This window comes from Adiantum capillus-veneris, chromosome 6, assembly GCF_014529385.1.
Source record: "Adiantum capillus-veneris isolate H3 chromosome 6, ASM1452938v2, whole genome shotgun sequence".
Taxonomy (NCBI): domain Eukaryota; kingdom Viridiplantae; phylum Streptophyta; class Polypodiopsida; order Polypodiales; family Pteridaceae; genus Adiantum; species Adiantum capillus-veneris.
In genome coordinates, this window is record NC_140936.1 from 42,037,822 (window position 1) to 42,109,910 (window position 72,089).

At 41.2% G+C, this 72,089-nt stretch overlaps 2 protein-coding genes across 2 annotated transcripts in view; both read left to right on the forward strand.

The window, feature by feature from the left end:
* Positions 1-41,547: 41,547 nt before the first annotated feature.
* Positions 41,548-58,246, forward strand: LOC147455411 (DNA-directed RNA polymerase II subunit RPB2). The gene is made up of 24 exons (XM_086514187.1): positions 41,548-41,969; positions 51,882-52,103; positions 52,342-52,632; positions 52,735-52,932; positions 53,012-53,076; positions 53,224-53,310; positions 53,418-53,538; positions 53,672-53,716; positions 53,786-53,923; positions 54,004-54,076; positions 54,151-54,227; positions 54,297-54,404; positions 54,483-54,599; positions 54,871-55,026; positions 55,138-55,239; positions 55,330-55,455; positions 55,550-55,627; positions 55,728-55,823; positions 55,896-56,011; positions 56,106-56,175; positions 56,251-56,448; positions 56,545-56,844; positions 56,975-57,397; positions 57,478-58,246. Exons 1-24 carry the CDS (start codon positions 41,736-41,738, stop codon positions 57,595-57,597), a joined length of 3,561 nt encoding a protein of 1,186 aa, XP_086370313.1. The 5' UTR covers positions 41,548-41,735; the 3' UTR covers positions 57,598-58,246.
* A 5,907-nt stretch (positions 58,247-64,153) lies between these two features.
* LOC147455412 (large ribosomal subunit protein uL18c-like) overlaps positions 64,154-72,089 on the forward strand; it is a 50,659-nt gene continuing 42,723 nt past the window's right edge. The window contains exons 1-2 of the mRNA XM_086513711.1: positions 64,154-64,496; positions 64,598-64,792. Of these exons, the coding sequence (XP_086369837.1) occupies positions 64,389-64,496; positions 64,598-64,792 (303 nt within the window). The 5' untranslated portion in view covers positions 64,154-64,388. The remainder of the gene's footprint in view (positions 64,497-64,597; positions 64,793-72,089) is intronic.

Here is a 72,089-nt window from a genome sequence, read left to right on the forward strand (position 1 = left end):
GGACCCCTTTACCATTGGCCCCGTGTTGATATAGATCTGAAAGCACATGTCTATATTCTAGCCCTTGTTCCCGTTTATTCTCCCACATTAAATGATCAATTTAATGAGAAAAGCATTTGGATTGGTTAGATATTAGATTTTATGACATTACCTCTGTCTTGAAATCATAGTCGTCCTCGACTATGAGGTAGAAGAGATAAAGCCTTAGTCATTAGTTAATCTTTCTTAGCGGGTAGAGGATCCCTTTTTACCCCACGACATCATTCCAAGATGGATGACTAATCCATTTGGTTCTTGGGAGACATAGATGCCGCAAGCATGCCTACTCCTTAGTCCATTTCATTCTCCCAAACTAAAGTGACAAATTCTACTTGGTGTTTGAGAGATGTCGTCATCATAAACATGATTCTAAGCATGCATACTATTTAAATTTGCACATAAGATAAAAGCATTGATCATTTGAAAGAAGTTTGTACATTTGCTTACTCTAATGTAGCATTGTAAGCATTGTCAAGGTTCATACTATCTTTAAGTTGTGTTCCTTGCATCCATCTAGCATCTTCAAAAGGATAATTTTTGAAATCAATAAGATACCATCGGATAATCTTACCATGTCATAGTACCTTGTCTTCTCGCCGAAGGATAGCTTCGGGTTGTAGCACCTCTTCTTGGTGAGTCAACTTCGGGAGGGTCTTCAATAATTGGTTCACTTGGTGGCTCTCCTTTGTAGGGCTTAAGTAAGCTCACATGAAAAGCATTGTGTATGAGCCAATGGTTGGGCAACTTGAGTTGGTAAGCCATCTGATTGATGGGCTTCAAGATTTGGAAAGGACCATAGTATCTTTTTGCTAACTTAGCATAATACTTTTGATGGCCTGTAGGATGTTTGCCCATCATTTGCCTCAATTGAGCCTTGGGAAACTTAAGTAAGATCCAATCATTTTCTTTGAATGTTAAGGCCCTTCTGTGCTTGTCAGTAGTAGTTTTTTGCCTTTGTTGAGAGATGGATATAACCTCCTTAATCTTTGAGAAGATTCTTGTAGGTCACGGCTATACTCATCAACAACGAGGATCTTCCATGTACTTTAAGTAGCAAGGGACTTTTAGGTCTCCCCTCAATTATTTCAACATGTGCTTTTCAAATAGACGTATGTACAATATTATTGTAGGCATACTCTACAAGAGGTAAGTACTTCTCCCCTTGTGAGAGAGACCTTTCCAAAAGTTAATGATCGTTCTAGGATCTCTATCTGAAACGATGGATGTTGGTAATCCATGGTGTTTGAAAATCTGTGATATGAAGAGAGTTGCCATTTGGTGTGCCTTAATAGTCTAGGAATAAAGTGTGCTTGCTTGCTAAACCTGTCAACTATTGTCCATATCCCGTATTCCCATGGATGGACTTGGGTAATCCAAAGATAAAATACATGGATATACTCTCCCATGATGAATTTGGGATAGGCAATGGCTAGAGCAATCCAGGTTGCTTCCCTCTATCATACTTGGTCTTTTGGCATACTGCACATTTTGAAACATACTCTTGTATGTCCACTTTCATCCTAGGCCAATAGAAGTAAATTTCTATTCCTTGGAGAGTAGGTTGAATGCCTCTATGCCCCGCATAGGGAGGAGCATGGGATTCATACATGACTTTCTCACGAAGGGAGTAGGTAACACATAGCCTATTGCCATGGAGAAGATAACCATCGTGCAAGGTGAATGGTTCTTATTTCTTCCCCAAAGCAAGGGCTGACATTATGTCTGTATAGTCAGGGTCAATAGCATACTCATCTATCATAGAAGATAGATCATTGTGAGTAGCTATAGACACCGCATTAACTTTTAGCCGGTCGTGAAAATGCATCGGCCACTTGATTGTGCTTACCAACAATGTGAGTAATATGAAAATTAAATTGCAAAAGAAAATTTTCCCACCTCATTTGTTTGTCAAAAAGATTGGTTTGGGTCATGAAGTACTTGAGACTTTGGTGGTCGGTTCATAGAATAAATGGAGTCCCCAATAAATAATGCTTCCATGTGTCTAGGGCATGTAGAACAGCTAGAAGCTCTTTCTGATAAATGCCTAAGACACGTTCATCTGTGTTGAGCCTTCATCTCTCATATGCTATGGCATGCCCTTCTTGAATCAAGACTGCTTTAAGGCAATCACAGGCTGATAGGGTGGTGGAGGGAGGGTTGACATGCATCAAACCGCATCGACAATAGTCCAGAGAGTGGCAATGTTTTAAAAGGGAGAATGAGCCAAGCATATTTTCCTACAACCAATGCAATTGGTGAGGTGCCTATGGATGACAATGACTATGTGGGATGTGTACATGGAGTGTAGAAGAAGGGGGGTGGGAGGGGGGGGGGCAAGATTGCCAAAGTAGCAGGTACTACCGACAACAAGCTCCCAGCTATGCCTTATTCTTAAGCGAGCGATACAAAAACAAGGAGTTCACAATAGTAGAAATGATTGTAGAGAAAGATGAGATTGGCCGGGAACACACACACACACACACACACACACACACACACACACACACACACACACACACACACACACACACACACACACACACACACACACACACACACACACACACATAAGGACAGCCAACAGACGCTGCCTGAACCTGGCTCGGATCTCCGTTCATCCCAAGTTTGAGCATATATAGCTAGCCACGCACACAATAGTTCTCTGCTCACCTCACGTTTGAGCACAAGAAGACGCTCACTGCTTTTTGAGTGAAAATCGTGACAAAATTTTGGTTGGCTAGCTGGCTGTAAAATACAAGGCTTGATTTTTTGGTATTGGCTTCCACCCTTGCTCACCTAAGAAGGGTCCGCCACATCAGTATAAGCTTCTACAAGGAGGTGACCGACTTGCTGGCTGCCCTTATGTGCGAAGCAAGAGAGAGATAGAGAGAGAGAGAGAGAGAGAGAGAGAGAGAGAGAGAGAGAGAGAGAACATGAATATTGTTTTTTTTTGTATGAAGATTCACCACTATTTTTTTGAAAAATTGGCATTGCTCTGGAATTGCCTGCTAAGTAATCACCACTATTTATTATTCCAAGAATATTTCAGTTGAAGAACATTTTTTTGATAGCTCGCTTGCTAGGCGTCTAGAGCTTTGGGCCCTTTGGTTTATTTTATAAGGTGGGTATGCAACTCATGACATCTTGGAAGCAGGAGTTTTGGATTTTTGCTATGATAAAAGAGGCATAAATCTCATCATGCTTTGAAGTTTATTTATTTTATAATGAGCCATTCTATCTCTCTCTCTCTCTCTCTCTCTCTCTCTCTCTCTCTCTCTCTCTCTCTCTCTCTCTCTCTCTCTCTCTCTCTCTCTCTCTCTTTCATGTACTGCCCGTTCAGAATCACTTCAAATGTATAAGAAGTTTTTAGGCTTGACATTTTGGCTACCTAAGTTGCATTTATACGCCCATATAGCAAAAAATGTACATATATTTTGATATCATATGTTGTATACCCGTATTATACGTGTATCTTCGAATAAACCATATTTCAATCGAACAATATTTTGATCAAAATATATTTCGATCAAAATAACGTTTGCTTTATAAAAAAAGGCGCCGCGAGTTTGAACAAACTATCGCAACATTGACATCGCTGACTCGGGGGCTTCACTATGTATAAAACTACCATATCACGTGCGTTCAAGAATCAAGAAATGTTTGTAAAACACCTTATCTATGAAATTTTGGAAATATCATGTACCCTTTTCTTTTATAAGCTGTAAGTTATTTTCAAATCTGAAAAAAATAGTATCCTTCTCTATATATATTTCTGTAAGTTTCAAGAGCTTTAAATACCCTTTTGTTGAACTCACATGATAGGTTACATTTTTCTTAGGTGACTTCTTCGAGATCGCTGATAGACACACACACACACACACACACACACACATAGCGACAGCGCCATCACGGTAGTCAGATAATCTTTTTTTTTTTTTGCTTTTTTTTTGTGAAGATGTATTTGCTAGCGCTGTTGTTGTGGAGCTTTGCTTGCACCTCAGTGTTAGTTTGCAAGTTGTATTTTCTAGCACTGTTGCTGTGGAACTTTGCTCACACCTTAGTGTTAGTTTGTAGGTTTGTCACTCTCTTTGGCTGTGTTGACCCCCATGTCACACTGCAAAGAGAGAGAGTCTAGACACCCGTCCTTGGCTGTGTTGATCCTCATGACACACTGCAAGGGGGGTTAGACTTTAGACGCTTCATCCTTGACTGCTATTGACCTCCATGTCACACTGCAGGGAGTAGCTTAGGATGTGCAATTAGATTTTTCATCTCTGGTTTCACATTGCAGGGAGGGATTAACTATCTTACATCCTTTCTTCATGGTTGTTGCTGACCATTGGGTTGCACTATTGGAAGATTGGATTTAATAGATTCTTTGTCTCTGTCTGTTGTTGACCACCGTGTTGCACTGCAGGGAGGGGTTTATGATTTTTAAATCGTTCGTTCTCGGATGTTGTTGACCATTTGTCACACCGCAAGAAGATTGGATTTAATAGATTCTTCATCTCTATCTATTGCTGACCATCGTGTCACACTGCAAGGAGGGGGGTTTAGGGTTGTCAAATCCTTCGTTCTTGGTTGTTGTTGACCATCACGTTACACCGCAAGAAGATTGGATTTAATAAATTCCTCGTCTCTAGTTATTGCTGACCAACGTGTCGCACTGCAGGGAGGGAATTAGGGTTTTTAAATCCTTCGTACTTGGATGTTGCTAATCATCGCAGTTGCATTGCAGGAAGATTGGATTTAATAGGTTCTCCATCTCTGGTTGTTATTGACCACCGTGTCGCACTGCAGGGAGGGGATAGATATCTTACATCCTTCGATCTTGACTATTGCTAACCATCACGTCACACTTTAGGTTGAATGGATTTCTTAAATTTCTTGTCTCTAGCTATTGCTGACCACTGTGGCTTCCACATCGCAATGCAGGGAGATTGGTACTATATGCTTTTTCGTCTCTGGCTGTTGTTGACCACCGCGTCGCACTGCAGGGAGGAATTATATATGTTTAGGTCTTTTGTTGCTGGTTGTTATTATTATTTATGAAATGTTTTTGTTTAGATCTATTTATAATCATATATGTCAAATTTATATCTATTCTAGATCTATTTAACTTATATTTGCTTCATGTAATTTCAGGCCTCAATCATGGTAGAGACAAAGTTGACGCATCAGCATCACAAAATCATTTGTGATGCTCTAGTTTTATCTCCCTATGGAGATTCAGACAATCATTTGCATCGGACATTTGATCCACTACAGGCAAGGTTTGATGATTTTGTGATTGAACTTGTGGAACAGTGTTGGCTAAAATTGTGGGGTGCATTCCTTGTTTCGTTGAACCCAGCTTTGTGCACTAATGAAGTAATGCATAACAGAGTAAAGCAATTATTGGGCCATGTCACTAGAAGCTTTGAGAGTATGATTCATCCAAAAATTTAAGCCAAACCTGGAATCAAAGGGCAAATGCAACATGTGGCACAACTACATTCAGAATTGAAGAGCAAGGATAAGGTCAAAGGCTCTTCAAAACGTCCTAGGATAGAAGAGGATGTGCCTCCTCCTTCAGATGCCAAGCCCTTAGCTATACACCTGGATGATACTACAGGTCCTCCTGTCCTACACTTACTTGGGGAACATTCTATCTTTCACTTGTAAGCACCCCAATAAGGTGAAGGACGTTTTGCAAATGTGAAACAAGTTTCAGTTGCCCATTCTCTCTTCAAAGATCCTCTCTATGTGGCAAAGATCTACAAGGACCAGATAGGAAGTAAGACAACATTACAAACAGTGCTAGAGGAAGCAACTGCTACTATTGTTTAGCATCGTGGCATGATATTTCCCCGTACTCTTGTTCATTATAGCAAAAGGCCTATGTTGATCTTCAAGCTTTGGAATGGAAGTCGCCTTGAGCAGTGGATTCATGCATGTCATCATGATGGAAGCAAGCTTACAATCAAAGACTTTCAGCACACATCTAGAATTGTACAATAGTTCATAGACAACAATTTTTTGATTTGCAATGCTCTTCTGCAGACGATGAAATTCATGCATAGTCACGACTTCATTCACAAAGATCTACACCCTAGAAATATTCTATTACATTTTGGCAAGCAAGGAGTGTATTGCTGGAATCACGGACTGGGGACAAAGTACACCATCAAACACTTTGGCAATGTTTGCCAAGCTACCAAATCTCAACCCTCAAACTAGAGCTCAATTGGAGCGAGATTATCCATGGACTGCTGTGCGCTCCTTGCCGCACTGTCGAAGCAAGGGACTTGCCAATACACCGTGTGCGAGCCACAAATGGCTCCAAGCACACAACAAGCCTAAACTAGCAAGCTCAAGAGAGCAAAGGGTGTGTCACTCACCGCTCTACGCTCGCCTTCGTGGTGGATTCCTCGCCGCGATGAAGAAGAAGCTGCAGTCGTGCCGCGCTCAACCGCTTCGCCGCCGTCGTGCCTTCGTAATGCTCGATCGCACACACACTCTCCCTCTCTCTCTCTCTCTCTCTCACACACACACACACACACACACACACACACACAAGGAGATGGTGAAGGAGAAGGAGATGGAGATGGAGATGGAGATGGAGCAAGAGCACTCCTCTATTGCACAAATGAGAGAATAAGTAAAAATTAGGTTTAGTTGGCTTTTATATGAGCTCACCCCATTCACACTTGGGCGCCCAAGCTTAGCCAACTAATCCCTTGAATGTCCCAGTTAGAGTGCGCCTCTCATCGGCGATCACTCTTACCCTTTTCCTATTGGTCCGACAAGCCCGGTACCTGACTCTAAATAATACAACGTTTATAGATCATAGGGTGTCCGTGTGCCGTGAGGGTTAACATGCCCCCCTTCCTGATGTAGATTCCGTCCTCGGAAGCTATTGACTTGAAGCTGGTTCGTCGAGGTGGAAGAGCATTTGAGATGAATGTCCTTAGCCTTCTTCAGTCACTGCAAAATCAAACAACATTGGCACAGTAATTGCATTCTCTTAAAAAGCATATGCTGTTTTAGGTAGACAAATTGATTGGTAAAAGAATTTTAAACAATTTGTCAGCAATGAACATTAAATTGCAATGTAATCAAATGCATAAACAGATGTAAAGGTAAAAAATTAAACAAGTCTGGGGTCGCTAATTTGACAGTCGAAAGGCACTAGAGATCGAATATTAATACCATGGGTAAGCTTCTTAATTATCTGTGGTCAATTAAGTTGTTTAATCGCGAGAGCCAAGTATTCATGTTCGAGGGCTGACTAGAGGCTATATCCAGAAGACCTTGTAGTTAAGCTACCATAAAAGGAATTTCTCATGAAATCATCGCCTGACTGATTACTTTTTCTTTGACCCCCCAAAGTCTTTTCACATTGATTTAATTTTGATGTGTGTGCTTATTTTGTATGCCTTGGGTTTTTTGCTTTTCAAGGAAAAGCGCCCACACTGGGAACCTCTAGGGCTCTAGTACCATAGGCAATACATGTGAGTGAAGTACCAATTTAAGCAAGGATTTCTCTTCCAGCTTAAAATTTTACATTGTGGCACTTTGATTTTTTGTTTGCAACATTTAAATTTTGTAACTTTGGGGAGTCATATAACACTGATACCCTCCCCAGGCTCATCACATTAGTAAACTCCCTTTATAATACTTAAGCTAAAGGTCAATAGGGTTAAGCCCACTAGAAAGCCCTAGTACATTTCATACAATGCTGCCTAAATCCGATTAAGAACCTAAGTAACCATTGCTTATTAGGAAGGCATTCCCCATGGTATTAAGAGAAGATTTCTAATACCTAGCTTGGTCAAACTAGCTTAGTCGAACTGCTTGATTTTTACACCTAGACAAGTGATTATGATAAAACATTACATTGAATTAAATGTTTGATACTAAGCCAATGCGTTGAATATTATGCTACCAATCACAATCAAAGGAGACAAACATGGATGCAAAAAGATAAGGGCAATGCTCATGGACATAAAACACCTGTTTGTGTTGATGGTCGCGCTTGATCCGAAGTGTGAATGAGAGAAAGATTCCATGAAGGTCCAATTCCTATCAATAGCAACACGCTCCTGTACACACTAGGAAACAAAAGGAATACCTCCAGGAGGCACATTAGTGGGAAAAGAGAACTTCGCTAATCTCTCAGCTCTAAAACAGAAACACTCCTATCGTACTAATCTTACCTACCCTCCATCACTCAAGTGATGAGGATCAAAGGTGTTTTATGGCATAGGTTTCTGTTTCACTGTACCAGATGTGACATGGGTAGGTCTGAGTCAATGTTTTGACTTTTAATGTGCATACTCGTTTGCTAATTGCTCTTGCTCTTTATTATTTTTTTATTTTGTGAGTATAAAGCTTTATATGTACATTCCCTAAGATTGGTGATTGAGAGGTCAGGGAGAAAGGTTGAGAGGGAAGCAAGTGAATAATGGATGTCCACAAACACTCCCCCCTTCCTTGGGTAGATCATACCGTTTGAAATGAGCTTGTCACCCTTTGAAACCAATTGTTCCAGTTGGTAATAGGTGAGGATTTTTGCCAGTAGTTTTCTATTACCCTAGGTGCCTCGTCAAGTTGCAAGGGTGGTAAGGTACTCTCCCAGGATCGAACTTGAAGTGGTTCATCAGGTGATTCTTGAACACTGGGAGGTGTGGATTCTTTTGTAGCTTCATGGAGGTCCACTACTATAGATGGAGGCTGTGTAGAAGGTTTTACCTCTATGGATGTATTACATGAGGAGCTAGAAGCTTCATGGGACTCCCCCCTTCCTGAGCTAGGTGGAACAAATCGTTCTTTCTTTGGTACCCAAACTAGCTCGGGAGCGGGTGTGTAGCATTCTGTGATTTTTTTCTTTCCACGATCATTGATTCGTTTTGGAGCTACGGGATTGGGCTCACTTGGGTCAAGTGATAGGTAAGAGCACAATCTACGTTTTGGCACCCAGATTTGATCATTTCCTTGATAGTAGCCTTGGGCTTCCAATAGTCGTTTAGGGATCCATCGCAACATTTTCTTACTTTTCTTGGAGCGAGTGGTACGTTTCTTACAAGGCTTCTGTTTTTTAGCACTAGCTATGGTCACTAAGGAAGCTTTAGGGACCCACTTGTATGTTTTCTTCGTTACATTAGGATGAGTCTTGTCGGAAGCGATATGCATTGCTTGTAGCATATTTAAGGGTATAGGAATTTCATCCCCCTCAGGTGTTACCCAGGTCGTCCCCCTATTTCCCCAAGTGTCTATGGTTGATGCTAGGTGGACCCAATCCACATTGTCCGACTCAGTCATCCCAGGTAGGATATCCATATGGACACTCTTTGGGGGTGTGGGGTCCACGTGCGATGTGAAAGGAGAGTCCATTTCCCCACCCCCTTCGTGTGCTTCATTTGCATCAGGTTCCAAGCCAGTAGCTCTAGGCTGTGGAGCTTCAGGAGGTGCATGGCCTTCTCTCTCAGTGTTTTGGGTAGGGTATGCTTCCATGATTTCTGAGTCGGAGGAGGAATCACTAGCGGCTATTTTAGGGTCTTGGGTGGTGCTACCTTGTGTCCCCTTTGAGGGTCTAGAGCCTATCGTGGATGGGTAATGGGTGTCCGTATGAACAGAGGCACTACCAATGTGATCGTGCTCTAACACTCGTCCAGAGCGTAAGTGCATGTGCTTTTGATACCCTCAGGTGTCAAAAAGCTGCTCTAGGAGGCCTTGTGACTAGTTTTTTGCGTGTTTTTTGTTTGTTTTTTTGCTAGATTTTATAGAGCGTGTCGTGGAATGGGCCGTGTGATAGCTCGAAACGAGCGTATCGCTAGGAGGGACGTGCTGTGCTTTACAGCCCACCGTTTGGTTCTATTTTGGTCCAGAAAAGCCCAAAACAGTCTTTTCCTAGCTAGGGAACTAGGCTCCAAATAGCAAGTCTAAGGGTGCAAGTGGGAAGAGAAGGGAGGAGAGTGGAGGACTTGTCCCACATGCTCTCATTCCCTCTTGAGGAGGTAGGGTATATATATAACAGTGAGTCTAGTATATATCATAGGACTGAGGCCTGGGCCTGGGCTTGGGCTTGGGCTTGGGCTTGGGCTTGGGCTTGGGCTTGGGCAAATGATCCCGATCCCGATCTATCTTTTATACAAACCAACCCGTCCGTTTTTATAACTCACGTTTTTTATTTTCAAAAATTTAACCTCCCCCTCACTCGCGTTTTTATTTTTCGGATTTTAATTAATTTATTTTTTTAATGCAAAAAATTCAACACAGAAAATGCAGAAATTTAACACAGAAAATGCAGAAATTGCAGAAATTGAAACTTGACAGAACCAGAAAATGCAGAAAATGCAAAAACGCAAGAAATGCTAACTGTGCAGTGCAAACCAGAAAACGCAGAAAACGCAAAAAACAGAAATCTCCACACAACTACACACTCATTCCCTGCCTTTCCTATGCTAGAAATTGCACCACAAGAAAGCGTAAAGTGCTCACCGAGCTTAGTGTAGGGCATATCCCCGGCAGCGGCGCCAAAAATGTGCGCTCCTTGCCGCACTGTCGAAGCAAGGGACTTGCCAATACACCGTGTGCGAGCCACAAATGGCTCCAAGCACACAACAAGCCTAAACTAGCAAGCTCAAGAGAGCAAAGGGTGTGTCACTCACCGCTCTACGCTCGCCTTCGTGGTGGATTCCTCGCCGCGATGAAGAAGAAGCTGCAGTCGTGCCGCGCTCAACCGCTTCGCCGCCGTCGTGCCTTTGTAATGCTCGATCGCACACACACTCTCCCTCTCTCTCTCTCTCACACACACACACACACACACACACACACACAAGGAGATGGTGAAGGAGAAGGAGATGGAGATGGAGATGGAGCAAGAGCACTCCTCTATTACACAAATGAGAGAATAAGTAAAAATTAGGTTTAGTTGGCTTTTGTATGAGCTCACCCCATTCACACTTGGGCGCCCAAGCTTAGCCAACTAATCCCTTGAATGTCCCAGTTAGAGTGCGCCTCTCATCGGCGATCACTCTTACCCTTTTCCTATTGGTCCGACAAGCCCGGTACCTGACTCTAAATAATACAACGTTTATAGATCATAGGGTGTCCGTGTGCCGTGAGGGTTAACAACTGCCCCTGAAAATATCAGCACCAATCCTCCTCCTTTCACCAAAGCATCTGATATATATAGTCTCTCATATATTCTTAGACGTTTGGTTGCGTGTATTCCAGAGCCCTCTGAGGTTGTCAAGCACAAATTTTTACAAAATGTAAACAAACATCTTGCCAGTGGTGAATTCTCCAAACCCTTAGATAGGCCTAAAATATGGGATTTAAGACTTTGTTTGAATGGAGCCCATAATGTTGGCTATCATGTTGTAATCGAATCTGGCTTGAGGCATGTTGATGATGAGACCAGTACCAATATTTTTTGTCATTAATGATGCACACTGTGTGGTGATATTTCAAACTAGATCTTTAATTGCATTTTTAGTTACGTCTTTAAAGTTCTTCAAGTTAGGGTTTTAAAATATTTCAATTTGGATCACTGAAATCCTCTAAACCATCTCTCTTTTCTAAGTACTAAGGCTTCGCTCATTAATGTTTATTGTTTTGCATTTCAAGTATGGAAGATATTGCTCCCGACTAGAATGCACAGCAGCTTAATGATCCTTTGCTTAATCATGCATTTGCACAACAAATTTACAAAGAGGAAGAGATTCGGGTGGTGCAAGGAGATCTTAGTGCTTTGGTTGCGTCCCAAGAAGACGAATCAGAACTTCAAGGGGAGCCACTAAATTACAGGCAATGTAGACTGTTATGCCCAAATAATTTTGTACGCAATACATTACTTTGACTTAGTGGAAATGCTAAGGCTTTCGCTCCCTTGAAAGTTTGAGATTTGCAAAGCACTGTCCTCACAAGAAATATACTGTCAAGATTTATCCAAGTAGATCACCACTAATTAATAATCAAGTGGCAATTTCCTTTGTGAAACAATGCTACTGTTATTATGTATTACAGCTCAAAGTAGATTGAAATGATTGTCCCACAACAAGAGGTGTTGGCAAAGGATGCCTAGCTGAGAAGATTCATGCACGGGAAGCCAATCAAGAAGACCCTCCTTGCAAAAGAGGTTACACATATTTGCTCAAAGAAACCGCAGTCTTGAGCAGCTCACAAGCCAAGGTGTGGATTTGGCAAGTCAAGGAGAGACCAGCCAGCTGCACGCTCGTATAGCAGAGCTAGAAAGGAAGTTGGCATGGTACAAGGCAAGATATGGGCTTCAAATTGAAGAAGAGATAGGCCATGCGGGTCCAAGTGATTCATTCGGTAATTCAAAATTTTGCGTATCTGATATTTTAAGAGATCCAGCCCATGATTTAAATTAAATCTCCCAAACAATAATAAGCTCTTTTTGTATCTTAATTCTCAAGATTTGTAACTAAAACCTCTTTTTGATATGCAAATCTTTATTTGTTGGAACAAATGAACATGTCGGGTGTTGTTGCAATTGTATAAATTTTGTTCTCTCCCTCCCTCTTTCAGATAATGATAGAAAGAAGTTAGAGAGAAAGAGAGACAGTGTGTGTGTGTGTGTGTGTGAGAGAGAGAGAGAGAGAGAGAGAGAGAGAGAGAGAGAGAGAGAGAGAGATTGTGAAGCTAAACTTCACATAACTTTTGTATTACAAAATTAATTGAGAATATAGTACAAACTTTATAGCTCATCCGTCCCCTCAATCACAAGCACCATGTCATCAATTCTTCAACATCTGAACAGTTCGGATCAATATCTTCCGGGTTCCATTCCATTTCATCATTGGAGTTGGGCTCATTTGCAATTGCTTCATGTGTTTGAAAGCGCCCAAAGCTTTCCTCTGAGGCACATGTGGCTAACTTTGCTGGACTATGTATAAGTCGCATGCTACAAATTAATAGATACACCAAGTCCGCAGCTTGTTTAGGACTTAATCAATTTTGTTTTTTAGTATGCACAAAAGCAAATGAAGACCAATTTCTTTCATAGCTACCACTTGAGGTGGTAACAAACAATACTCTCACAACCACATGTTGAAGTTCCACTTTTTCTCCATCGTACTATTTCCACCAAACTGGTGCACTCATCGTCTTGATATCATCTATATGCCAAGGATCCCCAAACATTCCTTCTCTGTTAGTATATTCCGTCTTCTATGTGTATGCCACTTGTCCATCCACATTGCCTAATAGTTGGGCACACACTTTCTTGAAATCATTGACCACTTCATTGTTTAAAGATTGATCGTGCATCTAGAACTTGGGATCTAAGACAAACCCTGCTTCATGTAAAGGAGTATGCAGCTTCTCCCATCGTCTTTTGACAAATGAAATCATCATGGCTTTCTCTTTTCCTACATAATATGTACAGTCTTTTAACTTGCAAGAGGCTTCATGCAAGTACTAGTAAATCCATCCAAAGATAGAGGCTTCTTTGTCCAATAATCATATCAGATGAGTGAAGGATTCTGTGACGGTAACAATTTTGTCTACATTTCTTCAAAAAATAGCATTTGGAAGTAGCAGGTTCATACTTGGGATATTTATCAAGCCAAATGTCTCCTCTTTTATCTGTCATTGTTTCAACAAGGGCTGCTTTAACCTGCTGTAGTGTAGAGAGAACGTAATACGCTGTCGCAAAACGGGTCACACAAAAAATCTGTAAATTTTCTGTTGGGGACTTTATTCTAAATAAAGCGTAAGAAAATGAATGCTCTCTTATAAACTTCACCAAGTGGTTTGCATCTAGAAGAGTTTTCTTAATAGAAGGAACCTTTCCAAAGTCCTTTAAGAGCAGATTCAAAGTGTGAGCAGCACATGGAACCCATGTAATCTTTGAATATTTTTTTCAATTGCTTTTCCAGCTGCTTTGTAGTTGAATGCATTATCTATGACAATGGATGTCACATTTTTAGGTCCCCCTGTTCTTTTGATCAAACACTCATATACACCAGCAAGATATCCACCAGTTTTCTCTTTTAAGAATGTATCAATTGCTTCAAGAAAGATGGAACCTCTTGGACAAATCAACATCACATTAATCAATGGTTTCTTTTGACGATTTGTCCAACCATCTAGAGCGATTGTGCATCCATACTGTGGTACGTTATCAAGAGTTGTGCGCTTTAAAATATTCTCTGATGTAGTTTTCACTTTATCTAAATATTATGTACGCATCTTATTATAATCAGGTACCACAAAACCCTTCTTTGTTGTGCTCATTAAAGCATCTTTGAAGATAGTATATAGAATGATATTAAAAGGAATTCCACATGCAACAAATGGTTGCGTCCACTTAAGATGGAGTTTAAGCAACCATTGTTATCAAATGCCTAGTGCAAAGTAGAACCACTTGATGCAGGTTCCTCTAGTCCATGCTTCACTTCGGCTTATGTTAGCAGAGCTTGCGGTAGGATTAGAGCTGCAAGCCCCAACAAAGGATGAATGACACCCTCATTGACCTTGAGCAGGGGTCGAGGGAGGGTTTTGATCATTTTTGAGTGTCATCTTCACGTCCCTAGCCATAGATGGAGCCATCATTTTGGGACCTCCCTTTTTTTTACCCTCAAGATGTGCTCTCTTTGCCTTGAGTGCCCACTCGGAAAATTTTTCTTCAATACCTCTTGGGGGTTTTTTTGCAAGTTGTCACATTTCCAAAAAAATTGAACACATATTCTTTTATCCTGTGAGCATTCTCGCTACAATTATGGCCGAAGGTCTTACACCTCAACTTTGATGTAGTCTTTCCACTGGCCAATTCATCTATGTAGCTCCACTCATATCCTTTCACCATCTTCTTAAGATCTGCAAACTCAAACAAGACTAATTAATACACATCTAAAATTGAACTCTAATACCATTTACATTACTTTATTTTCCATTTTCTTTTAACATAAATTTTCAACCTCTTTAAATTATAAATACCAAATATAATTTTTTTTTCAAGTGGGAGCTTTCACTCTATACCTAAATCATGATAAATAAATTGCTTAACCTATCTCAATAACTTCAAGTGTGAGTAAACTCTACACAAAGCAACATATCTTTAAAAACCTACCTAAATTACCTCCATGTGTGAGTGTAACTCCACACATGGAAAGCAATCAAAACTCACTACTTATCTAAATCTCTTCTAGGTGTGAAAATACCTCTACACAAAGCAAGAGACTAGTATTTAATCTACCTAAATTGTCTGTAGTGTGAGTATACTCTACACATGACAGACAATCATTAGATATATATAACCTAAGTTAGTTCCAGGTGTGAACATAGTTCAACACACAACAAGTAAGTCCTAATTTTAACTATCTAACTTAAGTTACTTCTAAGTGTGAACATAGCTCAACATAAAGCAAATAACTGCTAACTTTAACTATCTTAAATTACTTCCAAGTGTGAGTTTCCTCTACACAAGCCATGTAATCACTAACTACTTTACTTAATTTACCTCCCAATGTAAGATATACTTGACACGTAGCAAATACATTTTAAACTCAAAACATCAAAGCCTAAAAAAAACTACATTTGACTAATTTAACTTTTTATCCTATGCTCTAAATTTTTACTAAAGAAATTATATAGCTAGATTTAAAATGGTTTTTTAATATTTTTTTTGATGTTGTAAAGCTCACCTATAGATGAGATAAGGGGAAAGAGAGATCAATAGAATGAGGGCTATATTTCGATCAAAATTCTAAGAAATTACATAATACGGTGTTTTTGCTGATGTGGCACCGTATAATTCGATTGAATAAAGATAGGTGTCGTATAATACGTCCGTTTAAAGCGCATTATATGTACACCGTATAACATACAATGCAACTTAGTTGGATGCTATAACAATGCAGACTCTCTCTCTCTCTCTCTCTCTCTCTCTCTCTCTCTCTCTACACAATTACAACAACAACAATACTAGGTCTCATGACCCTACAATGATGAAACTCCTTCTTCATCAATATTTAAATATTGATGCCACTGAAAAGACTTGATCCTAGTCTAATGATTCTGCCCCTTTGGCATGTCCTATCTACTCCCGTCTCTCTCCATGGTGGTCCTACATATGTTGTGTCTCCTTTTGGTTCCACCTCTTAAAACCCAAACAACACCATGTGTTCCTACAAAATGCAATCAAATTTACATGTAGCTTCCTCTTTGCAACCATGTTTCACGTGCATCATGCCAATGGTGATACCACCTAGTTGCAAATATTTGTAAATATAGGCTTCTTGCAGTATATCAGGTTTGCAACTCCCCTAAGTTTATAGGTGGATAAATGGAACCTTGAGAGAAAAAGCATCACCAATGAAGAACACCTTTAGAATAGACTAATTAGTTGAAGGAGATCTCAAGAAGGTATGCTTCACCATGCGAGATTCTACAATAATGAGCCGGAGGCAGAAGAAAACATCATGCACACTTGAGAGACAAAGCATGTACTGATGGTTCCAAAAAGTGGTGTCATGAAAAAGTCCTTTGGTAGCACTTTATAAATCACATTTGTATGTTTTGCATGTAAAATCCATCATGTGATATATGAGTGGATAGCTTTTTCAAAGAAAAATATAAATGTAGTGTATCCAATAAAACCTATTTCATTTACTTACAAAAGTGTGCAAGGTTCGTACTTTGTTAAGTCATAGAGAGTTCAAAACAATTGAATCAAAAATTGCACTCTGGAACTATTAATTATGGCCCTTACTTATGTGGGAACAATAGGTTGCTATGGGGAAACTTAAGTCTTAAGACTGTAATTGAAGATAAGAGTCGACCCTCAAGAAAGAAAGAAAACTTTTAGGTGAAGTTTAGGATAGGAGTAGTAGTTTTAGGAAAGAAGGAGTATTTTTAGGAAAGGAGTATTTTTAGAGAACCAAGAGAAGTAAGTCAAGTTTAGAGGTTCTTTTCTCGGAAGCTAAAGCCTCTCCTAAAATAAGAGTCTCAAAATCGTGCATTGAGATGCGTGCCCATTAAAATAAAATTGAACGTGCGCGAACTTATCTTTATGATTTTTGCTATTCTTCGCTTGCTCTTTTGGCTCTTGAGAGCCTATATAAAGGCCCCTCTTCCGTCACTTTAGACACACACACCAAAGCTCTCAGAAGCAAAAGCTCTCTTGCCTTGACATCGAAGTTACCTTCTATCCCTTAACCTATCTCCATCTCCATCTCTACCACCATCGTGTTGTACCTCGGATTGTTGAGTTCTCTTTATCTCTCTCTCTCTCTCTCTTGCTATCTTCTCGGCAATTAAGAAAGCTATAATAACTATGATTTTCATAATGAAGCTTTCCTTTTCTCTATCACGATGTGATGGCCCCAAAGCGAGTGACATGAATCTCCAAGGACGCTCATGTCATTCCAAGAAAGGTACAAAGGAAGGTATCATCTACTCCAATGGTAACTCAAGCAGAGGTATCGGCTGCAAAAGAAATTGAAGCTGAAAGGTGGGCATGGGAAACTCCTCTACACATGTATAGCTTAATATTTGGCATTTGGCCTATGAGCTGTTAGGTTTTCTATATGGCTATGTGTAAGCCAAGTAGAGAAGCAGTGCCAATCGGATATCTATTCTACACTTATAAATAAAGCCTCCATGTACATATTTTAGGCTATGTTGCAAAGATATTGGATTGTACATTATTATATATTGAGTTTTGAAACTCTCTCTCTCTCTCGTTCTCTCTCTAATGTGTGTAGCTATGGATGCTCTAGCCTTCAAACCTCCTTGAGCTTCATTGCACCCACCAGAGCTTGGTCGGCTTCTTGCTCCCATCCCACGTATGCAGACCCTCCAAGTCCAAGTAAAGGATTTTTGAAGCAGGTGAATTCAATCAAGGGACAATCAAGTAAGCCAGGCAAAGAATTGGGGGAGTTTGAGTAAAAAAGAAACCGACAGCATAAGCTTGGGGGATTGTCAAGATTCGAGTTGAGCAAGGTTAAAGCAAACAAATCAAGGGAAGCAAGTGTGCACAATCTCCAAGCCATTATAAGTCAAAGTCGGGCATCATTGTAAGAATTTTTGAGTAGCAAGTATTGTAAGGCAGAGTCGAAGTTAAAAACTAAATTGGGCAGCAATTTGCAGCGCTGAAGTCGGGGCTTGAACAAAATTGGCAGTAGCTCGCTAAGCACAAGGGGAGTGAAGGCTTCAATTGAGCATAATTTTGCAAGGCGAATCAGAGCGCTATTACTCTCTCTCACACACACATACATCTCTATGTAGACAACTTTTGACAAAGCCGACAATGTTTAGTTTTGACAAATCATTGAATTTTTATTTTTGTATAAAAAAGGAACCTTAGGGTAGGTACACCCCTCCCCCCCCACCCCCCCCCCCCCCCCCCCCCCCCCCCCCCCCCCCTTTTCCATCATCGACTCACATTTTGACCTCTATTGACCCACAACCCCTTGTGACTACCGACAAGAAAATTAAAAAGGGGAGCATTTGGTGCTCACATACCCACAAACACACACGCCTCAAATCAACAGGTCCTCACTGCCATCAACTTTCAAGTTTTAGACAAATAATGGCAAAGTCATTCTCAATCAAGCTTTCCAGTTTTTTTTTTCTTTCTCAAAAATGACAAAAAATGATTAAATCCTTTCCCGTGAAGAGGTGCTTCATGATTCTTATTCATGAACAGTGACTTCATAATTTAGATTATTAAGCTCACACCAGTTGTAAAATTGGGCGAGACATTGCCATAGAGAGAGTCTCTCTATTGGTAAGATCGAGTGCTTGGAATTTTTCACGAGCACTTGCATCATGGAAGAAAAAGGAATTATAAAATTTAATGGGGAGGGCTTTCATACCTGGAAAACTAAGCTAAGGGGTTATTTAATGAAGAAAATATTACGGGGTGTAGTAAAAACACCTCTTAGTGATCACGAAGGCACACAAACCAGGGCATCTACTACACTCAATCAATAAAATTATGAACAGGCACTTGGCATCATAATTACCACACTCCATGATAATTATGTACATTTTATGGATGAGTGCACACATGCATGCAAAGCTTGGCAAGTTCTACATAAGAATTTTAGAGCTAGAGCCAAATGGAGTACGGTTAGCCTAAAAAGGCAACTATACAAACTCACTATGCTTAAGGGGGAAGACATAGCCAGCTTGATCAATAGGCTTGACCAAGCTTGGCAAGTTCTACAGAAGAATTTTAGAGCTAGAGACAAATGGAGTAAGGTTAGCCTAAAAAGGCAACTAAACAACTCACTATGCTCAAGGGGGAAGACATAGCCAGCTTGGTCAATAGGCTTGACCTACATGACCTACATCCAATGCGGAGTAGAAGAAGACGACAAAGTTGCAGTCCTCCTTAGTGCACTTCTTTCCAACTATGACCATATAGTCACTATTCTTGAAGAAAAGGAGCCAACTCCAACACTTTAAGATGTGGTAATCTTGCTTTAGGCAGAAGAAAAGAAGCAAAAAATTTCATCTACAATGACAAATGGAGCTTTTGTTGCAAAGGGAGGCAAATCGTCCATAGATTTTACATCATCTTCCAACGTTTAAAAGTGCTACAACTGTGGTAAAATGGGACATATAGCTAAGGATTGATATATCAATAAATTTTGTAGCAATTGCGGTAAGAAGGGGCATCCTCCTTCTAGGTGTTTTTCAAAGGATCCAGGTAACAGCAGTAGCAACAACAATAAAAGAAAGCAGCCGATGAAAGGAGCAGTTCATATAGTCAAAGACGAAGAAGAAGGAGAAGAAGAGGAGGTTTGTTTTGTTACACAAATACTGTGAAGATCCATTTCTACCTTCTCTAGTTCAAGGGGAGGTATTATTTGTCATCCTGTGTGGATAATTCTTGTCATCCTTAGTGGATAGCATCATCCTATGAGGATAAATGGGTTTCCAATATGTATTACATGCCCAAGGGGAGGATTGAAAGGTGGGCAAGGGAAACTCCTCTACACATGTATAGCTTAATATTTTGCATTTGGCTTATGAGATATTAGGTTTTCTATATGGCTATGTGTAAGCCAATTAGAGAAGCAATGCCAGCCGGATATCTATTCTAGACTTATGAATAAAGCCCTCCATGTACATATTTTAGGCTATGCTGGATTGTACATTATTATATATTGAGTTTTGAAACTCTCTATCTCTCCCTCTCTCTCTCTCTCTCTCTCTCTCTCTCTCTCCTTCTTCTTCTTCTCTCTCTACTGTAGGTATCTATGGATGCTCTAGCCTTCAAACTACCACCCAATCCCAAAAAAAAGCCGCCTTGCCTCAACCACGAGAGATAGTCGAATATGTCACTCATCCGGTAAGACAACTTTATAATTCTACATTGTTATTCATGTTGAGTTGGGAAGCCAAGCATAGGAATTCTCTTAGACCGTCCAAGAAACGTGATTGTATCACAAGAAACAAGCATATGATTTAGTAGAATAGTAAAAGATTTGTTTGATAAATTGTCAGTGTTTGATAAATTGTTATTGCTTGATAAGTTGTTACTGTTTGATATTAAGAATTAGTTGATCATGTTTGAAGAATCATTCAAGGAAATGAATTATTGAAAGAATATATTTTGTTCCTTGCAGGTAGCGAGATGCTTGCGATTAGCGAGATGATCCCGCAGTTTGCAAAGATTAATCCAACGTTATCACCTCCCTTTTTATCCTTGGTGGTTAGCGAGATGTCTTGCACATGCCAAGATGCCTCACGATTAGCGAGAGGAAAAGCTGTGCAATTTGTAATTAGCAAATAAGTAAATCCTTTGCAAAGGCTCTATTGGTTAAGCAAAGAAAGTCAGTAGGTAGCGACAACTCATAAGAAATTAAAAATTTCTTTTTTTTTGGTTAAAATATAGGACTATCTTCATTAGGCCTTGTTTTTAATTGTCTTGGTGATGTTTGAAGGGTTGTATAAAAGAAACCTGTGTTCGGAATCAATAAAGGGACACTGTTTGTAATGTAAAATAATGTGGTAGTAATAAAAAAACAAGAAGTTGGGTGAGCGCGGTGTGGAAAGTGGGGGACTAATATCCAAATGGATCTATGTCTTCAGACGGGTGGACCCGATTAATCAGGTACTTTTCACAAGACTATTAGTTAGTAAGCATAAGTCTCACATCACTCTTATTATTTATGAATGACGATCGTGCCTCTTAAATGTGGGAGGAAAAGGTGTTATTTTATAAATTCTAAATATGTCAATGAGATTTCATCTTTATGATATAGGATTTAGCTCCCATTGAAATCCCTTGATTATCGACATGGCATGTGGTGTATGACCCTTGCATCCACAATCATAATGCATAGAGGACTTCCTCTCTTTTGTTGCTTGGAGTAGGGTGTTGTCAATAGAACTTGAGGATAAATCAATTCCATCTATCAAGTCGCCCCAATATTCTTGGGTTGGGGACCTCACAATTGATATCAAATCTTTAGGTTTCAAAGTTTTCATTGGCTACTTTGAGCTTCCTTGTGTATATCATTTTCTATTATCATTAGCCAATCCACCAAAATATTACGACATGCCAGTTGATGTGTATCACAATTATGGCTTAAATCTCTAATATGTTGCTAATGGAGTGATCTTTATAGACCCCTTTATCACATTTTGATGACTTTATGAATATGAGATTTAGTTGTTTTTCTTTGAGATGCTTTATAGCAAAGCATTCTTCGGCACAAGAACAAATAACTTTCTTGAAAGCTTCCCATTTAGTTTCCAATGGTGCATCATATTGAAGCTTTATCATCCATAATTTTTGCTCAACCATTTCAATGTACATTGGTGCCCATTTGAAATCCATACATAGTGATAATTTCTCTTTCCTTCGGCTGACATTATCATGCTTAGTTGCTTCTCCACATGAAAGGTCAATACGTAAGGTGCGATGGTCGGATTTCGGGGTCCATTGGCCAAACATAAAACTCTTTATGCGATACATGATGGCTTCGGAGAGTAGCATATAGTCAATCACACTATCCTCATTATGTCTCCTACATGTAAATCCATTGGTTCCACTCCACAAAGATACACCATTCGCAATGAGCATACCCGTGCTATTACACATGTGCAAAAGTAGCTTTCCATAGTGATCCGGCTCTTTCTCATCCATTGAAGAACGATCATACAACCCGGGGGATTCACCATGGAAAACCACGTAAGTGCAGGGGAGGGGGTTCTTTTTACAAGTTACGTAAGCGTATAAATTAGGGGCAGGCCCCCAATAATTTATCTCCCAAGCTTAAAAATAAGGGAGGGGGCTATCATATTTATTTGGGGGGAGAGAGAGAGAGAGAGAGAGAGAGAGAGAGAGAGAGAGAGAGAGAGAGAGAGAGGGAATATGACTTGGGTTGATGGTCATTGGTGTGCACTAGAACTCGGATGAATTTTGGGGAAATTTTTATCATGTTACACATCAAATTTTTCATCAAGCCGATCGTAGATAAGGGCTGATTTGGAGTAGGTCAAGGGTTGATCTACACCAGATTTGGATGGGTCAAAATTGGACAAGTAGCTAGACTGCAGGTTGATCTGTCACATAGTTTTAAAGTCAAACTAAGATGCATTGAGGGTACATCTAGTTATCAACAAAAGTGGTTCCTTAGTACATTGCCTCTCACTATGCTACACACTCTTTTACTAGTTTTACTCAGTTAGATCACGTAAGACCTAAATTTTATATGTAAGATAGGGGTATGATAGTTTTATTCATTGATTGTCGTATAAGCATAGAAAGGGGGGTCATACTCCCTAATATGAGTCGTATATAGGGGTTTTATCAAAGTTGTCCGCTTGCAGGTGGCGTCTTGTTTTGCATATAGAGTGAATCCCCCGGGTCATACAAGTGAACTTCCTCCAACTCCCTTGAAATGTATAGCATATCAAATTGTTGAGTATCATGTTGCAATGTTTTTGTGCGAGCATTCATATCCCCAAATACAATAACATCACCTTCATCTTTGAAATAAGCAATTTCCTCTTCTAAATAAAAAAATGTATGATCTCTATCCATGCAAGCATAAAAGGGAGAATCATGATGAGGAATGTAGCAACCGGCTACAAAAATGGGTGCTCTTTTTGTCATAATTTTCAGCCATACATAGAGAGAGAGAGAGAGGGAGGGAGTACATCTTGTCATCATCATCTCCACGGTCTTTGCATCTACCCGCTATAGATAAACGAGAAAGAGAGAGAGAGAGAGAGAGAGAGAGAGAGAGAGAGAGAGAGAGAGAGAGAGAGAGAGAGAGAGAGAGCGCTTCCATCTATTGGTACTACTGAGTCATGCACACAAGCACCAGAGAGAGAGGCAGCATGGTTTGCACCACAAAAATCAAACAACGCGGTGTGCTTGTCATTTTAGTCATGATATAATATTTAGAATATTTGTTTGTCCTCCTTAGTCCCGACACCCTCCTACAACCATGTGGTCATTAGTCAACTACTTGGCTTCCTCCTGTCTACCTGCTCCCACGCAGTCTCCTTCCTACATGCTTGGACATCTTCTTCTTTGTGTGCTCATCTACGAGCTGCCTCCACCACATGAGGAAGCCTTAATATTTCTTTTTGTTCCCCATATTCATCCGCTTTGCCAGATTGGATCCGTCTTTAATAATCAAACAAAATCGAACCACCCTATTTGTGGTATCTCACTTCTCCTTAAAAGTCACAATACCTTACTATTCTCTAAGGTTTTGCATCCTCTTCCCTCACTTTATCTTTCAATTCCCACAAGTTTCATTGTTTTCGGCTTCAAATTTAAATAGTTTTTGAGTGTTTTTAAGCAACTCGAATCTTCTAAGTTGTTTTTGAGTGTTTTTCAACAACTGGAATCTTCCAAGCTACCCTTTTGAGCTACCTCATCATATCACAAGCGTCACAATCGACTCGTCACCTCCTCATTGAGAGAGGAGTGCATGTGCAGTTGCTTGCAATCAGAGGTAGGAATTGCATATTTAAAAAAATCATATTCCTCTGTCCTGCTCTCGCATTTTCTCTTGCTCACCACTTTGGCTCTCCACCTGATTAGGTGTGCACTCCCTTTGAGTAACCCATGATGGGGAGGAGCTGGGAGCACAACGAAAGAAGAATACGCATGCACACACTCACACACCACCATAGCCACACACAGGTTGAAGGGGGAGAGCCAACGTACTGTATGCCCCCTTTCTTTCTTCTCTTATCTTATGCACTAAGGCACAATACACATTGTACTTAGTGTTAGTGGAGGAGCTGGGAGCACAACGGAAGAAGAATACGCACGCACACACTCACGCACACACCAACATAGCCATACACAGGTTGAAGGGGGAGAGCCAACGTATTGTATGCCCCCTTTCTTTCTTCTCTTATCTTATGCACTAAGGCACAATACACATTGTACTTAGTGTTAGTGGCTCACACAAGTGTATAGTTGTACACTTAGGGTTAGCGGCAGTTAGTGATGGGCAGTCGACCACATGGCCATTAAACTTAACATTCTCCCACTTGATGGCCAATGTGGGAGACTATAAAAATGGAAGAGCACCATGATTCACCCAATGCCCATCAACTTACGAAAGTGTTGAAACTGATGGCTGGAGAGACTCTTAGTGAGTGCATCCGCTGTGTTCTGTGATGTAGGAATCTTCACTAAATCAAGGCTCTTGTTTGCCAGGCATTCGCGACTGAAGTGATAGCGCACATCAATGTATTTTGTTCTAGAATGAAACACTGGATTGTTAGCCAAAGCAATAGCACTTTGACTGTCACAATGAAGAACTGGTGTACACTGCTCCAATCCAAGATCTTTCACTAGGCGAGCAAGCCAAATAGCTTCTTTGCATGCTTCACTCAATGCAACATACTCTGCCTCTGTGGTAGAAATGGATGTACAATCTTTAAGAACAGATCTCCAAGAAATAGCAGAACCAGTAAATGTGTAAATCCAACCTGTTGTTGATTTACGACTGTCAACACAGCCTGCATAGTCACTGTCTACAAATCCCTGAATGGATGACTCTCCACGACCATAGCATAACTGTCTATCTGCAGTGCCACTCAAGTATCTGAGAATCGACTTGACAGCATCCCAATGCTTTTTACCAGGGTTAGATATAAATCTGCTGACAACTCCCACTGCATGTGCAATGTCAGGTCTTGTAGCCACCATGGAATACATGAGACTACCACAAGCTGAAGCATAAGGAATTTTAGCCATCGTAGCTTTTTCCTCAGCAGATTTGGGACAATCGTTCTTGCTAAGTTTCAAATATGCAGGCAATGGAGTACTCAAGTCCTTCCCCTTCTGCATGTTGAAACGATCAAGAACCTTGTGCACATACTCTTTTTGAGAAAGGTACAACAACCTCTTCTTACGATCACGAGTAATGTGCATACCAAAAATGTGATTGTCTTCACCCAAAAATTTCATGTCGAATTGACTTTTCAGCTTGGTTTTCAAGTCAGCAATGTCCTTCTTACAATGACCAGCAATAAGCATGTCATCTACATAAAGGATAAGCATAATAAGCTGTCCAGTTGGTTGTCTTTGCATGTAAAAACATGGATCCTCATTACTGCGCTTATAGCCTAGGGAACGCATAAATGCATCAAACTTTTGATACCATTGTCTGGACGATTGCTTCAAGCCATAGAGACTTTTCAGAAGCTTACAGACCAAATGTTCCTTGCCCTTGAGCACAAACCCTTCAGGTTGCTGCATATAAATCTCTTCCTCAAGATCACCATGTAAGAAAGCTGTAATGACATCCATTTGATCAAGCTCCATATTTTCAGTGGCAACCAAAGCAAGCAACATTCTTAGTGTCATCATTTTGACCACTGGAGAAAAGATTTTCTGGAAATCTACACCATATTCTTGCTTGAAACCTTTGGCCACTAAACGAGCTTTGTAATTCTCAACATTGGATGCAATCTTCTTCTTGTAAACCCATTTACAAGGCAAAGCTTTCCTACCTTTTGGCAATGGAACAAGTTCCCATGTTTTGTTCTTTGCAATGCTGGATAGCTCCCTCTTCATAGCGTGTTCCCACTGAACCTTATCATTGGCTAGCATAGCCTCTTTGTAACAAGAAGGCTCACCACTATCTGTCAGCAACACAAAGTCCACGCCTGGAACAAACCGTTCTGGCGGATGTGAGACTATAGACCCATGTGAGTCAAATCCTATAACAATAAAGCCGATTGAAGACCGTGGAAAGGGAAAGATCACATAATACTATGCACCTAATTCGGAGCTAGTTTGGTACCCAAGCGAGAACGAATTGTATCACTCGACTCAAACATAGAAAAACCAAATGAAGTTTCTTGCTCTTCATGTAGTTCTTCTATAGAAAAAAACACAAAGTTCTTCACAACTTCCACATATCACAAAAAATGTACAAAAAAGAAAGACAAGAATAGCACCTCCGATCGAAAATTCATCACCTGAAATAACATTTCAAGTAAAATCATAGGAGAGTGCCTTACCACCCTTGAAACTAGATGAAACGCCTACTAGGGTGGTGGAAAACTATTGGTCGAATTGTTCACCCATTACAACCTGGAACAATTGGTTTCAAAAGGTGACGACATCGTTTCAAAAGGTATGATCTACCCAAGGAAGGGGGGAGTGTTTGCTGACATCCATCATTCACTTACTCCCCTCCTAACCTTCCTCCCTGACCTCTCAATCTCCCAACCTTAGGGAATGTATATATATAGCCCTATACTCAAGAAAACAAAAATAAAAAATCAAAAGAGCAAGAAAAGCTGGAAACCTACAAATTCTAGTACATGATCCAAAAATCATAATAACACATTATGCATAAGGACACGACCTTTTGACATGACCCTTATAATATTTTCACACTAACTAAAATCTATTTGTGTATACAGATATGGCTAGTACGCTAGAGTCATCCACGCCTATCTTGGGTGAGAGGTACCCTCTTTACTTTTCACAAGTGTTTCACATAGTCTACCCGGTGCTTGCCTGTGAATGGGATTTGGTAGATACACTAGCATGTGAGAAAAATTTTGAGGAATTAGAATGGCTGATATGTCTCTTGACCAAGACTGATCCCTACTTAGTAGAGAACGTCTCCCCGATTGCACAAGCTTACCCTTTTGAGCAAGATGACTATACACGCCTAGTGACATTCTTAGTGAACATATGTGCATCTAATGGTGAGGAAGATTTACATGATTACACAGATGGCACGTATGGTATCGTTGATGATGAATTTATTTTTCATGACGATGACGAGGATAGGGATTTAGACTTAGGACTACCCGCCAATCTATACTTAGGGGTTTATACTTAGGGCTACCTGCCAATCATGTTCCCTTGACCCTCTAGGGAGGTGTAAATACTTAGGTTAGGGTTCTTTATGTTGTTTTGATTGTGTTCAATAAAGGTTGGTGTCTATTCCCACTGATGTGCCTACCAGAGGTATTCCTTGTGTTTTCTAGTGTGTACAAGAATGCATTGCAGTAGTTGGGATTTTGAACTTCATGCAATCTTTGTCTAGTTCATTTTTTTGAATCGAGTGCGATCGTCAACACGAGCAGGTGTTTCTTGTCCATTATCATTATCTCTTGTATTTTTTAGCTTCCATGTTTGTCTGTTTAACTGTGATTGATGGCACAATATTCAACACATTTTCTTAGTATTAAACATTAGATTCATTATAATCTTCTGTCATAGTCCCTTGTCTAGGTTTATGAATCAAGAAGTCCGACTAAGCTACTTTAACCAAGATAGACATTAGAGCTCTTCTCTTAATACCATGGGAAATGCCTTCTAATTGTCAATGGTTACTTTAGGTTCTTAATCCGATATTATGAAGCATTGTGTCTAATGTATTAGTGCTTTCTAGTGGGCTTAATCCCTCTTGACCTTTAGCTTAAGTATTATAAAGGGACTTTACTATTGTGATGAGCCTGGGGAGGGTAACAATGTCAATATGACCCCCCAAAGATACAAAATTGAAAGGTAGTGAAAAACAAACAAACAAAAAGAACAAAAGTACCAAAAATGTAAAATCTTAAGCTGGAAGAGAAACCGCATCTTGATTTGGTACTTCACTCACATGTATTGCCTATGGTACTAGAGCCCTAGAGGTTCCCAATATGAGCGCTTTTCCTTGAAAAAGAAAAAGCCCAAGGCATACAAAATAAGCACACACGTCAAAAATTGAATCAATGTGGAAAACACTTTGGGGGGTCAAACAAAGAGACTAATTCAGGTGATGATTTCATATGCAATTTCTTTTATCGAGAAGGTCTTCTAGGTATAGCCTCTGGTCAGCCCTCAAACATGAAATACTTTGCTCATGTGATTAAACAACTTAATTGACCAAAGAGAATTGAGAAACTTGCCCACGGTATCAATAGTTGACCTCTAGTGCCTCTTGACTGTTAAATTAGCGACCCTAGACTTTTTTTTTTAACCTTTACAAGTGCTTATGTGTTTGCTTATATTACGGTTTAATGTTTACTACTGAGAAATTGTTTAATATTTTGTTATCGATCAATCTGTGTGCCTATTCATTGCATATGTTTATATATGCTATATGAAAATGCCATTACTGTGCCATTTTTGGTTGATTTTGCAGTGTTTGAAGAAAGCTAAAGACATTCAATTTCAGATGCTCTTCCACCTCGACGAATGGGCTTCACTTCACTAGCTTCCGAGGACGGAATCTACATCAGGAAGGGGGACATGTTAACCACTTACAGACACCCTATCACCTTTGATGGATGCCTTATCACCTTATTTGAATCATGGACCGGGATTATCGGTCCTACAGGTGCGTAGGTGATCGGCGATGAGAGGCGCACCACTTATCTGATTTTTACATTATTTTTGCTATGATCGGTCACTGTGCGCGCCCATCTATGAGTGGGTCAGATTCATATACAAGGTCCATTTTGACCTAAGATCCTCATTCTTGAGGTGCATGCTAAAGAAATTCTTTTCATCTACCTCTACCTTCTTCTCCATTGTGTGCTCATGAGTGTGTTTGTGTGTGTGTGTGTATGCCTGAGAGAGAGAGATAGATAGATAGATAGGGAGAGAGAGAAAGTGATTGAGCATTGTGGCAGTATCGGTGGCGGTGCGGCGCTTGAGCGCGGAGGCGGAGGCTCCCTCTTCTTTGCAGCACGAAATCTTTCACAACGGGAAGCATTGAGCGGTGAGTGACACATCGTTGCCCCTTTGAGCTTACTAGGATAGTCTGGTTGTGTGTTTGCAGCCATTCGTGGCTTGCACACAGTGTTCAACAAGTTTCCAGCCTTCGACACATGCGGTGGAAGCATTGGCAAGCTGTTAAGAGGATTTTTTGCTACTTGAGTGGAACTTTACATCCTGGCTTGTTTTATCCCAAGGGGGGATCATTGCCACCAGACCTACATGCTTTTGTGGACTCAGATTGTGCTAGTTGTTTTGACACATGAGTGTCCCACAAGTGGTTTTTGTTTCATGCTCAACAGTTCATGTATCTCATGGTTGAGCAAGAAGCCATCTACTATGGCCACTTCTAGTTGTGAGTCTGAGTACAGGGCACTCTTCACAGCTACGATTGAGTGTGTATGGCTCTGACACCTTATGGATGATTTGGGTGTTGGACAGGACACTACAAACACTATCTACACTGACAGTCAGAGCGCATTGTCAATCGCAAGAAACCCAAATTTTCATGGTCGCACAAAGCACATGGAGGTGTGTTACCACTATGCCAAGGAGAGGTTCTTAGCAAGAGAGATCAGCTTGGCTTATGTTCCAACATAGACAACCCTGCAGATATTTTCACAAAGACATTGGCTCGTGAGAAGTTTGAAGCTTTTCTCAAAGCTTTGGGCTTACTCCCCTTTGTGAACTAATAATGTTCTCAAGGCATGGCACTTCCCTATACTCTATGTGCCAGCTCGCATTCACCGCATCACTCCCATGGGAGATTTGTTGCCATATACATGTGGTAGTGATGTGTATGAACACACTGAGGACCACCAGGGCATTTTTCCCTCACTAGGAGGTTTTTTTCCCAGTGCATTGTATATACGTCCATCTTGCAACCCTAATAACAGCATGAATATGTACTCTAAGTCCAACTGCTCAACTCCAATTAGAGCATATACCAAAGGCACTTTTTTTCCATTGAGTTTTTTCCCTTTGGTCATCTAGGTTTTAGGCCATAATCTAGAAACATTCATGGCTATCCTCTTGTATACATTTCTTCTACGTCAAGTACTCGTAATAAGGAAATTACTACCCATATCAATTGTCAAAGAATCAGAGCAACAATTGTAGGTCTCAACTATGCTTGTCAAGAGAAACTCTAATCTTCAAGGACATCAACAAAGCTCCATCAAACAATAACAAGTCAAATAATGGCATACAGAAACAACAAACCAGCAATGAAAAATTTAGCAAGCGAGCTATCAACTGCAATCATATTTTTTGTCTTTTTGAAATTGTCTCAACACTTCCAACACAACTTTGATCGATTAAATAAAATAAATCCAAAAAAACAATTTATTTAATAATCACAACACACAAAGAGAGCAACATAAACAAAAATAAAAACGCAAGACACCATATTGGTAACCAACCATCCGTCTCAATCAAGATGATTTAGTATTTTCCTTTTGTCTCTTTATTCATCTCATGGAGCATGAATACAATAGTATAAATATATGAAAGATAAGAGAGCAAGAGCTACACAATCAAAAGAGTGTATGCCATGATTAAGAGAGAAAATTAGCATAAAAAAAGAGGCTAAGTGTATTCTCTACAACTTTGCTTGGATGGAGATTCTGATGGCTCCGTTGGCTTCAAAAGGGGGGTAAAATATTAGGTCACCTCATGAGTATGTCCTCGGAGCACTCATCTTTCTTGTGAAGAGTCAAGAAGCTGCTTCTTGCTAAAAAAATATGATGCATGCAAAGACACGATTTTGGGATTCTCTTTCTCTCTTTATGCATGCACCCAAAAATAAAAGTGGTTGCTTTTCACTTAAACTCTAAGAATCGTAGGTTAAGGAGAGTCTATTTACATTGCTTCTTTTGAATGGATTTTTAGAATAAAACATAAGAAAATTTGAAAAAATGTCCAAAAGTAGTAATAGTGATTGTCCTCCCCAATAGGGAAGCAACTGCCCTCATTTGCAAAAAAATAGAAAAAACTAGGAATCTTTAAAGTTTGTGTGGAGACGAGGTAGATCTCCACATGCTATATGTCGAATCAAGTGAAGTACTCAAAGGAAACTTTCCAATGCTCATCATAATATGTCTTGCATATGGTACTTTATGAGAAATGTGAGACAAATGAGTAGGCAATGAGTACCCATATACAATTTAAAATGGTGATTTTTCTATGGATGAATGAGGAGTGTTTTTGTATGCAAATTGAAGCAAGAAAATATATGAGTCCCAAGTTCCTGGTCTCTCATGAGTGTATGTTTGTAAAAGATCTACAATGGTGCTATTGGTCGCTTTGATTTGTCCATTAGACTCTCTATGAAATGCAGAAGTAAAGTCTATATGAGTGATTACAGCTGTGAAAAATATCATCAAAAATCATTGCAAAAATGTGTATCTTGATCATATATGATAGATTTAGGCATTCCATGCAAAACAAAAATATACTTAAGAAACAATAGAGCCGGCTGCTGAGCTAAAAGGGTCTTCTTACAAGGAAGAAGGTAAGTCTACTTACTAAATCTATCTACAATGCTCCAAATCATATTGTTTTGTGCATGAGTGAGTGTAAATCTAGTAATAAAATCCATAGAAATGTGTTGCCAAGGAGAGTCAAGAATAGGTAAACGCATCAGCAAACCATATTGCTTACTACGATGATGTTTGATTTGATGGCAAAACAAAACATAGAGCAACATATGTAACAACATCTTTTCAAAGGGAGGGCCAATAAAATTGAGATTCTACTTTGTGAATAGTCGTACCAATCCCACGATGGACTATATAAGGTGGTTCACGGCACTCTTTAAGGATAAGTTGACGAAATGCAAGGATTACACACAATTGTTTTTCAAATAACGAATATCCATCATGAAAATAGTATTGTACATGAACGAAAGATGTATGTTTATAAAAATAAGAATAAATGTCAGCAAAGTCACATTCATAAGCATAGGTATCAATCATGTTTAAAAAGTTTTAGCAGACACAACAATAAGATTATTAATTGATGCCATGCAACTTAGTGTATCTGCAACCTTATTTTCATGCCTTGGTTGATATTGAATGAGTGGATGAAAACTTTGAATGAATGATGCCCACTTAATGTGACAATCAGAGATATTTGATTGTGAAAGCAAATCACGAATGCTTTGTTGATTAGTTTTGATCAAGAATTCGGATCCCATGGAGTAATGTTTCCACAATTTCAAAGCATGCACATTAGCTAGCAATTCTTTGTCATAAGTGCTATAACTAAGCTCATTGGGTTTCAACTTTCTACTTTCATATGCAATGGGATGATTGTCCTGCATTAATACAACACCAATACCATGCCTACTAGCATCTGTCGTAACAAAAAAGAAGGGTCTTTTGAAATAAAAAATTGTAAAACAGGACATGCGTGAGTGCATATTTGAGTGTCTCAAACGATTTTTTATGTTGGTTATTCCAAGTGAAAGATGTGTTCTTTTTCAAAAGATTTGTGAGTTGTAAAGCAAAGTATGGAAAATTTTGTATGAATTTTCTGTAAGAACTACACAATAAAAGAAAATAATGAGTCGCATGAATAAATTGAGGTCTAGGCTATTCCGTGATGCATTGAGTCTTCTTAGGATTCACACGGATTCCTTCACTAGAGACAATGTGACCTAAGTATTCAATTTTAGTTTTGAAGAATGAGCTTTTCTCAAGACTCAAATAAAGTCGGTTTTCATGTATCAATTAAAAAACCAGATCCAAATGTGCGTAATGGTCTCTTTTATTCTTATCACTAAAAACCAAAATGTCATGAAAGAAAACCACAACACAATCTTGATGCTTCAAAAAGATACAATTCATCATGCATGAGAATATAAAAGGTGTATTTGTTAAACCAAAAGGCATTACAAGGAGCTCATAATGACTCAATTGTATTTGAAATGTAGTTTTATGAGCATCACTTTCGATCATACAAACTTGATCATATCTAGATTTAAGATCTATCTTACTAAAAGTGGATGCACCACTTAATTTAGCAAGTATCTTATCAACACGAGGAATAGGAAAATAATTGTGAGGTCCATGTCAGGGACCACCAGCTACACCATCTCCAAATGGATACATCATGATTCCTGACATCCCTCCCGCTTGAGACCGACACCAAGTGAAGACTCCTCATGCTCTTCAATGCCAACTCAAAGGGGTGATCACATTCACTTTTCTGGAACCCTTAATCCAGAAACACCTTTCCTTATCGGTTCAACTTTCCAATCAAAGTCATCAAGACTAAATTTGAACTCAACCTTCCAAGGTCAACTAGTGGGAGTTCTCTAATTCACCCTGGGTTCAAGGCTACTGACACTTTTTTCCCCGTTATGACCAAGCACAGCTGGCAGTGTGTTCCCCTAAGATGAGTGTATTTACTGACTAAAAAAATCCCCCATTCCCAAATTTGATTCCTGCTCCATAGATCAGAATCCTTCTTCCCATTCTTCACTTAACTTAATGGGCAACATAAAATTGGGTTCAATTTTTTGGCCATTAATTAAACCTCTGGAATCCGCCCTCCCACCAAACCGTTTGGTAAATGCACATTTCTAAGGTAGTACTATGATACTAGAAAATAATATTTCAATCATGTCAAACCAAGAATATATTTCAAGCATTTGAAGGCAGCATGCAAATTGTTGCATAACCTTGCAAGAGTGCATTTATCAAGTCGTTCCCACATTTTTCCTTGAATATTTTACTTCTTTCTTTATTTAGTATTATTAAAGTTATCTAATTATCTTTCAAGCAATCACATATTTTTCTCCTGGCATATCCCTATCCTTGTCCCATGACTCGGGTATCTTGTCTCCTCCGCCACGTGTGGAGGCAATGCCTTTACACAATTTCCAATTCTTATTTTTCTTTATTTTGTTTGGGAAAGGCTTACAAAATTAATCTACCTTAAGTTCCTTTTAAAAAAATATTCCAAGAAGCAGAGCAAAGTTTCGACTGATGAGGAGAATTTCGGAATAGCCCATTTAGGTTCCTAGCCTTTCCAAGGTTCCTGTTTACCAAACAATCAAAAGAGTTCTTTATTTAAATCACATCTCCCTCACTTATCCGATCCCACTTTGGATCCATTTTCTTTCCTCCATTCCCGTCGACATTAAGCCTACCCGGACTAGATCGATTTCTAGGCATATATGTGGGTCTCACCATCCAATCAGGACACACTCCCATCCAATCCCAATTCCAAGGCCTTGAATGAAGCCGAGCTCAAAATGGACCACAGTTATCAGTCCTAGCCAGAAGTGACCATCCCCCATTGCATTCCACAGGTAAACACTTGCATCGCCTTTTTCCAAACATGTATTACAAGTTTCACACTTAAAACTTCTATGTTATACTAAGACTATCCACGTTAAATCATCTCAGTAAAGTTTTTAGTTCTAGTTGAAATTTACAGTGAGTTTCTTGAGTTATAATTCTTTAGTTCCTATTTCCTTTTAATGTCTACTTAAACAAGACTTTAAGAACACAACAAGTCTCTTTGGAGTTAGGGTTTTGTCTCGGTGTAAATTTCAAGTTAACCTCGTCTTGGACGAATCCCATTTGTTTTTCTTGCATCATTTTCCATCCATGGGATATCTTCATGGAAACGATGGGAATTTTATGTTCAAGCAAGACGATCACAACATCTGTGAAGCTATCCCCTTACTCCCCCCCCCATATCGTAATTACAAAACAACTTTGAAAGAATACAAACTTGAAAAGAACAATGCATACGCTCTTTATAATGATCTTTGCTTTAAAGCGGGTCTTGAATTTCATAGTACTTTAGAGTGTACCAAATTACAATTGTAAACTTCTTTGAGACGCACCAAAAGATGGATTCTCTTTATTTCATCCAAAATTTACACTTGGGAAATAATTAATAGTCAAGGGAAGCACTTCTTTGCTTTTGAGAAAATTTCCCTTAAATCCCTAGGGTTCATAGCAATGCAAAATATTATATTATAAACTTGGATAAAAATGACTTGCGAGCCCAAATACAATGCCAATTTGTTTCTAAAAGGGTCCAACAATAGCACTTGGGATTTACTCCTAATTTTTCTATCACCATTTCTAAACAAAGATTATCCAAACCATAGTAATGCCCCCCAAGGCATTATTCTAGTTAATTGTACTGGGTCTCCCATATAAATTGTGTTGGAATTAGGGTTGCAGAGAAATGCACACAGCTTGGAGAAGACGAAGGAAGCTCAAGGCGCACAATAGAGAGTGTGTTACTTAGTGTGCTATGGAAAGATGGATAGCCCTAGAGTGATGGGCGTATATACAATGCACGGGGGAAAAACCTCCTAAAGAGGGAAAAAATGCCCCGGCGGTCCTAGTGTGTTCACACACATCACTACCACATGTATATGGTAACAAATCCCCCTTGAAGTGATGCGGTGAACGAGAGCTAGCACATGAGTAAAGGGAAGTGCCATGCCCATGATCAGTCCACAAAGGGGAGTAAGCCTAAAGCTTTGCGGAAAGCTTCAAGCTTCTCACAAGACAATGCCTTTGTGAAAAGATCTGCAAGGTTGTCCTGTGTTGGCACATAAGCCAAGCTGATCTCTCCTGCTAAGAGCCTCTCCCTGACATAGTGGTAATGCACCTCAATGTGCTTTGTGCGAGCATGAAAAACTGGGTTCCTCGCAACTGCCAATGCGCTCTGACTGTTAGTGTAGATAGTGTTGGCAGTGTCCTATCCAACACCCAAATCAACCATAAGGCGTCTGAGCCATACACACTCAACCGTAGCTATGAAGACTGCCCTGTACTCAGCCTCACAACTCGAAGTGGCCACAGTAGGTTGCTTCTTGCTCAACCATGATATACATGAACTGCCAAGCATGAAACAAAAACCACTTGTGGACACTCGCGGCAATCTGAGTCCAAAAAAGCATGTAAGTCTGGCGGCAATGATCCCCCCTTGGGATAAAACAAGCCAAGATGTAAAATGCCACTAAGGTAGCGGAAAATCCTCTTGACACCCTGCCAATGCTTAGACCCTAGGCTATGCATAAATCTGCTGGCCTGTGAGACTGCAAACTGAATATCCGACCTCGTGTTGCATACATAAATGAGGTAGCCAACAGCACTTTGGTAAAGAGTGACATCAGTAGGATCGCCAGCATCATGTAGACTCAACTTCAAACCTGTTTCCATGGGAGTGGCAATAGGTTTGCAATCCTCAAGTCCAAACTTACATAGCAATGTCTCTATGTAACTTTTCTGACACAAGGCAATACCACCATCACACTGCTTAAACTGTATACCCAAGTAATGATGCAACAGCCCCAAATCTTTCATCTTGAAAGTAGCATTCAAATCAACCTTAAATTCAGCAATATGTCTCTCATTTGGTCCAGTGATCAACAAATCATCAACATAAAGAGCCACAATGAGAAGTACATCACCCTCACGCTTTACATACAATGTGCTTTCTGTTGGACTGTTACGAGAGCCTCGTTTGACCAAATGAGTGTCAGCTTTCTCATACCAAGCACGAGGAGATTGCTTCAACCCATACAAAGCCTTGTTACATTTGCACAATTTGTCCTCTTGTCCTTTTATGACAAAACCGCGAGGCTGCATTACATAAACTTCCTCAAATATGTCACCATTCAAGAAAGCAGTAACAATGTTTGATTGATGTACATCCCAACCAAAATGAGCTGCCAATGCACATAGAAAACGCACAGTAGTCATACGACAAGTGGGAGCAAAAGTCTCTTCATAATCTATGCCTAATTGTTGTGCATAACCCTTAGTCGAGCCTTATGGCGATCGATCTCACCATCAACTTGTAAACCTGTAACCTTTAACTTGTAACCTTTGCTTTCAGCACTATAACCAACAAAAATACATTTGACAGCCTTATCATCCAATTTTCTGCGCTGCACTTGTGGCACCAAAGCATATGCCAAATAGCCAAAAACACGCATGTGCTCAATAGAAGGCTTTCTATCATGCCATGATTCATATGGAATAATAGACTGCAAAGATTTCGTAGGACACCTGTTAAGTACATAAGTGGCATACATGATGGTCTCAAGCCAAAAAGAATGCGACAAAGCTTGACTTTTGACCATACATTGTGCCATTTCCGTCAGTGACCTGTTTTTCCTCTCAGCAACACCATTTTGCTGAGGTGTATAAGGCACTGTACATTGGTGTTTTATCCCACGACTAGCCAGAAATGCATTAAATTCATGAGACATATACTCCCCCCCTCAATCGGAATGGAGGGTGCCCATAGTACATTTTGAGACATTTTTAGCCATAGCCAGAAATTGTTTGAAGCACATAAAAACTTCGGACTTCGCTTTAACCGGAAATACCCACGCATGCCCGGAGTAATCATCAATGAAAGTCACGAAGTACAGGTAATTGCCCAAGGACGGAGTTTGTATGGGCCCACAAACATCACTATGCACAAGCTGCAACCTGGCCTTTTTGCCAGGAGGCAAATCACATAAAGTCCATGTGTCATTTTCTATAAGTGCATCATTTTCTGATTGCATGGCAGCCATCCAATTTTCTGAATTCAGTGCTTCATCAAAAGACAGAGGCTCCTCAACATCATGTAAGCTAGACACAGCCAAAGCATAACAATCTGATGCATAAGATGCATGGCGAGAGCATGAACGAGTATGACTAGACAAAGGTGCATCCAATTTACTGTCACGCAAAGGTGCACCATCCATTTTGGCATACCTCTAGCCTACTCATTTTCAGCCCTTTCCTCATCAAGTACATCATGTACATCTGTATCAGTAATAAGCTGATCTAAAACATTTTCAGAAACCCCCATAGGCTGTACATTTGCCTCTGGAACTTACATTCGTATTTCCACCACTGAAAAGAGGCAACTAAATATCCTGTGAGCTTACATTACTCTCTCTAGTACATGACAGCAAGGGTTGAACATAATCTTCCACAAACACTACATCCCAAGAATCCAGAATACGTTTTGTTTGCGGATGATACAACCTGTAACCTTTGCTTTCAGCACTATAACCAACAAAAATACATTTGACAGTCTTATCATCCAATTTTCTGCGCTGCACTTGTGGCACCAAAGCATATGCCAAACAACCAAAAACACGCATGTGCTGCTTTCGTAGGACACCTGTTAAGTACATAAGTGGCACACATGATGGCCTCAAGCCAAAAAGAATGCGGCAAAGCTTGACTTTTGACCATACATCGTGCCATTTCCGTCAGTGACCTGTTTTTCCTCTCAGCAACACCATTTTGCTGAGGTGTATAAGGCACTGTACATTGGTGTTTTATCCCACGACTAGCCAAAAATGCATTAAATTCATGAAACATATACTCCCCCCTCGATCGGAACGGAGGGTGCCCATAGTACATTTCGAGACATTTTTAGCCATAGCCAGAAATTGTTTGAAGCACATAAAAACTTCAGACTTCGATTTAAGCGGAAATACCCACGCATGCCTGGAGTAATCATCAATGAAAGTCACGAAGTACAGGTAATTGCCCAAGGATGGAGTTTGCATGGGCCCACAAACATCACTATGCACAAGCTGCAACCTGCATGTGGCCCGAACTGAACCATCCTTTGGAAATTTAGAACGCTGCATCTTACCCAAAATACAACCTTCACAAACATGTTTGACAGGTACTTCAAGAGGTGGCAAAGAAGCAACCATATCAGATTTCTGCAAACGCAGCAAACTGGCAAAATTCAGATGAACAAAACGTGCATGCCAAAGTTTTGCATCTGAAATAGCCCTTGAATCTGCAACAGCATTTGCAAAATTTTGTCCACACTTGTCATACAAATTGAGCTTATACAACCCACGGCACAAAAGGCTAGATGCAACAATTTCATCACCAAAACTGAGATCATGAACTGTACATCTGTCATCCACAAATTTGACTACAAGTCCAAGTCTAGCAAGTGCGGATACAGACAAGAGATTCTTCTTGATCCCAGGTACATAAAGTGCATCAACAAGTGTGAAGGAGCTGCCATTAGAAGCAGTGAGCACAATCTTTCCAACTCCCTGAACTGGATAAGAGGCGTTGTCGGCACAAGTGACTGAATTCCCAGGAGGGACAGACTCGAGAGAGGTAAACAATTCACGATGTGAGGTAATGTGCTTTGTAGCACCACTGTCGAAATACCACACGTATGAATCTGCAGCCAACTGACAAGCATGCATCATGGATAGCAGGATTGTAAGTGCACTCTGCGCTAAAAGCCCATTCTGCATCAACATCAGCAACACAGTCTCCTTTCATAGAAGACTCAACAATGGCTGCATTTGTAGTGGAACCAGCATTTGCAGTGGAACCACCCTCTTTCTTCTTAGCCTCTTTGGCCTTCAACTTAGGACACGACTTGATCAAGTGATCATTGGCTTTACAATAATGGCAACGCATCTTCTTTTTGCCCTTATCACCAGAATTTCCAGACGAATTGCTGCCAGCAGAAGCATTAGGAACAGAATTTTTGCCACTCGCAGCAGAACCATAAGAAGTGGCTGCATTGCTGTTATTACCACCCTTTCTTTGAGAAGCAATAAAATCCTGTTCAACTGCACGCTGCCTAGTTTTGTTTTCTCTGGAAAGTGACTCTTGCAACAACAATGTGCATAATGCATCAAACTTGACAAATTTTGGATTTCCTTGGGTCATAGGTCTCCAAGTTATAGCAAAAGTCTGGTAAGAATCTGGTAAGGCATCAAGAACATTCTGCACAAGGGAACTGTCTGAAATGACTTCTCCTGCAGAAATAAGTTGCTCATTGATATCCTTGACACTAGCAAGGAAAGTGTCCATATCATCTTCCTGATGCATAATCTTCGACTCCAACTCTTACGTAGCAAAGCAATTTTAGCCTCATTGCGACTTGCATAAAGACCAAGCCTGTTCTGCAGATTTTGTTGAACGGATGTGAGGAACAATGGTGCGCTTCACAGACAACGCAATCAATGTATGAGCCTGCGCATCCTTAACATCCCAACGAGCTTGTTCTGCCGTAGGCAAAACAACTCTAACAGCAACAATCCTTGCAGCAAGACCTGCAACATCCTGAACATCGCCTACATCTTCAGAACCAGGACGTACATCAATGCCCTGCACAATGTTCCAGACGCCCTTTGACACAAGAACATGTTGCATCATATAAGCCCACATAGGGTAGTTGCCCCCATCCAACCTATCCTCAGCAGCAAACATCTTGAACACATCTGTGTTGTTGTTGTCAGGCATGGTAAATGCTGCACCTGATATGAAAACTGCCCGAAAATAGGAGAAATGGAGCGGAAACAACACGTGCTATATAGCACAAACCGTAGAAGACTATAAGGCACCTGTTATGCAGAAAATGGCACTGACAGAAATTCTGCACAAAATGACGAAATAGCATGTGCAGTACTGCCTATAGTGGAAACGGAGGCCGAAATGAGCCCAAATCAAAAATCTGAGCAGACCAAGCTCTATGAGCTTGCCTAAAGTATTTGTTGACCTGCGAACGCTTGCCAAAGCTCACTGAAATCGGAGAAAGTGAGCAGGCGTGTGCTGGAGCAGCTGGCGACTAAGCCCGGGAGGACGCAACCTGCTCTGATACCAATTGTTGGAATCAGGGTTGCAGAGAAACGCACATAGCTTGGAGAAGACGAAGGAAGCTCAAGGCACACAATAGAGAGTGTGTTACTTAGTGTGCAATAGAAAGATAGATAGCCCTAGAGTGATGGGCGTATATATCAATGCACGGGGAAAAAACATCCTAAAGAGGGAAAAAATGCCCCGGCGGTCCTAGTGTGTTCACACACATCACTACCACATGTATATGGTAACAAGAGAGAGAGAGAGAGAGAGAGAGAGAGAGAGAGAGAGAGATTGAAGGAGTGGTAATAGAGAGAAATAGAGATAGGGAGAGGTACCGGGAGACAAAAGGGGAGAGAGAGAGAGAGAGAGAGAGAGAGAGAGAGGGAGAGGGAGGAAAAAAAAAGCTCGCTCCGGAAGCTCTTTTTGGTGCGAGTTTTTTTTAAAGATTAGGTGAGTTGAGCAATATTTGAGAAAATCTCACTCCAAACCTCAACTCCATCCTTCTTTCTCTCTATACATTAATGACCACTTTAGCGCTTCCAATGCACCACTATTTTGCGTTTCCTAACCCCCCCCCCCTCTCTGTCTCTCTCATTGACCTCTGGTTGGATAGGTTCCACACTACCCCGGCAGGCCTTGCCACATTAGCACATAGAAGCGACACGTCAGCAGTGTTCAGCACAGAATTTTCACCCCGCCCTCCCAAAGTCGGTTTCAGACCTCACTCACTCTTATATGTAACGTTGTGAAGGCGTACTGTATGTTGTTTTGATTAGTTCGTCGGCGGGGACGCAGAGAAGCCCACTCCCCCTGCCCACGCACAGAAAAGAAAACCCAAGTGGCGCAAGCATTCACAAACCCTACTCTCTGCGTTTTCTTGCTAGAGCAGAAATACAGATTTCACAATGTACGGAGGGGACGAGGAAGAATATATTGATGAGGATGAGGAGATCACACAAGAGGATGCTTGGGCGGTCATCAGCGCTTACTTCGAAGACAAAGGTCTTGTGAGGCAGCAGCTCGACTCTTTCGATGAATTCATCCAGAACACTATGCAGGAAATTGTGGATGAATCGGCTGACATTGAGATTAAGCCAGAGTCCCAGCACAACCCTGGACGCCATCAGGACTTTGTTGAGGTTTTTCCTTCATTAAACTTTAGCATGAAGCAGAGAAAGAAGCAGCTTGATTTTTCACTTGATGTTGCATTCAGCTAGGGCATTCCGTTGTCTTGCAGAGGGTCTTGTAGGTTGTTATGAACATCACAGAATGGAACTTCCTCTGAGAAACAAGAATGCATTATTTGCTGCAATTTCTGATATATTGTATGGACAATCGTTGCTTTAGATGCCCTTCCTAGCTAGTAAGCTTTTTAACCTGATGATAATACAGAAGGCAAAGAAGAGGTTGATATAAATTTCTCAATACCAACACTATTAAAGCTGAGATCAACCGAATTTTTGAACTGAGTTAGAAGTGAAACACCTATCACGGCTGTGTAACGCACAACATGGTTTTTCTCATCAAGTAGCCATCCCGAATGGAATATCCCGCTAACTGTCTCCCCATCCCGTATCCGTGTGAAAACGTCTGCAAAATCTGTATGTGTGGCATACTGGTCGACCATATCCTCGAAGCTCCTATGATGTATCGCGGAAATAGCCAGAACCAACGGCTTCCGAGACAAAGCATCTGCCACCACATTCTTCTGTCCTTGAACATGGACAATTTGGAAGTGAAATTGTGACAAGATGTTCGCCCACCGCATCTGCTTTTTCGAAAGCTGCTTCTGTGACAAGAAGTAGCGTAAACTCTGATAGTCTGTAAAGACAGTAAAATCCGCTTTGAGTAGGTAACGCCGCCACTGAGTAAGAGAATGAATAACCGCCAAAAGCTCTTTCTCATAAATCTGTGCTGTCATTTCTGGCCTTGAGAACAATCGGCTCTCGTAAGCAATGACATGGCCTTCTTGCATTAAGACCGCATCCAGACTACGACCACAAGCATCACAATATACTTCAAATGACTTTTGCTAGTCCGGCAAAGTCAAAACTAGTCCCGTAGCCAATTTCTCTTTCAATGTCTGAAAGGCAGTCACCTCTGTGGGTCCCCACGAGAAAGGGACTCCTTTCTGTGTCAAGATATGCAAAGGGGAAGCAACCTCTGCAAACTTTCGAATGAATCGCCTGTAGTACGAACACAGTCCCAAGAAGCTTCTAACTTCATGGACATTCTTCAAATCGGGCCAATCACGGATAGTCTCTATCTTGGCCGGATCCCCTGCTACTGAGACAATGTGTCCCAAAAAGTTTATCTCTTGTAGGAAACATTCACTTTTCTTTGTATTAATCACTAACTTGTGATCTCGTAATACCTGAAAGACCTGAAGCAGATGATCTCTGTGTTCTGCCTCATTCTTGGAGAAAACAATGATGTCGTCAAAGAAAGTGCCAACAAATAGCCTGTACTCTCGAAAAATCTTGTCCATCATCCGATTAAATGTCGCAGGAGCATCGGTTAAGCCAAAAGGCATCACCAAAAACTCAAATAACCCAAAAGTTGTCCGAAAAGCTGTCTTGTAGACGTCTCGCGGCGCGATTCTGATAAGATGATATCCACTCTTCAAATCAATCTTGCTAAAGCACGAGGATCCCCGTGATTTGTCGAGTATATCATTGATCCTAGGAATAGGGAATTTGTTCTTGATGGTGATTTTATTGCGAGCTCTATAATCGATGCACATTCTCCAAGATCTGTCTTTCTTCAAGACTAACAACACTTGTCACAAGGCGGGCACCATGTGCCAATAGAAAAGGACAGACTGAACAGACTTTTAACACTTCAATAACAACTGAACTGAAAGAGAGAGAGAGAGACGACACGCGACACGGAGTGGCGGAATTCCACCCGAGAGAGTATTGGCCCCAAACCTCGGCGCCCCCTTTCAGTATTTCTTTATATTGCATCAACACAGTACAAGCCGGTACTCCAGACTTTGCACCTTCTCCAGGAAGCATGCCAGAGAATCAAGGTAGGATCCATACGTACGTACCTTACGGTACGGTACGGTACGTCCGTACGGTACCGTACGGATCCGTACTGTACAATCATTTTTTTGTTGGGGAAAAAACCACAGCGGGTCTGCAAAATTGAGTTCGCTCATCAATTTTTTGTGTGCAAATTGGCAAATCATGATCAATGTGAACTTATAAGTTCTCTACAGTAACTAGTTTGTTGTGAAACTGCAAATTTTAGGTTGTGTATATTTGAGTTGTATCTGTTCTTGTCACTTCAATGTTGATTCATTGAATGTCGAGCAAGGAGTCGCGACTTGCTTATGGTATTTGTATGAAACCTTTCCCTTGGTTTGTAGAATAGTGAACTAACATGCTTGAAGTGATACTTGTGAAATTTTTATCAAGTATGGACCGTATTGTAGGTTTTTGGCTTTTAGAAAAAAAAAACATACGAATTTTACGTACCTAATAACTCTATCCATTCGGTACTACGTACAAGACGTACCGAATACGTACCGTACCTTATGTACCTTACCACCTTGCAGAGAATGAGCCCTAGCCTCATATTTAAAGGCTCTTGGCTTGTAAAGCAGTTATAGTAAAAAGCCTTTAAAACTCAAAAGCTTCTGGTTCAAAAGCAAAGCCAAAAAGCTGCTAGCGCAATTTACGGAAATCCGTACAGCCTGCCACGTCATCAGCCAGCGCAATTTTCGGAATTTGTCTGCTGCCTTAGGGTTAGGGTTAGGGTTTTTGGCAAAAATTAGGGTTTGCAGGTTTTAGGGTTAGGGTTTTCAGAATTAGGGTTTGCAGGTTTTAGGGTTAGGGTTTCCAGCATTAGGGTTTCCGCAGTTAGGGTTTCTGGCAGACATAAGGGTTTAGGCCCCTCGGCCACATCTGTACGTTGACTCCATTCTTTAGGCTTTGACACGTCAGAGCAGTTTGTTACATCTCTCCTTCTTGAAAGAGAGTAATCGTCCGCGATTAGAGCATACCTGCAAAACAACTCAAGTTAGCTCAAAAATTTCCGAGGGTCATTCCGAGGGACAATCAGTTTGCTCTTTTTATTAAGGAGTTAGCTTCTCCTTTTTGCTCTTTTGATCAAGGAGTTAGCTGCTCCTATCGGCTGTTTTGATCAAGGAGTTAGCTTCTCCTTTCGTCCAGATCGGAACTCTTGATATTCCGGCGAAGTAAAATTAGCCATCACACCCAGACCGTACTGATCTTCCTCGGGTGTCTTGATGCACTAAAATTACATACCCAGGCAATCTCATCCAATTAGGAATATTTACTGGTTGGCACATCACAATGCAACACAAATGCTCACATATGCATGTTACAAGACGTAGAAACATAAAGCCGCCGATGAACACTCCTCCCGCATAACCTAACAAGGTCCGGGCCGGGAGATATTCAACGACTCCCTCATCACTCCTCCCGCATAACCTAAAAAGGTCCGGGCCGGGAGATATAGAGGCCTTTTACAACCAAAAGCCCCCCAGACCGCAGCCTGCGTCGTTTGGAGGTGCTGAGAGTAACCACTGCTAAGACTTCTTAATACTCCTCTCGCATAACCATCCAGGTCCGGGCCGGGAGTCACAACAACAATTATTTTACAAGCATACAACCAAACGCTCCCCAGGCATCTGCCTGCGTCGTTCGGAGGTTTTCAAACATACAACGAAACGCTCCCAAGGCATCGGCCTGCGTTGTTCCAAGGTTTAAACAATACCAAAACAGTATTTATCACTTCTCCACCCGGGAGTAAAATCACCAATCATTGAAACCAGTATCAAACCAGAGTCAAACAATTCAAATCGGCACCAAAACAGGTTCAAAACAGATACCATCCATTTCAAATAAATTCCAAACAGGATCACCAAACAAGCTCAAACAAAACTCAAACTTAAAAAGCAATCTCGACATTAGTCGAGCTCGAAAAGTCGATTGACTTTCCATCCTGAAACCTCAACCAAAAATTAGGGTTAGGTTTCTTCCATAAGGTCGTAGCCGAGCACAGCATGGTCCATCAGCTCTTGGACAAACAGTGTTTCTTTGGCGGCGATGGTAGTCCCAAGATAGCCATCGCACTCGGTCTCCAAGTTCATCTGCTCGTGAAGAGACATCTACTGGGAGATGTCGAGAAACTTCAAGTTATAATCTGCTAGGGTTTCCATGGCAAGCATTTTGGGATACCCCACTCTGCCAGAAGTTGCACTCCGAAGGAAGATGTTAGAAACTGTATAACTTTGGGCAAAAATTTTCTTGAAAGCTTGCCAAGTACTTGGAGTATGCTGCTTGGTAGCTGTAGACATCAACATCTGCATGACACTGCTTCTGAGAAAAACAGTGACTTGAAACAAATCTGGATCCTTCTCTTGCAAGTGATCTTAATTGGCTGATGCCCTGTAAGACACTTCGGTGAAGCCGGGAGCGCGCCCGATGCGGGATGAAGTAAGGGTGGGAGTGGCTAATATCCTCGAATAAAGCTCTGTCTGCCCTTTTGTGGGACCGGTATGCTTTCAGAAAAGCACACGCCTGATGCTCTGATACCACTGTCACAAGGCGGGCACCACGTGCCAATAGAAAAGAATAGACTGAACAGACTTTTAACACTTCAATAACAACTGAACTGAAAGAGAGAGAGAGACGACACGCGACACGGAGTGGCGGAATTCCACCCGAGAGAGTATTGGCCCCAAACCTTGGCGCCCCTTTCGGTATTTCTTTATATTGCATCAACACCGTACAAGCCGGTACTCCAGACTCTGCACCTTCTCCAGGAAGCATGCCAGAGAATGAGCCCTAGCCTCATATTTAAAGGCCCTTGGCCTGAAAAGCAGTTATAGTAAAAAGCCTTTAAAACTCAAAAGCTTCTGGTTCAAAAGCAAAGCCAAAAAGCTGCCAGCGCAATTTATGGAAATCCGTACAGCTTGGCACGTCATCAGCCAACGCAATTTTCGGAATTTGTCTGTTGCCTTAGGGTTAGGGTTAGGGTTTCTGGCAGAAATTAGGGTTTGCAGGTTTTAGGGTTAGGGTTTTCAGAATTAGGGTTTGCAGGTTTTAGGGTTAGGGTTTCCAGCATTAGGGTTTCAACAGTTAGGGTTTCTGGCAGACATAAGGGTTTAGGCCCCTCGGCCACATATGTATGTTGACTCCATTCTTTAGGCTTTGACACGTCAGCAGTTTGTTACAACACTGGAGAGCAATACGGTGAAGTACTAGGCTGGACAAGACCCTTTTCCAAGAGGTCTTTCACTTGGTTCATAATCTCTTCATTCTGTGCTCGGCTCACACGATAAGGTGGCCGGTTCGGTGGTGTGCTTCCAGGTATCAGATCAATGGTATGATCTTCAGGACGAGCAGGTGGTAACTCGCCTGGTAGGCCCTCTGAGAAGCAATCGACGTGAGAGTGGAGAAAATCTTGGCGTTCTTTATCTAGTTTAGACATATTTGTTCTATCCTTATCATTCAGTTCTTTCATAAAGATCGAGTAAACAAACAGACTGGATTTCATTAATTTAGAAATGGCCGAAGCCGATATAATAGGGACAGACTCGCCCTTCAGTTTAATGTCAAGTACAATGGTTCTGCCCTTCTCTGTAGTCAATGTCGCTTTCCTCGCCCGATAATCAACCACGGCGTTGCTCTTGTGGTACCAGGGAATCCCTAAGAGAACATCACAACCTTCCAAAGGCATTGTGAAAAAGTCCTCATGCCCTAAATACCCCTGACAATGCAACCGAAGTTTGCCAATGACAGGTGTAATGGCTACGTCCCTGCCGGGTGCCGCTAGAACAGCCTCCGCAAGTGGTCCCATTTGATCGGGAGTGATCTCTAGCCGCGCCGCCAATTCTAGTGAAATGAAGTTGGCCTTGGCTCCTCCATCAAAGAAGATCAGGGCCTCTTGGTCTTTCACTTTGCCCCAAGCTCGACAAAGTTCTGTACTCTCGTCCATGGCGTTGGGATCGGTACCCACACAATTTGGAACTAGTCCTGTTTTCATCTTGCCTTTTCTTCCACGCTCCTCAGTTGCTCTCGAACTCTCAGGCCTGTCGTCGTTCTTGTCATTCTGTTCTTTCTGTGCCTTTTTAGGGCACTTCGCGGAGATATGTCCATGTTCCCCGCATCCAAAGCACTTTCCCTCCCTGATGAAGCGAGCTCTCTCCGGTGGAGTAAGCTTGGGTAGTGCATCCTTCTTTTCTGGGTTGCTCTTTCTCTTTCTACTTTCATTCGCTGAAGTCTGTTCGGCTCGGTGTGTCATGACCTCATCGGTGGGGTAGGTCAGACTGCTAGAGTGAATGGCAAAACCCGGCTTCGCATGACACATCAACTCCTGAATAGAAGCTGACTACTGTTCCAAGCGGTGATCTCGGATCTCTGTAGGTAGACCCAAGGTAAACCGCTCAATCTGTTCTCTGAACGAGATCTTCTTGAATGAGGAGGCGGGTACAAAAGAGTTCCAAAATCTCTCGCAATAAGCATCCACTATATCTCTCTTGGTCATCCGAAGATGGTTCCAAGCAGCTCGTATATCAAGTTCATACTCTTGTATCAGCCAAGAAGAAATAAAAAGCTTCTCAAATTTCAGCCATTTAACTGGCGTAGTCTTGTTTAAAAGAATCGTGGACCACCAAGTTCGAGCATTCCCCTTAAAATAAGAGGCAGCTCTCCGAATCTTGGAGTGCTCTGAGTAGCGTCCTCTCGCGAAAGCGATGTCAAACTGCTGTATAAAAGACAAAGCCTTCGAAGCATCTTTATATCTTGAAAATGTGTCAAATTTGATCGACTGTCCACCTTCCTTAAACTCTTGGACTTTCTTGCTTTTATCTTCCAGAAAGTCATACTGGTTGGCTTTATAAAAATTCTTCTTGTTCGCATAAAAGTTGCCGTCATCAGAGTCTGAACTGTCTGTAGACGAGTCCTCTGTAGAGCTGTCACTTACTAGGCGAGATTTAGACTTCTTTGCCTTTTTCTTGCCCTTTTCGAAGCGTAGTTTCTTGCTTCGCTTTTTGCCTTTTCTGTCTTCTTCTCTCGAATCTGAAGAGCTAGAAGAACTATCAGAAGAAGAAGAAGAAGAAGAAGAAGAAGAACTGGGTACTCCTTCAAATCGAACACGCTTCTTCTGTTTCTTTGCCTTATCAAATGTCGACTAACGACCCAAATAACCCGGGAAGTCAGTGCCTTTCTTCTGCTTTTTGCCGTGCTTTTTAGCTTTGTCCTGCGCGTCAAAAAGCTGAGCAATCCGTGCATCAACCACCTCTTCTAATTCCTTCTCTGAATATTGCTTGTGAGCAGTAGGTTTCTTGAGAGCGGGTTTCAGGGGTGGTGTTGTGGTTTTCTACCACTGCTCGTGCACTTCCTGAAAAGAAGTCTCGCTCATATATTTTGCCAATTTTGGGTCCTTCGCAAAACTGAGCATCATCTTTGTTGCATCGCCGATCAATTGACGATGCTTCATCTCTCGTTGCTCCGCCTGAGTAGGCCGAGGTATTTCCTTTTTATTGACTTGCAAAGGTACAACTTCCGTTGGGTCTAGATCTTCGTGCTTTGCGTCAAGATGCCTGAAAGAATGACAGACACTTATAAAGAGTACAAGGGTTGCTAAAAGCAGAGCCCCAAAAGCATTAATCCTAAAAGCACTTCAAGTGAAAAACTAGTGCTCCAAAAGCTAGTGCTAAAACTTGCTAATATCAGCCAGCGCAAAGAGTGAAAATTCCGTACAATTGCCACGTGGCACTTTTTAGAGTAAAATCCAAAAATCTGCCACGTCAACAATAAGCGCAATATTTGGCATGTCCGTACAATATCTGCCACGTCATCAGTTGTTTACGCAAGGTCTCTTGCTTGGTTTTATTATAGGTCCCATTGGACGGGGTCCTATAAGTTGGTATAAACTTCTGCTTCTTCTTCTAGATTTTAGGCCTCTTGGGCGAGATCTGCAAAACACAGTCAAGTTAGCTCGGGACCCGAAGATCACATAGATGTCCTAGTGCCACACAGATGATCAGGAATGTAAATACCGCATAGAGAGAACTAATCATGGCACCAAGGATTCTGGCTTTGACCAAGAGGTTGGCATGGACCACGTTTCTAGGGAGATTGTGTCACAAGACGGGCACCACGTGCCAATAGAAAAGAACAGATTGAACAGACTTTTAGCACTTCAATAACAACTGATCTTAAAGAGAGACGACACGCGACACGGAGTGGCGGAATACCACCACAGAGAGTATTGGCCCCAAACCTTGGTGCCCCTTTCGGTATTTCTTTATATTGCATCAACACAGTACAAGCCGGTACTCTAGACTCTGCACCTTCTCCAGGAAGCATGCCAGAGAATGAGCCCTAGCCTCATATTTAAAGGCCCTTGGCTTGAAAAGCAGTTATAGTAAAAAGCCTTTAAAACTCAAAAGCTTCTGGTCCAAAAAGCAATGCCAAAAGTTGCGAACGTAATTTACGAAAATCCGTACAACCTGCCACGTCATCATGCCAATGCAATTTTCGAAAATCTGCCACGTCATCAGTTTTTGCGTGTGTCCGGATCCTGCTTTATTTTCTTCCTTTATGTCACTTGGGGCCCCATTGAACGGGGTCCCCATAATTTGGTAGGACTTCTTCTGTTACTTGTTCTTCTTAGGGTGTAGGCCCCTCGGCCACATCTGTAAGTTGGCTCCATTCTTTAGGCTTTGACACGTCAGCAGTTTGTTACAGATTGAATCTGAGGCATGTCAAACGAACGCATTGGACTCATGCGTCTATGACCTTGACATAGAAACCCTAACCCTAAAACTTGTCACATATCGCTTTCTAAATTCAATGCAATCGTCCTCGATTCGGGATACAAGAAAATGTCCACACTTCTAACATTTATGCAAGTTAAAATCTCACAATCAATTATTCAGTCATGCATTCTTGTGTCATGATGGCTGTGCACACATAAAAGCTAGTTGTAGCCACCTCAGGTGCGTCTGAAAATCTGTCTTAGACCGGTATCTTAGCCAATGCCTATAACAGATCATTGGATCATGCTTGGATGTCAATCACACCCCTCAGAATGCCTCTTAAAAGGTCACTGGATCCTGCTTGTAGTGCCTGCACACACCTAAGATCATAATCTTATTCATAATCATGATCTTTATTGATCTTAAATTGGTACAAAAAAATTGTTGGTTCATTTTAATGTATATTCATAATTCTTCCTTTAATTTGTCATCACTCCTTGAGTACTTGATTATTGACTTTCAACACCAACTCTTTGTTCTTGTGGTTCAATTGGATAGTTCGTTCTCTGGCATTAAATCGGACATGGTACTTGTAAAACCATGGCATGCCCAATAGAACATCACATCCTCCCAACTCCATAATGTAGAAGTCGATTGGATGTGTAAATGTTTGGACCTATCATCGAAGTGATCCAATCAACGATGTCAATGATGTATAGGTTCCATTAGCCATTTGTGCTTCAATTTGTGTCCTTTTGGCATATTCGTCAATACCTAGTAATGCCACATTTCTTGATTCTTATCTCAAGCTCTTTCCGTTAAGTTCATGCTGTAGTTTCTATCCACGTTTGTTGTTGACATCATAATGCACTGTCCACATGCCATTTGCCATAGCAAAAATTGTTGAAAAGTTTTCCTTCTAGAGAAGACATACTTGCACGAACGAAACTAGATTTTTTTGGGTTGATCAAGGGGCCTCTGTGTGTCTATGAGTAACATGTTTGTGTGTGCATATATGTAGATGAGGCAAGGCAGACAATGTTTGTGTGGCACAGAAGTTAAGAGACTTTGTTGGTAACCAGAAGCATTGATTATGGATTGAGTGGGTTGTAAGGACGTTCTTTTAATTTTCAAACGGTTGTAGCTGATCAATGCTTCTTCAGGGTCTTAGGTAGAAGATCGTTGCCTTTTTTTTTCTTATAAATGAAAATGAAAGTTTGCATATCTATAAGGATGATGGTTCTTTAAGCGAGATGTAATTTGTGTTGCAGCTGAAATTTTAGCTAACCCAAGCGTTGGCCCTGTTATGCAGACAACTTACAAAATAAGCTTCGGACAGATTTATCTTAGCAAGCCAATGATGACGGAATCTGATGGAGAAACTGCTACTTTATTTCCAAAAGCGGCAAGACTCAGAAATTTGACATACTCTGCCCCACTCTATGTGGACGTGGCAAAGCACGTCATAAAGAAAGGGGAGGATGGAGAAGAGGAGATTGAAAGTGAAGATTTACCAAAGGTTTTTATTGGCAAGGTATGATGATACTTGTTTGCCACAACATTTGGCTGAATAAGCTTTTTATTGGAAAGTTTAGAGAGGCTTAGGGTTTAAAAGCTTTGTTATATATTTAGGCTTATAGAAGTGATACAGAGATGGGGTTTGATGTCATTGCTATGTTCATTCTGATATGAAGTGTTGTTCTGCCATTTCAAGCTTCAAGAAACACCTCTATTTTGTTAGCCTTCTTTTGATTGCTTGGTGTGTGTTTCAGGTTCCCATAATGCTTCGTTCGAGCTATTGCACCTTGTTCAGTAACAATGAGAAGGATCTTACTGAGCTTGGGGAGTGCCCATATGATCAGGGGGGTTATTTTATAATTAATGGAAGTGAGAAGGTTTTGATTGCTCAAGAAAAGATGAGTACAAATCATGTGTATGTCTTTAAAAAGCGGCAACCAAATAAATATGCATATGTTGCTGAAGTTAGATCTATGGCTGAGAATCAAAACAGACCAGCTAGCAGCATGTTTGTACGGATGTTGTCGAGAGCTGGTGCGAAGGGGGTGAGTAGATGTTTAACGTTTATCCTTTCAACTCCACAAATTGGTTTATCTAGGACAGATGTGTAATGCCTGTATCCATGAATACCTTGGCTTTTTTGCCAGGGCTCATCTGGGCAATACATTCGTGCAACCTTACCATATATTCGAACAGAAATACCTATAATTGTAGTTTTCAGGGCGCTGGGGTTTGTAGCTGATAAAGATATCTTAGAACACATCTGCTATGATTTTAGTGACACTGCCATGATGGAGCTTCTGAGGCCATCACTTGAAGAGGCCTTTGTCATTCAGAATCAGCAGGTATACCTCATTGGTTGTTCAGGGGAGATTTTGCAATCGTAGTTGGTCTATTTTAATGTTCCTGATATGTTCTGGACAGGTAGCTCTTGATTATATTGGAAAGCGTGGTTCTACTGTGGGTGTTGCTAGAGAGAAGCGTATAAAGTAATCATTTGTTCTTTTTGTTTGGCTTTGGAATATATTTGTCACCTCTCGCTGTCTAGTCTTGAGAGAGAAATTTTTACTCAGCAATGAATGTCATATGGAATGATTGGCGAAGGTATTTACTTGCAATGAATCTGGAACATGCAGGTACGCAAAGGAAATTTTGCAGAAAGAGATGCTTCCTCATGTTGGTGTAGGCGAATTTTGTGAGACAAAAAAAGCCTACTTTTTTGGGTACATGATTCACCCCTGTTTCATGCATTTTTGTGCTTCAAACCCAGACTGTGAAGATTGCTTTGTTGCTGATGTCTCATTTTCTGTCCCGTTGTATCTGTTTGTAGCTATATCATACACCGACTTCTACTTTGTGCATTGGGGCGGCGTGCAGAAGATGACCGTGATCATTATGGAAACAAGAGGCTCGATCTCGCAGGTCCTTTGCTTGGAGGTCTTTTTCGCATGGTGCGTCGTTTTGGTGTAAAAAGTTTCAGAGGATGGAAATAAAATTCAAATTTAGTTTGTAGCCTACACGGTTGCAATCACAGTTTGTGAACAGTATTATTCCGCCTATTGAGCATGTATCTTCTTGTTACAGTTGTTCCGAAAGCTTACAAAGGATGTTCGTGGTTACCTCCAGAAGGTTTGTCACTTGTGGTCTTTTGCCTAGGCTTCCCTGCAGTAAAGTGTCCTGACATTTTATTAATTACAGTGTGTTGACAATGGGAAAGAGATCAACCTTGCATATGCTGTAAAAGCAAAGACAATAACTAGTGGATTGAAGTATTCATTAGCCACTGGCAACTGGGGTCAAGCAAACACTGCTGGTGTACGTGCAGGTGTTTCTCAGGTGAGCCTTTAGCACAGATTGTGATCCAATTGTCTTGAAAAACTCTCAGATTAGTGAGATATTATTATGAGGATGTGCAGGTGTTGAACCGTCTGACATATGCATCAACTTTGTCTCATCTTCGGAGGCTCAATTCTCCAATTGGTCGAGAAGGTGAATGGAACATATGCGGATGAAAATTCTACTTCTTTTAATTTCTTTACTTACTGTTCTGACTGGGTGGGTAGGGAAATTGGCAAAGCCTCGCCAGTTGCACAATTCACATTGGGGAATGATGTGCCCTGCAGAGACACCAGAAGGACAGGTACATGAAAGGACACAGATTTTACTGGTTAGTTAGTGATGTGATACTAACTCAACAGTGCTGCTGTAGGCCTGCGGTCTTGTGAAAAATTTGGCTCTTATGTCATACATAACCGTGGGGTCAGCTGCAAATCCCATTTTGGAGTTTTTGGAGGAGTGGAGCACAGAGAACTTTGAGGTGAGTGGTGTTACAATTTTAAAGTAATTTTCATGCTGTAGGTGGTTTGTACAGATGATTAACTACATGCATTTCCAGGAAATCTCACCTGCTGTCATTCCCAATGCAACCAAGATCTTTGTGAATGGTTGCTGGGTGGGTATTCATCGTGACCCTGAGCTTCTTGTGCGAACCTTACGACAGCTGAGACGACAGGTACTTTTTGCTAGATATTGCTTTGATTGTTTGGCCACTGGTTTCTTGTATTGAGAGATTTGGTCTAGTGGCCAAGATACTGGGGTTTTCCGCCCTGTTCTCCTGCTGATGAGCATGTGGACACGAAAGGGGATCAAGCCCAAGATCTCGTCTTGGGTGCCTTGTCACTTCTCTGCCAGCCATAGCCCGATGGCCTTATGCTTTATTTGTCCTGTATATATTTTGTTTTTTCTTGAGTTGGTGTTTGAATTCCATTGTATGTGACTGACAGGTTGATGTGAATACTGAAGTTGGGGTTGTCCGAGACATTCGGTTGAAGGAGTTGAGATTGTATACAGATTATGGGCGTTGCAGTAGGCCACTTTTTATCGTTGAGAAGCAACGACTGCTGATTAAGAAGTCCGATATCAGGGCTTTGCAGCAAAAGGTCTTTTTCTGTCATACAAATCAGCAAAAGCAGTTTGTTTTGTATATTCAAATCAAAGCAAACGCTTTATTATACGAAATTCTTTTAACATTTGTGATGGTGGGACTGCAGGAAACAACAGAACCTGGATGGTATGACCTGGTTACTAAAGGTTTCATAGAGTATGTTGATACCGAGGAGGAGGAGACAACTATGATTTCAATGACAATTCAGGTGCTCCAAGACAGCCCTCTATATCTAGTTTGTCATGTTTGCGAATTATCCGTAAGTTTTGACTTTGATTTTCGTTTCTTTTGGGTTTAGGATCTTGTGAATGCAAGGCATCACCCAGAAGAAGCTTATTCTGACACATATACGCACTGTGAAATCCATCCTTCTATGGTTCTTGGAGTTTGTGCATCAATTATTCCATTTCCTGACCATAACCAGGTATATGGCTTTGACAATGTTCGACCATATACTAGGATTTTATAGGTGAATCTTACTTTTGGCAACATATTTTCTGATTATGGTGGTCATGCAGTCTCCTCGAAACACCTATCAATCTGCAATGGGCAAGCAGGCTATGGGGATCTATGTTACGAATTATCAGTTACGAATGGTATGAAAGATATTCTGTGTACTTCTCAATTCCGAAACGGTTAGAAAAGCAGGCGATTTTTGCTTTATAGTGTGAGCTGAAGCTCTCCTTTGGTTTGTAGGACACCTTGGCCTATGTTCTATATTATCCACAAAAGCCATTGGTGACAACCCGTGCCATGGAGCATCTGCATTTCCGGCAGCTTCCTGCAGGAATTGTAAGTGAAGAATTATTGTGTTAAATACCATCAGTTCAGGAGCAGCATTGACCCTGAAAATTTTGGCATCAGAATGCTGTTGTTGCCATCGCCTGCTACTCGGGGTATAATCAAGAGGATTCTGTGATCATGAATCAATCTTCTATCGACCGGGGGTTCTTTAGGTCTATCTTCTATCGATCCTACAGGTGACTTTCATTGTACTTGATGATTTTGATGAAGAGGAGAGCTGCTTTGTGGTGGCTGCTTGGTTTAAAACAGTTGTTCATTCGTATGTAACAGGGATGAAGAAAAAAAGCAAGGGACAATGGTGAAGGAAGAATTTGAGCGTCCCATTAGAGAGCACACTCAAGTCAGTCTTCTGAGAGCACTTTTGTTTGGTTACTTCCAATGGATTGTGTGACAACATCTTTTGTTGCAAGTGCAGGGCATGCGCCATGGATCCTATGATAAGCTCGATGATGATGGTTTAGCTCCTCCGGGTACTAGGGTGTCGGGGGAGGATGTTATTATTGGCAAGACGACTCCTATTCCACAGGATGATACGGGCACGCAAGCACAGCGATACTCAAAGCGGGATCAAAGTACTTGCTTACGTCACAGTGAGAGTGGGATGGTCGATCAGGTACAGCGGCTATTTTGAGCTTTGCTACATTGCAATTTTTGAACTCTTTCTTTTCTTGGGTTGTGTCATGATTAACCATCGAGTTTTAATTGTTAGGTTCTTTTGACTACAAATGCGGATGGCTTGCGGTTCGTTAAAATAAGAGTGAGATCTATTCGCATACCTCAGATAGGAGACAAGTTCAGCAGTCGCCATGGACAGAAAGGAACTGTGGGAATGACCTACACACAGGAAGATATGCCTTGGACACAGGAGGGGATAACTCCTGATATCATTGTGAACCCTCATGCCATCCCATCTCGTATGACAATTGGGCAACTAATTGAATGTATCATGGGAAAGGTTGCTGCTCATATGGGCAAGGAAGGAGATGCAACTCCTTTTACGGATGTTACGGTAAAGCCTCATTTTTAAGTTTTCAAAACATAAGCCTAGTAGCATCCAGCACTCTGATGCCTGTTTAATATGCCTTCCAATAGGTTTGAATATTGTGTTTATGGATGCACTGGCTGCAATTCTTGTTTAGGTCGACAACATAAGTAAAGCTTTGCACAAGTGTGGATATCAAATGAGGGGATTCGAAACAATGTACAACGGGCATACTGGCCGACGGCTGAATGCGATGATATTTTTAGGACCTACGTACTATCAGCGGCTGAAGCACATGGTTGATGATAAAATACATTCTCGTGGTCGTGGGCCTGTCCAGATTCTAACACGACAACCAGCTGAAGGGCGATCCCGAGATGGAGGTTTGCGATTTGGGGAAATGGAGCGTGACTGTATGATAGCTCATGGAGCTGCGCATTTCCTCAAAGAAAGGCTGTTCGATCAGAGTGATGCATATAGGATTCATGTTTGTGAACATTGTGGCTTGATGGCAATTGCAAACCTGAAGAAAAGCACATTTGAATGCCGGGGTTGCAAGAACAAAACAGAAATTGTACAGGTGAGGACTTATTTGTGTATGTATGCTATGACATTCTATTTTATTCTGTTTACTGATGGTATTCTGGTTTTATGACACAGGTGCACATTCCTTACGCTTGCAAACTTCTATTCCAAGAACTGATGTCTATGGCCATAGCCCCTAGAATGTTTGTCAGGGACTTCAAGCAAACTAAAGAGGCCATGAAGAAAGGAGGCTGATGGTCTTGAGAGGTGTGTGTCGTAATTTTTGGGACACAGTAGCCCCAAATTGGAGTGTTTAAGGGCTGTTGAAAGAATGTGGGAAGGTCACAGCTGAGGAACTCTGAGAATTTGGGGGTCCAAGTTTCTGGAAAGGTGAATATGTCCAGGCTCGACACTGGCAGCTGACTGCTATGCATCCTGGTCAAGGTATCACAAAGCAATGAATTGTGGAACCATATACAGACGAGTGCAAGAGTGCTCCAAAATGAATTTGGAGTTTATTGGAGCGCTTCTGATCACCATTAGAAGCTTGATGGAGCTCCTGGATCAGGCATAGATGACTTCAATCTCACAGAACACCAAACAAAGGTGTATGTGTGTACAGAAATTGTAATGTATTACATTTTTTTGAACTTGAGTTTTAGTTCTGGAGCGAAACCGTTTTTATTCTTGCAAGTCTTGGACAAAAGGATTCTTTTATCTGAAACTTAAACGCAAGTCTTGGACAAAAGGAATTCTTTAATCTGAAACTTAAATGCCAAGGTTTTGGGCTGGTTGTAAACATGGCAAATTCTGTTTGTTTGGAGGATTTCTATACAACGGTTGTTCTGTAAAACTGTGGAGTTGATAACATTTCAATCAATGAGCTTAACAATCAATTGCAAAATTTTCTTGCAACTTGTGTGTTGAGTGCCCTCCAGGATATGAATGTCTTTTGGATTGTGGTGAATACATTATGAGAAGATGAAGTGGGCTTATTGTATCATTTTCACGATGCACCATTGGTAGTGCTGTATATACTCTGCACCGTTCTTATCACTTACCGATTGAGAGGCAAGCCATCTGCTAGCACTCAGTGATGTACGGATAGCAAATGTAGAAGAAGTTTCTCATGAGCACTCTCTTAGAGATAGGAGCAATGTTCTTCTGCTATGCGTTGTAGCTTCAAGTTTGTTACAGCTTTGCGTGCATGATGCTTTCTCAGCACTAGCAGAGAGACGAGAAAACACAAAGGGGGATTTACCTTACAGTAGGATCAACCATAGGATCTTATCTTTTCACTGAATTTAAAGAAGGCAATGGAAGAGACCGAAGCCTGTTTTTGGAGAGTGCATGTGCGCTGATGCTCACAGCCAATGCAAATGCATCGAGCACAAGTAAGAGTGCATGTGACCCACTACATATGGCCCAAACAAGGAAGATTTAAATGCCATAGATTTGGGAGGATATGAGTGTGCAGATGTAAGAAAGCTTTGTATGGGTTGAAGCAATCTCTTCGTGCTTGGTATGAGAAAGCTGACACTCATTTCGTCAAACGAGGCTTTCGTGATAATAGTCCAACATAAACCACATTGTATATACTTCTCACAGTGGTTCTTTATGTGGATGATTTGCCGATCATTGGACCAAATGAGACATATTGTTGAATTTAAGGTTGATTTGAATGCTACTTTTAAGATGAAAGATTTGGGACTGTTGCATCATTACTTGCGTAAACAGTTTAAGCAGTGTGATGGCGGTATTGCCTTGTGTCAAAAAAGTTACATAGAGACATTGCTATGTAAGTTTGGACTTGAGGATCGCAAACCTATCGCCACTCCCATGGAAACGCGTTTGAAATTGAGTCTTCATGATGCTGGTGATCCTATAGATGTCACTCTTTACCAAACTGCTGTCGGATGCCTCATTTATGTATGCAACACGAGGCTAGATATTCAGTTTGTAGTCTCACATGTCAACAGATTTATGCATAGCCCAGGGGTAAGCATTGGCGGACTGTCAAGAGGATTTTTTGCTACTTGAGTGGCACTTTACATCTTGGCTTGTTTTATCCCAAGGGGGGATCATTGCCGCCAGACTTACATGCTATTTCAGACTTAGATTGGGTTGGTTGTTTTGACACGCAAGTGTCCACAATTGGTTTTTGTTTCATGCTTGGCAGTTCACGTATATCATGGTTGAGCAAGAAGCAACCTATTGGCCACTTCCAGTTGTGAGACTGAGTATAAGGCAGTCTTCACAGCTACGATTGAGTGTGTATGGCTCTGACGCCTTATGGATGATTTGGGTGTTGGACAGGACACTGCCAACACTATCTACAATGACAGTCAGAGCGTATTAACAGTCAGAGTATATTGACAGTTGCGAGGAACCCAATTTTTCATGCTCGCACAAAGCACATTGAGGTGCATTACCACTATGTGAGGGAGAGGGAGGCTCTCAACAAGAGAGATCAACTTGGCTTATGTGCCAACACAAAACAATCTTGCAGATCTTTTCACAAAGGCATTGTCTTGTGAGAAGTTAGAAGCTTTCCACAAAGCTTTGGGTTTACTCCTTTTGGTGGACTGATCATGTCCTCATGGCATGACACTTCCCTTTATTCTATGTGCCAGCTCTTGTTCACCACATCACTCCAGGGGGGATTTGTTACCATGTACATGTGGTAGTGATGTGTGTGAACACACTTACGACCGCCGGGGCATTTTTTCCCTCACTAGGAGGTTTTTCCCCCTGTACATTATTGTATATATGCCCATCACTCTAGGGCTAACTTATCTTTCCATTGCACACTAAGCAATACACTCTCTGTTGTAACTTGTGTGCCTTGAGCTTCCTTCGTCTTCTCCAAGCTGTGTGTGTTTTTGTGAAACCCTAATTCCAACAGCAAGGTAAAGCGAATGATGCTGCAAAGTTGGAAGGTAACATGTCCCCAAGGTGATAGTACAATACAGTTATAGAGCTTAAGAGGAAGTGCTACTTCAAAGTTTTCTACAGAGCTCAATGTCTATTGCAAGGAGCCACATTAGAAGAACGATACTATATCTTCAAAATGTCAACAATAGGCCTAGTGTTAAGATTGAATCTAGTTTAAAACATGGACAAAGATGGCCAATGTGATCTTTGGCTATCTTAGGTTTTATTGATCAAATCCATTAAGTAGATGGTGGGTGATGGACATTACATGTTTAAGTTCACATGTAATTAGTTATATTAACAGTTTCCTAGGCTCACAGTGGAATACAAAGGACTTGTTCATAGCATTAGGAGGACAACCTAAAGATACACGCACGAAAACAAATCTACACCTAGCACCGCCAAAGCATAAGGAGATGTGTGATAAGTTGAGAATGTTAGCAGCCCAAGAGGAAGCATTGGAGAAATTCCAAAGAATAACAAGCTAGTGGCAACTAAAAGGACGTTAGACAAGAACCTTCCTAGGCTAGCTGATTGGAACATGGATATGAGGCATACATGTGGAATCATTGCAAGGCATCGTCCATTCACCAAAGGACACTCCACATGTTTGGCCTAGTCCAAAGGGAAACAATCTACTTGTGAAGGAATTGTCTCCACTAGTAAGAGATGGGTTTGAGGATTTGATTGCCCATGGAGGACTTGCTTCTCAAAGAGGGTGCACGAGTTAGATGCTTAGGCCACCGAGAAGGAGGGGAGGAATTATTCTTATCGATTAGCACCATCAAAGGTTGCATATACTCAAATCAACATGACATTAGACATGCCCGCAAAACTCATTGGAAACATGGTATAGTAGAGGGACATAAGGATGTTTTCACCATTGAGCCCTTGGCAGATCGTGCTAGTACACCTTCCACTACCATAGAGGTAATACTACAAAGAATGCCGACATGTTTGTGCATATAATTTCAAACCAGCATGGGAAAGAAAGCATCCTCTCGCTTATAAACATGTGTAGTTTTTTTACATTTGATTGTCCTTAGTTAAGATGTGAACAACAACATGCATATCCATCAACCTTGGATGCATGTCTATCCGCCTTTGGCAAATACAATAAATATTTTCAAAAAATATATGTACGATACGGTAACGATCTATAATCTTGCATTTGATTTCACATTTGCATTTATTAATTTTGTTTGTCTTGTGAAGAGTTGTATTATCAATCTATTCATTTTATTGGCTTCCTGTTGTCTTTTTGGTTTTTCGTTCTTGGTTTTATAATACGGTTCGTCTTCTATTCCCTTGGAGCTAGGTTGGTAGTTATCATATGGGTTTACTATAGCCATGGGATCTTGGTGCATGGAGCGTAACACACTATCAAAGCCAAGATTTCTCTCATAGCTTCTTCATTGCCAACCCCACCTTTTTCTATAGCAATGCCTAAGAAAACATATAAATTACGCCATCTCATCTCCACTATCTCACCCCTGATATGTATATTCACATGCACTCTATCATCTCTACCTTTTACAACTTTGAAGGGTTAATGTTCTCTATACCTTTGGAGGGACCCTATGTTGGCAAACAAGGGTGCCCATGCTAGAGCACACATGCACAAGAAAGCAAGAAATGAGTATGCGATAAATCTGAGTGACACTATCCTAGTATTGAAAATTTGTGAGTGGATAATGATAGTAGTTAGTGGTGGGGAATTAATGGCTAGCGAGACACATGCGTTCAATCTCAACCTCCCACTTAAAGGACATGTTCCTTTAAGCTAGCTATGGACATACATACATACAAAGTGTGTAGGCCCTAGGGGTTGTAACTATATGCCCATAAGTACTCAACATGTTTTTTTTCTTTATATTTTTTCTTTGACTACTATAGGATGATCGTATACATAAATTCTTGCTAGAACGCACCAAGATTTGATATTTATTATGCAAGCACATTTAGAACAATACAAGAAGTTATTTCAATGAATGGATGAGCATTGTAATCATATGGCATGTTAATGTTACTTCTTTTGCCTAACTCTTGTCATGACAGTCTAAATGTACAAAACCAAGCAAGAAATCTAGAGGGACAAACATCTAGAGAGGTCTCCCATCCTAGTACTATCAATACACATGCACTCTTAGTTGAAATATTTTTCAAAATGCTCTAACCATCTAGATCCCCAAACCTTAAGGTGATAGAGACCTCCGATCTATCCAATTTGACTCATCGTACGTGTTGGCAACATTTACCCGACATCCCTCCTTGATGCCAGTTTTTCGAGGATCATTAGAAAGGACACAACACACGAGCCAACTTTGCTAGCCAACGAGTCTTAGAACTCACGAATGCAAGCCACTTCACCTTTAAAGTGCATGCAAAGGCTGAGCACAGTGTTCGCACGCTCTCGTCGTGCTCCAAGCCTACCCCCTCCCTTCGTTTCCGCGTGAAACCGACTAGTGCGCTCGCATAGGACTTCTGCAGCCGAAAGAGAGGCCTGCGCTCTTGCCGCCTCCATCCAGTTGCTGCCAAGACTGCTTGCTGGCTAGGCTCCGACTCCTTTGGTCTCTTGACTCCATCATCTTCTCATTGGTTGCATGCCATTGTTGCTTGCCTTGCTTCTTCTTGTACTTGGTTTCTCTCTTGGAGCCTTTAGACCTTCCCCTGCATATGGTGCTCGCCTCCATCTGTCGCATGCAGCAGCACGCGCGATCCCTCTCTCCCCCTCTCAGCTTCCGCTTGCTTCTGCTTCGGTTGGCTCCCATTCAAAGCCCTTTAGCGTCCTTCTCACACACGGACACACATAGGTGTTTGGGGGCTCCAGCCCGCCTCAGGCCTGCGCTGCTCTGTAGCCAATCTCTCGCACACCGCAGGCCTTTACGTTTACTTTTGCTTGCAGTTGGTGATCTTTTCTAGTAGCTGCTGCGCTTGTCCGCAACAAAAAAATATCCTCTCTGCCACTTTGCTTTCCTATTTGACTGCAAAAGAAGGATCTTTTAAGATTCCTTACCTTAAAACGTGTAGATTTACAATTGAGGCAACATCAGGGCTAAAAAAATACATTTTTCCTGACCGGAGAAAATAAGGGCAAACTTGAAATTCTACCGGTTTTTAGGTCAAAATTTGAAGCTTTTGCCGGTATTTACACTAAAACTTGTGTAAATTCGTTGGTTTTCTTCAAGGCAAGCTAAAAATCTAATTGGGATTTTAGAATTTTTACCAGTTAAAATACATTGTACCCCGGTTTTTTTTCTAACACTGATTATTATATAGAGATCATTTATTGAGACCATTAACTCACCACCCATTTTGCGTTGAAGCAACATGGTTATCAGGTACATATCATCAATTGAGGTTTTCCTTAAACTGGTTACTAGGGGCAGTCTATGCAAATGAGTAGATGCAAATTGTAAGACTCACTCACTTTGAACGGCATCCACCTTTATATTGCACTTACTCTCTTCATATAACACATTAACTTTTTCCAAAGTGGGATGTACTTTTTGGCCTGCTAAAGAAAGGCCATAGTGTTGGGCTAGCTAAGGCGTCCTTTCACGGATGGCATCCATGTGGACGGACAACAATTTTCGAGGTGAGAAGGCGTGCGAAAATCAGCTTGGAGCCGTCTGCAATTGCAACTGAACCACGTGACTTCACGAGATGGGAGATTGGAGTCGCGAGGCGGAACGCAGAAGACGGGTTGGGGCTTGTCAGAGCTCAACAGTTCCATCACCTTGGTTTTGTGCAACCTGTCTCTTCAGGCTCCTGCGCTTCACTAAATGCAGCCATACTCCTGCAGATCCTCCTGTGTACCTTTCTCCTGCAAACCCTCAATTGCCTGTGAGTGAGAGAGAGAGAGAGAGAGAGAGAGAGAGAGAGAGAGAGAGAGAGAGAGAGAGAGAGAGACGCTCACGGTGAATCTACTTGAAAAATGTATATGCCCGTATGTCTGCTCAATGTGCTATCATGTGAGTCGAACATGAGAAGGTGGTTCTGGTTGGTGATGGGCATGCGTTTGGCTAACTATGTTAGAGAAACTTTTGCATTGTGAAGCTTAGTGGAACGACAGAGGGCCCCACCTTGCAGTGTTTCGGTCGAACCAGCACATGTATGCCCAGGTCATTGACGACACCAAGGGCTGTACCCTAGTCTCTGCCTCTACCATCCACAAATCTCTTCGAGATGAACTTAACCTTATGGCAGGACCTACAATTGTAAGTGCTTGAGTTTTGAAAAGTTGCAAGAATGAGTCCATTTTGATGAATTTGTACAAGGTTCTTTTCTGTTAATTTGTTCTGTATGCTCAATGCATTAGGATGCTGCCAAGAAAATAGGCGAGGAGATTGCCAAATCCTATCTTGCCAAAGGCATATCAAAAGTAGCTTTTGATCGAGGCGGTTTTGTGTACCATGGTCGTATCAAAGCACTCACAGATTCAGCTAGGGAGCATGGCTTGGACTTCTTGTTGAAGATGATGAAACAGGAAACAGAAGGAAGACAGCAACTCAGAGTAGGAAGAAGATGGAGAAGGAGAAGACACAAAGCTTGTGTACGAGATCTCTGTAGTCTATCTCTCTGTATTAGAATAATAGTGTATACAAACTCAGAGCTACAAAGCTTATATGAAACCCTAAGAGATAAGGTGTCCTTTCACACCGGATGTCCAGGGGGAAAAACCCACTGGGAGAAAAGTGCCCCTGGTGAAGCGTGTATACACACTAACACTACTACATGTCTACAAATCCCCCCTGTAGTGATAGTGTGAATCCGTACAAGGTAGCAGATCATCATGTGTATGAGAGTAAGCCCAAAGCTTTTCGGAAAGCTTCAAACTTTTCTCGTGATAACGCCTTCGTAAATAGATCTGCAATGTTATCCTGTGTAGGACAGTAAGTTAGTGTGATCTCCCCTGCATGTAGCCTTTCCCTGACATAGTGGTAGTGAACCTCTATGTGCTTTGTTCTTGCATGAAATACTGGATTCCTTGCAACTTCCATAGCACTCTGACTATCAGTGAAAATGGTAGTGGGTGCCTGTTGACACTCACAAAGATCTGCCAATAACCTGCGTATCCATACACAATCAACTGTTGCCGTGAAAGCTGCCCTGTACTCAGCTTCACAAGTTGATGTAGCCACTGTGGGTTGCTTCTTGCTTAGCCAAGATATACATGCATTTCCCAAGAAAAAACAATTGCCACTTGTGGAATGTCGTGTGTCAAAATCATCAGCCCAATCTGAATCGCTGTAACCAAGAAGCTGCATAGAACTGTGCTTTCCATACATATCCCCCCTTGGAAAGAACATGGCAAGATTAGGGGTACCTGAAAGGTAACGAAGTATGCACTTCACAGCCTGCCAATGATGCATACCTGGGTTGTGCATAAATCTGCTTGCTTGTGAAACCCCAAATTGAATGTCTGGACGAGTGTTGCCTGCCAAATATATCAAGCAACCAACGGCTGCTGCATAAGTATGTACATCAAAAGGTTCTCCAGCATCATGCATGCTCAACTTTGATCCAGTTTCTACGGGTGTAGAGATTGGCTTACAATTTTGCATACCAAACTTGTCCAAAATGTTATGCAAATATTTTGCCTACAACATGTATATGCCATCTTCTGATTCCACAAACTGAATACCCAAGTAATAATGTAGCAAACCAAGATCAGACATCTCAAAGGTTTTTCTCAAAGCATCTTTAAACGCTTCAACTTCATCTGCAGTATTACCTGTAAGAAGCATATCATCCACATAAAGTGTTAGCATAATGAGAACTCCATCTCTCTTTTTGACATACAAAGTACTTTCTGTTGGACTATTCTGAAATCCCTGGCCAATCAAATAAGTATGTATCTTCTCATACCATGCTCTTGGAGCCTGTTTGAGACCATACAAAGCTTTACGCAATCTACATACCTTTTGCTCTTGACCTTTTACAACAAAACCACTTGGTTGACTTACATAAACTTCTTCTTGTAAATCACCATTCAAAAAAGCAGTTTTGATATCCAACTGATGCACTTTCCAACCATGATGAGCAACAATTGCAACTAGTGATCTAACTGTGGACGCACGAGAAGTAGGAGCAAAGGTTTCATCATAATCTATGCCTTTCTGTTGCGCATAGCCTTTTGCCACAAGCCTTGCTTTGTACTTGTCAACAGTACCATCTTGTTTCCTTTTTACCTTAAAAACCCACTTTGTACCAATAGGCTTTTTACCTGTAGGCAAGTCCACTAGATCCCATGTATGATTCTTATGAATAGAATCAATTTCTTGCTGCATAGCATCTTTCCACTGAACACACTCTAAAGCTTATTCAAATGAATCAGACTCATCTGCATCACAAAGAGTGCTAAAGCAAGCCAAATCTACTTGCTCTCTACCAAAAGTAGTACCAGCACGTGTTTTTCGTGGCAACGGTGCATCCAACTTGCTATTTTGCAAAGTTTTCTGAACCCATTTAGGCAAGGTTCTTTCTTCCCTGAGAACTTCTTGCTCTTCACGCACAATTTCCTCTACATCATGAGGTGTCACATGCTGATCAAAAGATTGATCAAGATTATCAACCTGTTGTGATTCTTGATTCTCCACAAAAGAAGGAAGCAAACCTTCAAATACATCATGTGTCTGCATATGAGGTACATCAAAAGCAACCATAGGTTGAGCAGTAGTTTCTGCAAAAATTACATCACGACTTTCAAAAATCTTGTTTGTAGCAGGATTGTAAAGTCTATAACCTTTACTTCCACTACTGTACCCCACAAATATACATTTGATTGCCTTATTATCAAGCTTCCCACGTAACTGCTGAGGGATGTGACCATAAGCAAGACAACCAAAAACACGAAGATAACTGACTGAAGGTTTTCTGTCATACCAAGCTTCATATGGAGTAATGGTCTTCAAGGCACGAGTAGGACACCTGTTCAAAACATGTGTTGCACAAGCAACTGCCTCCATCCATAGCTTAGGAGACAAACTCTTAGCCTTGAGCATACATCTAGCCGTCTCCATTAAAGACCTGTTCTTCCTTTCTGCAACACCATTCTGTTGTGGTGTGTATGGCATAGTGCATTGGTGTTTAATGCCTTTCTTTCCCAAAAAATCCTTAAATGCACCTGACATGTATTCACCTCCTCGATCGGTACGAAGAGTCTGTACTTTGCAACCTGTTTCATTTTCAACCATGGCGACATAATGTTGAAAAACTGCAAACACATCTGACTTTGCTTTGAGTGGATACACCCAACAAAACCTGAAAAATTCATCAATGAAGGTCACAAAATAAAGGCTGTTTCCTATAGATGGAGTCCTCATAGGACCACATACATCACTGTGTACAAGCTGCAACTTTCGTGTCGCTCTAACTGAACCATCCTGCGAAAATGCAAATTTGTGCATCTTTCCAAGAACGCAACCTTCACATACATGTCTTGGTGGCATCTCCAATAAAGACAAATCATGCACCATATTGTGACGTTGTAAAGTCATCAAACTGCCATAACTAACATGCCCAAATCTAGCATGCCACAACTCAGCATCCTGCATGGCTTGAGTCTTTGTTTCTGCAATACATACCTGAATTTGCTTTTCATAACGATCTAGCAAAAATAGTCCATTTTCCAGCGTACCTGTAGTGATAAGAGAATAACCATTCTCTCGATCTCGTACAACACATCTGTCATCCTAAAAAATGACCCGAAGACCATTTTTTGCAAGAGAGGATACAGACAACAAATTCTTCTTGATCCCTGGAACATATAAGACATCTGGCAAGCATAAATCTGAACCATCTAAAATGATAATCAAAATCTTACCAACGCCTTTGATTGGATAAGAAGCATTATTTGCACATGTCACCTTCTTTCCTGCTGGAGCTACATCCAATGAACAAAACAAATCCTTCCTTGAAGTAATATGCCTGGATGCACCACTATCAAAGTACCAAATCATTTGTGTCTTGTCAACACTGTAAGCAGAAAAATCTGAACATACTACAAAAGCATAAGAATCCTGCACAAAGTTTGCAGACTCTTCTTTAGTTGTAGAAGAATCACCAGAAGCTGAAACAACCAAACTTGACTCTTTCTTCTTTTCTTTAGCAATTCGCTTTTTACACTCACTAATGTAGTGACCAGGTTTCTTGCAGTAGTGACATTTACCTTTCTTCTTGGACTTGTCGGGATCACCTTTAGACTTCTCTGAAGATTGTCCTGCACTAGACTTGGAGTGATGAGCACTCTCTTTACCCTTGTTTTTGTTCTGTACAACAAGAGCATGATCCATACCATCCACCTGTAAAGACTTGTTCTTACGTGATTGATCCTCCTGCAATAGCAAAGCCACTAACTCTTCAAAATGAAGAGGCTCGGGATTAGCTCGCAAAGACAGAGTCAAAGAAGTCTGAAAAGTCAAATAAGATGGTGGTAGTGAATTGAGTGTTTTGGAAACCAAGTCCTTCTCTGGAATCACTTCATCAATGCTAAGCAATTGCTCTTTAAGATCCCTGATTTTTGTAAGATGCTCGACAATATCGTCACCTTCGTCCATCTGTATTTTGTCAAGTTGTTTCTTCAAAAACTCTATTCTGGCAGCGTTTCTTCCTCCAAACATAGCTTGCAGAGTGTTCCAAGCATCCTTAGAAGTTCTGCAAGATCTGATATGTGGTGTGATTGTCCTCTTTATGGTTAAGGCAATCACAGCCATAGCTTGTGCATCTTTAGTATCCCATCTCTTTTGCTCTGGAGTGACTTGTGAGGGTCCTGCACCAACAGCTGCACCACGACCAGGCGTGGCAGGTGCAATGCTAACTGGACGAACTTCATCTCCAGATACATAATCCCACAATCCTTTACCAACCAAAACATTTTTGGCCATAAAAGACCAAAGAGAATAGTTGGTACCATCCAATTTGTCTTCAGATGTAAACGCACCAAAAATCTCTTTCTCCGTAGATTGAGCCATACTGTGGATGCACACAAGAGAGCAAAAGAACCTCCAAGAGATTCACAAATATCCTCTCCAATCCAAGCAATACTCTACACAAAATCTCAGCACAAAGCTAAGACAAGCTGCTTCCCAAAAGAACTGTTTACCTGAAGAAAATCTGTCAAAAAGCACACCCTCTTGATCTAAATGCCTCCAAAAGGTAACTTTTGCTACGCTGCTCAGAACAAAATTCTAAGGGCTCGAACGGCTTCGAGAGGGGGGTAAAACTGTAGGTCACCTGCTCAGAATACTCCCGGAACGTCGAGGATGCTCCCACGAGAAAATTTTCCGAAAACTGCCTGAAAACTCGCGCGCGGACGCGAAAACGCAAGTAGAGGCTCTGGAAATCACCTCGCTCTGATACCAATTGTTGAAGATGATGAAACAGGAAACATAAGGAAGACAACAACTCAGAGTAGGAAGAAGATGGAGAAGGAGAAGACACAGAGCTTGCGTACGAGATCTCTGTAGTCTATCTCTCTGTATTAGAATAATAGTGTATACAAACTCAGAGCTACAAAGCTTATATGAAACCCTAAGAGATAAGGTGTCCTTTCACACCGGATGTCCAGGGGGAAAAACCCAGTGGGAGAAAAGTGCCCCTGGTGAAGCGCGTATACACACTAACACTACTACATGTCTACACTTCTAAATGGTCTGATCATACATTCCTGCTGTCATGTGCACCATTCTTTACAAATTTTGTCGTGAGAATCTTCTCCAATGGCATGCCATCTCAAAAGAGGCTACCTTGGGCTGTAATTGCAAGCAAAGTCCTATCGATAAACACAGTAATATATGCTCCCTTCTGATTGAATGCCACTTTTTGGATGCTCTGCCAAACTCAATCATGTGATATTGTATCATTCAACCAGTGGATCCGCGGGAAAAGCCTTATTCAGACTTATCAAATTTTCTTGGCTTTTTTACTGTTTTTAATAAGCTTGCGTCTTCAACAATTATGTGTCAATGGGGTTTGATTGTGAACACTTGTTTTGGGGTTCAAAAATACCTTCAACAGTTGGTGGCAATCAAAACGCCTCTATTTTGATTTTGAGGTTGCAAAACTATAGACTTAGTTTGATCTTTCCACAATGCTGAAGTACAAGGTGGGGTGTGAGTTTTTTTTTTCCCTGTTAGTCAAAATGTCTTTCATTTCAAATGGCAATGTGGAGCTTACGACCTGTGAATGCCTACTGTTGATACTATTTCCTTCAGCTTGTTGCTGAATGCGTTTTTCCGGGATGTGTACCTATTTATGATCCTAGCATTCAAGACTTGTGGTTTTCCTAGACTTGCATTGTTCTGATTTGTGAGGATAGGGGCACAAGCTCCTGACTGAGCTTTCTTTGGTTCGCCTGCCTATAGATGCTCAATGTGGCACTTGATACCTCAACGGTTATGCTTAGAGAAGTAAGGTGGTTTTTCCTCTATGAGAGGTTTAACAGAGTGATGATGTTGTAACTGCCGGATTGGAGAATGATAGTGTTGTTTAAAATTTGTGGGCGTGTTTTTCTGCAGCTCCCAAAAGTAGTACAATACATTAGAAAGTGGTTATTTGTTAGTACTTCAATGTCAGGTGCATGGACTGATCGCATTGGTTGTATTGATGACTATGTCAACTCTCTCTCTCTCTCTCTCACACACACACAGACACACACACACACACACACACACACACACACACACACACACACACACACACACACACACACACACACACACACACACACACACACACACACACACACACACACACACACACACACACACACACACACCAGTTTTTCTTTTTGCTTCTTCAATGCACATGTAAAATTGACCAAGGCTATGTTGGTGGTGCCAATATTTAGTCTTTCTAATGCCTGATTTTATCCAATATAACTGTGGCCTGGGTTTTTTCACGTGCACAGCATGTCTGTCCTTTAGAATCTCTACAATTTGGGAACAATTGTTTGACATGTAGGGAAGGTTTTATTTTGATGTTTACATGCAATCTCACTAAACACATCGAAAACGTCAGGTCTTTGCAAGGGCTCAGAAAAACATGTGCACGTTGTTCCTACGCCCTTTGAGTCTCCATGTCTATCCTACGAAAGAGAAGGCACCTGAAAACTGAAGGGGTATGGCTTTACACTTTGGCTAGAGGTTATCGAATGAAGAACCTATCGAGTGTGGTCAAACCCATGGCAAAGTTTGTAGGTGTTGTTCCCAAGGCTAACACTTCAGGTCCATTCGAACCATTACTTGTGCCTCACTGGACGATAATATGATGAAATTTGGTCAAGTTTGGACGAGCATTTGCCAAGACTAATGTGAAGACTCTCAACCTACCCCCATCGAGATGATATCTGTCATGGGTGTTTTGCAGCATATGCTCTCTTCCCTGTAATGTATAGTCGAAAGGATATAAAAACACATGCTTAGCAATCTATCAATGCTTTGCGATGAATCAAAGCCTCGTACTTCGGGCTCTTATCAAAATATATATGCCTTCCATCCCTTCATTGTGAGAGAAATACACGTTCAAAAGTTCAATCAGAACAAAGCCTTTGATGATGTGTTGTGCAAGCTATCTTTTGGCAAAGATTTTCCTTCTGAGAAATGTCAGAAATTGCTATGAAAACTCATTGAATTGCTGGGACCATGATGACGCCAAAAGAAGTAAAGAAATTGCATTCCCCACGACTGAGGCGGGTGGTGTATACCCATCTCCAGTATATGTCCATCCCTGCCATGCTAATGAAGTAGAGTTGCAAATACATGGAAAAAATCTCATTGTGGGCAGGCCCTCGTGATCCCTCACCTTGTTTT

Coding starts and splice junctions, on each gene's coding strand:
- LOC147455411 (XM_086514187.1), top strand. CDS start 41,736: ATGTACGGAGGGGACGAGGAAGAATATATTGATGAGGATGAGGAGATC. Junction 54,228..54,296: donor CAGAGACACCAGAAGGACAG/GTACATGAAAGG, acceptor GTGCTGCTGTAG/GCCTGCGGTCTTGTGAAAAA. Junction 57,398..57,477: donor ACAAAACAGAAATTGTACAG/GTGAGGACTTAT, acceptor TTTATGACACAG/GTGCACATTCCTTACGCTTG.